This window comes from Leucoraja erinacea, chromosome 12 (genome assembly GCF_028641065.1).
Source record: "Leucoraja erinacea ecotype New England chromosome 12, Leri_hhj_1, whole genome shotgun sequence".
Lineage (NCBI taxonomy): Eukaryota > Metazoa > Chordata > Chondrichthyes > Rajiformes > Rajidae > Leucoraja > Leucoraja erinaceus.
The window spans coordinates 29,777,689-29,849,777 of record NC_073388.1 but is presented as its reverse complement, the minus strand read 5'-3'; the positions used below and the strand labels follow the sequence as shown (position 1 = coordinate 29,849,777).

Genomic DNA, 72,089 nt, shown 5'->3' with positions numbered 1-72,089 from the left:
TTTAAACCAATTTTTCCATTGTTAGCTCTTCCTATAATATAATAGAAAGATGGCAAAAAAGAAGAAATACCCAGACTAATAACAAGAACTAGATAAGTTAAAAAAAAACATGCTTCCATCAGAAATTCAAGTGAAGGATTACTACAGTTTCCAAAGTTTCTTTGTTGTTGATTGGGTTCCTTCTTCTGTATGCTTCACTCTATTTGTCTGTCCAATTATTGTAACTGGGGTATCATTCAGAGGATCTGCTTTTGAAAAGGAGAATTGGACATTAAATTACCTTGAGACTTTAAGAATGATGCCACACTCTCTGCTGCTGAACAAGCATACTGCTATGGCTGCATTCACAGTAGAACTCTGCATCTTCCGAAGTCTCAAAGTAATTTTTCATGCTTTTCAAGATATTTAACTTGATATTTACTACTGAAATTGTGAACAGAAAATGGTGACAAACAAACAAAACAAGAATGTTCTCAAGTCCTGGGCTCATCGCTTGGAGGAGGGGGTACTTGACTGCCTTCAGATGTTGTTCTGATCCTTATCACTGATTGACTAACCAGGAGAGGCCAATCCCATGCATTATTATTAATAGCTGATAATTAGCAGACATTGGTTGGCCTGTCAGCCTACTCCTTATAAAACCCAGGCATTCTAGCCAGAAGAAAGGGAGTGAAGAAGATGGCCAAAGTGGAGTGCCTCCCTGCTAGCTGTGTTCAACTGTTACAGGTATGAGGGCCATTGAGCCAGTGGGACACACTTGAGACAACTAGCACCACCATGAGGTCAAGACTGGACTGCCTGGAAATAAACCCTAGATAGCAAGCACCTCTACCTGAGGCTAAGACTGAGTGGCTGGGGCATGGCTGAGATGCTAGAACCACTTCTTGCACACTGACAGTGAGCGACTGTACATGCACACACAATGCCAGGATATTCCAGAGACCACCAGCATTGCCTCTTCAAGCCCAAAGCTGAGCTGCCAGGAAGAAGGTTGCACCATCAGCACCTTATTTCAAGGCAAGGGTGAACTGCAGGAAGAAACCTGAGATCACCATGCCTCTACCTGGAATGTTAGACCTGCTCGATGAAAATTATGAGAGCCATAGACAGGTTAGTCAGTCGGAACCTTTTTCCCAGGATGGAAACATTAAATATTTGGAGAGCATAGATTTAAGATGATGGGTGTAAACTTGAAAAGAGATGTGCGGAGGAAGGTGTTTTTTTTTTTTAAAACGTAGCAAAGATGAACGGGAAGCAAGAGAATTGGATAATGTTTAAAGAACAACAGAAGATAACCAAAAAGACAATATGGGGAGAAAAGATGAGGTACGAAGGTAAGCTAGCCAAGAATATAAAGCAGGATAGTAAAAGCTTCTTTAGGTATGTGAAGAGGAAAAAATTAGTTAAGACCAAACCCTAACCCTAACCCTAACCCTAACTTCATTGAAGACCGAAAACGGTGACTTTATTATGGGGGACAAGGATATGGCAGATGAGTTGAACAGGCACTTTGGATCTGTCTTCACTAAGGAGGACACAAACAATCTTCCTGATATAGTACTGGCCAGAGGATCTGGGGTGACAGAAGAACTGAAGGAAATCCACATTGGGCAGGAAACGGTGTTGGGTAGACTGAAGGCTGATAAATCTCCAGGGCCTGATGGTCAGCATCCCAGGGTACTTAACGAAGAGGCTCTAGAAATCGTGGATGCATTGGTGATAATTTTCCAATCTTCTATAGACTCGGGATCAGTTCCTGTGGATTGGAGGGTAGCTAATGTTATCCCACGTTTTAAGAAAGGCGGGAGGGAGAAAACACGGAATTATAGCCCAGTTAGCCTGACATCGGTGGTGGGGAAAATGCTGGAGTCAATTATAAAAGAGGAGATAGCCGCACATTTGGGTAGCAGTAACAGGATCGGTCCAAGTCAGCATGGATTTACAAAGGGGAAATCATGCTTGACTAATCTTCTGGAATTTTTTGAAGATGTAACTGGGAAAATGGACAAGGGAGAGCCAGTGGATGTAGTGTACCTGGACTTTCAGAAAGCATTTGATAAGGTACCACATAGGCGATTAGTGGGTAAAATTAGGGCACATGGTATTGAGGGTAGAGTGCTTACATGGATAGAGAATTGGTTGGCAGACAGGAAACAAAGAATAGGGATTAACGGGTCCCTTTCAGAATAGCAGGCAGTGACGAGTGGGGTACCGCAAGGCTGGGTGCTGGGACCGCAGCTATTTACAATATACACCAATAATTTGGATGAAGGCATTCAAAGTAACATTAGCAAATTTGCAAATGACACAAAGGTGGGTGGCAGTGTGAACTGTGAGGAGGATGTTATGAGAATGCAGGGTGACTTGGACAGGTTGGGGGAACGAGCAGATGCATGGCAGATGAAGTTTAATGCGGATAAATGTGAGGTTATCCACTTTGGTAGCAAAAACAGGAAGGCAGATTACAATCTAAATGTCGTCAAGTTGGCAAAAGGAGAAGTACAACGGGATCTGGGGGTCCTTGTACATCAGTCTATGAAAGTAAGCTTGCAGGTACAGCAGGCAGTGAAGAAAGCGAATGGCACATTGGCCTTTAACAAGAGGAATCAGATATAGGAGCAAATAGGTCCTTGTGCAATTGTACAGAGCCACAGTGAGACCACACCTGTAGTATTGTGTGCAGTTTTGGTCCCCTAATTTGAGGAAGGACATTCTTGCTATTGAGGGAGTGCAGCATAGGTTTACAAGGTTAATTCCCGGGATAGCGGGACTGTCATATGCTGAGAGAATGGAGCAGCTGGGCTTGTACACTCTGGAGTTTAGAAGGATGAGAGGGTTTCTCATTGAAACATATAAGATTGTTATAGGCTTGGACACACTAGAGGCAGGAAACATGTTCCCGATGTTGGGCGAGTCCAGAACCAGGGACCACAGTATAATAATAAGGAGTAAGCTGGTTCCGGAGGGCGGCACGATTCGCGTCGCAGCGGCCTCTGCAGTCCGTCTGTATTTTTATTATTTTTACTCTCGTTTGAATGTAGTTTTATATATTTTTTGTGTATGGGGGTGGGGGAAACTTTAAAAAATCTATCCCCTGCACGGAGAACCCGACCTTTTCACTGTCGGGTCTCCGTTGTCGTTGGGGCCTAGCACGGTGGAGCGGCCTCCAGCAGGAACGACCTGGGGCTGCAGTCGCGGAGCCTGCGGACCTACTCACCATCGCGGAGCTGGCCGAGTTCGGAGCGGGAGGAGCGGTGGTGGCGCTCGGCTGCGTCCTGACCACGGAGATTCGGAGGCTTACCGCAGGTCTGGCAGACAGGAACACCGGGAGCCCGCGGGTCCCTGCTGGGAGACCGCTTTTCGGGGCTTCCCCAACGGCGACTTCACCCGCCCGAGTTGCGGGGTTGAAGAGTACCTGGAGCGGGGCTTTACATCACCGCCCCGCGCGGCTTGGAATGGCTGCGGGACTTTGCTAGCGACCGCTGGGGGCTCCAACAACAAGAACTGGAGCCTTGCATCACCTGGCGCGGCGTTAATGGCTACGGGACAATTGCCATCGCCCACCGGGGGCATTAATTTTGACTCTGACATCAGGATGGGAATGGGAAGTGCAGGGGAGAGATAAGTTTTTGCCTTCCATCACAGCGAGGAGGAGATGCGCTGTGATGGATGTTTGTGTAAATTGTGTTGTGTCTTGGTTCTTTTTTGTGTGTATGACTGCAGAAACAACATTTTGTTTGAACCCCAATGGGGTTCAAATGACAAATAAATTGTATTGTATTTAGAATAGAGATTAGGAAACAGTTTTTCTCACAGAGAGTGGTGAGTCTGTGGAATTCTCTGCCTCGGCGGTGGAGGCAGGTTCTCTGGCTTTCAAGAGAGAGCTAGGATATGGGGAGAAGGCAGGAACGGGGTACTGATTGGGGATGATCAGCCTTGATCACATTGAATGGTGATGCTGGTTCGAAGGGCAAAATGGCCTGCTCCTGCACCTATTGTCTATAGTCTAAACCAAGGATCTTAAGTGCCTAAGAAGGAACTGCAGATGCAGGAAAATCAAAGGTAGACAGAAATGATGGAGAAACTCAGCGGGTGCAGCAGCATCTATAGAGCGAATGAAAGAGGTAACGTTTCAGGCCGAAACCCTTCTTAAACTGGTCTTAAGTGCCTGGTACATTCTGCTGGTGTGATGTTTGAGGCAGATGCAACAGTGGCATTTGGATAGGCATATGCAAATGGAAGGAGTTAGTTAGTTTAGTTTATTGTCGGGTACCGTGAAAGCTTTTATTGCGTGCTAACCTGTCAGCAGAAGGACAATACATGATTACAATTGATTCATTTAGAGTGGAGACATATATGATGAGGGAATAATGTTTAGTGAAAAGCAAAGTCAGATCTAGGATAGTCTGAGCGTCACCAAAGAGGTAGATGGTAGTTCAGCACTGCTCTCTGTATGTGGTAGGATGATTTAGTTACCTGATAACAGCTGGGAAGAAACTGTCCCTGAATCTGCTGGTGTGCATTTTCACACTTCTATATATTTTATCTGATTGAAGAGGGAGTAGCCAGGGTGCGACTCATCCTTGATTATGCTGTTGACTTTGCAAAAGGTATAAATGCAGTCAATAGAAGGGACGTTGGTAGATGAGGTCCTCACTTGTGTCTCCTCGGTTCCCCACACCTCCGCCCTTGCTCTCCCTCCCCCAGTCATCACAGAGACAGAGTCCCCCTGGTCCATACCTTCCACCCCATCAGCCGTCGCATACAACAAATAAACCTCCAAAATTTACGCCACCTCCAATGGGATCCTACCACTAGCCATATTTTCCCATCTCCACCCCTTTCCACCTTCCGCAGAAACCGTTCCCTCTGCAACTCCCTGGTTAACTCGTCCCTTCCCAGCCAAACCATTCCCTCCCCAGGTACCTTCCCCTGCAACCGCAGAAGATGCAACACATGTCACTATACCTCCTCCCTCGACTGCCCAGGGACTTCAACAGTCCTTTCAGGTTGGGAAGAGGTTAACTTGCACCTCCTCCACCTCATCTACTGTGTATGTTGTTCAAGATGTGGACTCTTATACATCGGCGAGACCAAACACAGACTGTGCAATCATTTTGCGGAACTCCGTCGTTCAGCCGGTGTGAACCAACCTGAACAGTTGGAGAGTATAATTCTCCTTCCCATTCTCATACAGACCTTTCTGTCCTCGGTCTCCTTTATTGTCAGAGTGAGGCCAAATGCAAATTGGAGGAACAGCATCTCATATTTTGCTTGGGCAGCTTACAGCCCAGTGGTATGAATATTGATTTCTCTCACTTCAGGTAGCCCCAGCATTCCCTCTCTCTATTCATCCCCAACCCAAGTCGCACTAGCTTCTCATTTTCACTCTACAAACAGCTAACAATGGCCTGTTTCCTTTATAATCTTTATTTTTTTGTATGTCGTTCATTCATTGTTCTTTATCTCTCCACATCACCGTCTATATCTTTCGTTTACCTTATCACTAACCAGCCTGATGAAGGTTCTTGACTCAGACTGTGGACAAGCTTTTCCCTTTGAGAATAGGGAAGATTCAAACAAGAGGACATGACTTCAGAATTAAGGGACAGAAGTTTAGGGGTAACATGAGGGGGAACTTCTTTACTCAGAGAGTGGTAGCGGTGTGGAATGAGCTTCCAGTGGAAGTGGTGGAGGCAGGTCCGTTGGTATCATTTAAAAATAAATTGGATAGGCATATGGATGAGAAGGGAATGGAGGGTTATGGTATGAGTGCAAGCAGGTGGGACTAAGGGAAAAAAAGTTGTGTCGGCCGAGATGGCCTGTTTCCGTGCTGTAATTGTTATATGGTTATATGGTTAAAACATCACCCATTCCTTCTCTCCAGAGATGCTGCCTTTCCCGCTGAGTTACTCCAGCTTTTTGTGTCTAACCAGTTTAAACCAGCATCTGCCGTTCCTTCTCACACAGGTTGGTTTTTGTGATTGTCTGGGCTGCGTCCAATATCTTGTGGTCTTGGATGGGATTGTTCCCAAACTGAGCTGGGGGGTTGCATCCTGATAAAATGCTTTCTATGGTGCATCTGAAGAAGTTGGTGAAAGTTGGAGAGTACATGCCAAACTTCCTAAGCTTTCCAAGGAAGTAGAGGTGTTGGTGTGCTTTCTTTGTCATTGCTTTGATATAGGTGGTCGAGGAGAAGTTGTTGGTGATATTGGAATTTGAAGTTTTCAACTATCTCCTCTTCAGCACCGTCAATGCAAACTGGGCTATGTGTACCGCCTTACCACCTGAAGTCGATCACTATCTTCTTTGTCTTGGTGACATTGACAGAAAAGTTGTTGAATCAACACCAGGACGCAAGCTTCTCAAGATGGATTGTGCAGGCAGATAAGAGTTTAACCTTGGCATCATATTCGGCACCTACATAATGGGTTGACCAGTCAGTTCTTGTATTGATCTTAAACATTTCCCTTAATTTTTATCTCCGCTACTGTAAATATGCTCTTCTCAAGCTTACCCCCCAGTCTAATTCAGTCAAAAAACACTGAGTCAAGCACTGGACCAATTAAACTTTAATTTTTAGATTGAACAGCAAATTCCCCTATAAGATACCTAAACCACCATGGGTTTGATCCTTGTCTCTGCCTGGCCAAGCCCTTCAGTTTCGTGCAATCATATACACTCCAAAAGGTCACACAGTCCCAAACGACGTCCAGAAGATCGACATCGGTCTAAGATGGAGCCACCTTTTATAGGTCCACAAACCTTAAGGGGGCGAATTACATGGGGTGGTCTCTTTACAGTCCAATCAAACATATTAATCACATCAATACATTATTGACAGTTCCCCAAACCAATTACAGAGTCTCCCATACATTGTTTCTTGGAGAAACTTCTGGAAGGAAGCTAACTTAACTTAATAATGCAACATTTACCCTGGAACTCAAACAAACCTGCAGGGCTTAACACTTTGGCCAATCAACAAACAACAGGGTAACTGTCTCGCAACATTATTTACAATTCTTTTGCAGTAATCCAATCAACTTCATGCATTTACACTTCTTTATAGGTCCTCTGCAAAAATCTCATTCATACTGACAATTGAAGAGATGTGTATACATTTCTTATCTGCAACATTGATCTGGGACCTAGACTTACTGGCACCATTCAGCAGCTTGTCTTGTTATATACAGAAACACTGATTTGACCAAAATGGCCCAGCAATGCATGAATCCTCTGCTAGATTGGTTCTATTCCTGCTCCTTTTTGGCCAGGATATACACTACCCTTAGGAAAAAAATTGTGACTTCACCTTTTCCATGTTCCTCATGATTTCATATACCAGACACCATATGCCTTATCTACATCATGTGCAGCTTAAACATGGTATTGCAACTCCAATAATCAATATCCTGACCGTGCCAAAAGCCTTCCAAAACTACCATATCCACATGTGTCATTGGCTTCATAGATCTGCAAGCCTGCACCCTTGATCTCTCTCTTTTCAACAACACACCCCAGGCCTACCATTTACTTTTTAAATTGTACCCTTCTTTCATCTCCGCAACATCGCCAAACTCAGACCCTCTCTCACACTGCCCGCTGCTGAAAGACTCATCCATACCTTCATCTCCTCCTGACTGGACTATTGCAACTCACTTCTCCTTGGCATCAGCTCCACCTACATCAACTGACTCCAACTGGTCCAGAACGCAGCCGCCCGACTCATCACCCATAACAAATCCTGGCATCACATCACTCCAGTCCTCAAACAACTTCACTGGCTTCCCATCTCCCACCGGATCACCCACAAAATCCTGATCCTCACCTACAAAGCCCTCCACCATCTGGCCCCCCCATATCTCACTGACCCCCTCTCCCCCTACCAACCCTCACGGTCCCTCAGATCCACATCAGCTGGTCTCCTCTCCATCCACAAGTCCAACCTCCGCAGTTTTGAGGACAGAGCCTTCTCCAGGGCAGCTCCCAGGCTCTGGAACTCCCTCCCCCAACTGATCTGCAATTCCGTGTCCCTCACCATCTTCCAGTCCCGCCTCAAGACCCATCTCTTCACCTCTGCCTATCCTTAGCCCCACGTGCCGTCCCTTTTCATCTGTGCATTAATTGCCTCATACTGTGTTTTGTATTGAATTCTGTATTTACTTTGTGTATTAGTCATGTCTCTACTATTTATTTCATTCCCCTTACATGTTTTTCCTCTACCTGCTAAATTTTTGTAAGGTGTCCTTGAGACTCTTGAAAGGCGCCCATAAATAACATTTATGGAAGGTTGGTTAAGAAGGTTCAATGGTTGGGGATTAATGGAGGAGTAGCAAGATGTATTCAACAGTGGCTGAATGGGAGATGCCACAGAGTAATGGTGGATGATTGTTTGTCAGGTTGGAGGCCAGTGACTAGTGGGGTGCCACAGGGATCTGTGTTGGGTCCACTGTGTTGGGCCCACTGATGTACATCAATGATCTGGATGATGGTGTGGTAAATTGGATTAGTAAGTATTCAGATGGTACTAAGATAGGTGGGGTTGTGGATAATGAAGTAGATTTTCAAAGTCTACAGAGAGATTTATGCCAGTTGGAAGAGTGGGCTGAAAGATGGCAGATGGAGTTTAATGCTGATAAGTGTGAGGTGCTACATCTTGGCAGGACAAATCAAAATAGGGCGTAAATGGTAGGGAATTGAAGAATGCAGGTGAACAGAGGGATCTGGGAATAACTGTGCACAATTCCCTGAAAGTGGAATCTCATGTAGATAGGGTGGTAAAGAAAGCTTTTGGTGTGCTGGCCTTTATAAATCAGAGCATTGAGTATAGAAGTTGGGATGTAATGTTAAAATTGTACAAGGCATTGGTGAGGCCAATTTTGGAGTATGGTGTACAATTTTGGTTGCCTAATTATAGGAAGGATGTCAACAAAATAGAGAGAGTTCAGAGGAGATTTACTAGAATGTTGCGTGGGTTTCAGCAACTAAGTTACAGAGAAAGGTTGAACAAGTTAGGGCTTTATTCTTTGGAACGCAGAAGGTTAAGGGGGGACTTGATAGAGGTCTTTAAAATGATGAGAGGGATAGACAGAGTTGACGTGGATAAGCTTTTCCCACTAGGGAAGATTCAAACAAGGGGACATGACTTGAGAATTAAGGGACAGAAATTTAGGGGTAACATGACGGGGAACTTCTTTACTCAGAGAGTGGTGGCTCTGTGGAATGAGCTTCCAGTGAAGGTGGTGGAGGCAGGTTCGTTTTTATCATTTAAAAATAAATTGGATAGTTATATGCACGGGAAAGGTATGGAGGGTTATGGTCTGAATGCAGGTGTATAGGACTAGGGGAGAATGCGTGTTCGGCACGGACTAGAAGGGTCGAGATGGCCTGTTTCCATGCTGTAATTGTTATATGGTTATTATTATTACCCTGGCTTGACCTTGCAAAATGCAACTCCGTTGCCATTCCTCTATCTTCCCAGTTGATCAAAATCCCATTATAATCAGAATAATGTTCTTCAATGTCCACTTTATAACCAATTTCAGTGTAATCTGAAATTTTATTAACCGTGTCACCTACACTCATATCCAAATTGTCAATATAAATGTCGTCAACTGTGAACCCATTACCGATCCCTGTGCTACGCCACTTTCCACTATCCTTTAGACTAAAAAGTACAACCAGCTGCCGCCAGTCTCTGTTTCCTACCTTCAAGCCAATTTTGTATCTATTTGGTTAGGTCGACTGGGATCTCATACTAAGCTTTCAGATCAACCTATCATGTGGTACCATGTCAAAAGCTTTGCTAAAATGCATGGAAAATGTCTACTGCACTCTCCTCATCAATATTTGTGGTCAACTCCTTAAAATTAAATCTAATTAGCGAGCCATGATTTCCCACGCACAAAGCCATACTGACTATTCATAATCATTCCTGATTCAATGGTTGTACCTCCAAGATCTTAGAACCCCCATCAATAACTTACCCATCACTGATTTAAGGCTTACCAATCTGCAGTTCCCCCGCTTTTTCTTGCAGCCTTTCTTGAATTAAGACATAATATTAGCCACTCTCTAGTCTTCCAGCACCTCATGCTTGGCGACCAAAGACATAAATATCTCTACCAGTGGTTCCTGGGTGGTTGGAGAATAAGGATTTAAATGGAGAGGTGTACCCTAAAAATAGCAAAGATATCAATGTAATGAATGAAAAAAATACATGAAACACTCGGAAATGAGGAAGGAAATTGCACTGAATACATTCATCTTTGTCCAGGTAACCTTACTGAGTATTTAATACAGTTCAACTCTGCAGGGTATAAAAGAGATGCAAAGGCACTAGAGAGTCAAAATTAATTTTATTATTATAGTGCGAGTAATATGAAGTTTGCCAATCAAGAAAATTAATTGGTCAGGTGCCTTGTTTTGGAATAATGAGAAAAACAATTGAGGCCTTTAAAATTGTGCAAAGTATGACAGAGTTGACAGAGAGAACATTTCTGTGTGTAAAACCAAAAAAGAACCAAAAGGACAACGATTTAAGATCAATAGTAAGAAAAAGATATGTAAAAAAACTGAGAAATCTTCTTTGCCCAGAATGTGTTGAGTAACTAACTTGCTACCATGCAAGTGATTGAGATGAAGGGGAGACCAAATAAGAAAAAAAACAAACAACAATGGATTATGCAGATGGAGCTGAATGAGGTAAGGCAGTAAAAGTATAAGGCAAAAATGGAGCAAGTGCCATCATGAACTGGTTTTGCTACAGAACCTTTAACTGCATTGGAGACTTATTCTATATAATTAGAAATTTAATGGACCATTTGAACGTGAATTCAGCAACCCAGCTCATGATTCAAAGACAATGTGCATGGTCTATGGGATGCTAAATAAATTTTCTTTTAGAAATGATGTAAATTGGAGATCAATTACTCGCCAGAGTGCTGGAGCAGAATATTATGGTAGGTTTATATTTAAGAGAAGAATTGAGGAAGTTTCAACTGTGATTGAGGAAGTTGGTTAATTTTTTTATAACATAGAACATAGTACCATACAGCACAGGAACAGGCCCTTCAGCCCACGATGCCTGTGCCAAACATAATGGCAAATTAAATTCATCCATTCTGCCTGCGCATGATCCAAAATCCCTTCATTCCATGGCTGCATACTGCATCTAAAAGCCTGTTAAACACCACTATCATATTTGCTTCCACCACCACCCCTGGCAGAATGTTTCAGGTACCCAACATTCTGTGTTAAAAAAAAAACTTGCTTTGCTTATTTCCTTTAAACTTTTCTGCTTTCTCCTTAAACCTATGCCTTCTAATATATAACATTTCCAACCTGGGAACAAGATTCTAGCTGTCTACCCTATCTATGTTTCACATATTTTATACACATATCAGGTCCATCCTAAAGAGCCTGTCCCACTTGGCGATTTTTTTCGGCGACTGCCGGCATCATTGACTGATGTATCAGGTCACCGAAAAATATGCCGCGTGACACAGCGGATGATGTACAACACGGCGGTGATGAGGCGTGATGACTTATGATGGGGTGGTGACGCGGCGTGATGACGTATGAATCGCGGTGTTTTTTCAAGTGTCGCAACATTTTTTGTTGCCGCTGGATTTTGAAATGTTCAAAATCTTTTGGCGACACTAATATGACGCCGGCAAAATCGTCAAGTGGGACAGGCCCTTTGGCCTTTCACACTCCAGAGAAAACAAAAAAAATTGTCTTCCCTCTCCATTTAGTTAGTATCCTCTAGGTCAGGCAGCTTCTAGTTCTGGTAAAACCTCTTCTACACCCTAATAAACTTTTGAAGGAACCTGGTGAAGCAGTCGTTCAAATTTACTTTTCCACATTTTCTTTTCCAAATTAAAATAGCTTGTTGCAAACTGGGTCTCGTGCTAATTATCAAAACATAAGAGAAACACCTAACCCCGAGTGCTGATTCAATGCATCAGAGGATTATATTGTGAGAAAATGCTGTAGAAACCAAACTTACTGAACTTCTGTGGCCTCCAGATATCAACAAATATTTTGCAGATTTTAAACATATTGAGGACAGTTACTAAAGTAATGCTTCTCAGCCAGTGGCCTGGGTTCATTTTAACTGTCAATGTAAGTTTATTCAATTTGCTCAATGACAATATTTATTTTGCTGTTCATATTGCACTGCTGAAGACGAGACTGATAATATGTCCACTACCAGCAATGGGTACATGACCATATTCCCTTTTTAATGATATTGTTTGCAAGTTACGTGTTGGCCAAAATAAAAGCGATAGCTCACCGGTTCATCATTAGACTTGCTCCTTCTGATCTTTGCAGCCTGAAATATGGAACATAGAGCTAGAAAATACAAATGAATAATGTCTGTAACAAGCAGTAGCTTTGCACATCCAGGACCATTTAAACCATTCCCCATTTAATTAATGTGGACTTATTTTTATGTTGATAGTTCCATTTAACTTTTGTTTTAACTGATATAAAGTACAGTAGCAGTAAGATTGCTGAAATTCTTCATTTTTTATTAGAATTATTCTCTTTTGTAACAATATGGTAAACTACTATTACAGTAACATCCCATACATAACTACACACACAATCACACAGTGATTTAGAACACATGACAAATTGGCAATCCCACAATGTAGATATTCAATTAAACTGCTTCTTGTAAATGGATCGCTAAGTTTAAGGTTTAAATATATATATTGCATAATTATCTACCAAAAATAATCTAATACTTAATTTCTGGGTTGGAAACATGATAATGCAGAAATAAGCAACTGCTGGAAATTATGCAACGTACGTCTTATGGTTCTTAATAATCCCTTGCTTGCTAACGCAGAAACATAATTTATTGTCTTACTCACAGTAATACGTATTTCTTTTTTTACTTTAGGGAATTTGTCAATAAGCCTGCAGCACTGAGGAGGAAGTGATATTGACAGGAATCATGTAGGACTGAAAATTGCAAAGCTGCTGCAGCCTATAAGGTAATCTACATTTCACAAAGAGCAACTAATAATGCAAAAATAATGTGTGTATAATTAAAATAATATTCGAACTGCCTTGTAAATAGGACTTTTGTTCAAAGATCTACTTGGACTTGATAACCCTAGAAAACAGGTACAGCCTATTAACACATTTCCATTCTGAAGCCAGCAATGACCATTGGCTCAATGTGTCAGCATCAGGAGTGCTGTGAGTAACTAATTTCACCCATAGCCTGCTGAAAGTCTGCCTGCAGCTCGTAAAATAGTGATAACCATATAACCATATAACAATTACAGCACGGAAACAGGCCATCTCTGCCCTACAAGTCCGTGCCGAACAACTTTTTCCCTTAGTCCCACCTGCCTGCACTCATACCATAACCCTCCATTCCCTTCTCATCCATATGCCTATCCAATTTATTTTTAAATGATACCAACGAACCTGCCGCCACCACTTCCACTGGAAGCTCATTCCACACCGCTACCACTCTCTGAGTAAAGAAGTTCCCCCTCATGTTACCCCTAAACTTCTGTCCCTTAATTCTGAAGTCATGTCCTCTTGTTTGAATCTTCCCTATTCTCAAAGGGAAAAGCTTGTCCACATCAACTCTGTCTATCCTTCTCATCATTTTAAAGATCTCTATCAAGTCCCCCCTTAACCTTCTGCGCTCCAGAAAATAAAGACCTAACTTATTCAACCTTTCTCTGTAACTTAGTTGTTGAAACCCAGGCAACATTCTAGTAAATCTCCTCTGTACTCTCTCTATTGTTGACATCCTTCCTATAATTGGGCGACCAAAATTGTACACCATACTTCAGATTTGGTCTCACCAATGCCTTGTACAATTTTAACATTACATCCCAGCTTCTATACTCAATGCTCTGATTTATAAAGGCTAGCATACCAAAAGCTTTCTTTACCACCCTATCTATCTGAGATTCCATCTTCAAGGAACTATGCACGGTTATTCACAGATCCCTATGTTCAACTGTATTCTTCAATTCCCTACCATTTACCATGTACGTCCTATTTTGATTTGTCAAGGTGTAGCACCTTGATCCTGCCAAGGTGTAGCACCTCACGTTTATCAGCATTAAACTCCATCTGCCATCTTTCAGCCCATTTTTTCCAAATGGCCTAAATCACTCTGTAGACTTTGGAAATCCTCTTCATTATCCACAACATCCCCTATCTTGGTGATACTCTGTAACTGGAATAGGTACGAGCATATCTTGGATTTAGTTTAGAGATATAGCGCAGAAACAGGCTCATCGGTCTACCGAGTCTGCATTGATCAGCAATCCCTATAGACTAACACTATCCCACACATTCAGAATAATTTACAATTGTTACCAAAGCCAATTAATCTACAAACTTGTACGCTCAGGCAGGTGAAGCAGTAGCACACCAGCGCCTGTGACCGGGGCTACGGACTGTAACCAACTACCCGAGCAGCCGCCCCCGCCCCCACCCCTCTTTGAGAAGCTGATCAAGAAACACATCTGAGCCTTCCTCCTTCGCAACATGGACCCACTACAATTCGCACACCGTCCGAACAGATCCACGGCGATCCGGTCACCCAGGTTCTGCACACCGCTCTCTCTCGCCTTGACAGCCAGAAAGGGGGTGGGGGGCTATGTGAGGATGCTGTTCATAGACTTCAGTTCAGCCTTCAACATGATAGTTCCCACCAGACTAGCTGAGAAGCTGCTGGAATTGGGGCTCAGGGTTGCATCCTCAGCCCCCTACTGCACTCCCTGTACACACATGACTGTGTGGCTAGGTTCAGCACCAACTCTATAATCAAGTTTGCTGACGACACTGTGGTGGTGGGCCTGATCTCCGATAACAATGCGAAGGCCTACCTGGAGGAGGTGGCTGATCTGGCACTCTGGTGTCAGGACAACAGCCTCCTCTTGAATGGCAAAAAAACTAAGGATATGATCGTGGACTTTAGGAGGGCACAACATCCGAGGATGTACACACCATTGAAGATAAATGGGGATACTGTGGATAGGGTGAGTTGCTTTAAATACCTGAGAGTCCACAGAAGATCTGACACGGACATAAGACGCTGCAGCACTGGTGAGTAAGGCCAGGCAGCGCCTTTACCACCTCAGGTAATTGAGGAAATCAGAGTGTCTCTGAGGACACTTCAAGCAGGGTGCAAGGCCACCAAATTCAGGTGCAGTTTCCTACCACTTCAAGCAGGGTTCAAGGCCATCAAATATAAGTGCAGTTTCCAACCACTTCAAGCAGGGTACAAGGCAGGGTACAAGGACACCAAATTCAAGTGCAGTTTCATACCACTTCAAGCAGGGTGCAAGACAACCAAATTCAAGTGCAGTTTCAAACCATTTCAAACGGGGTGCAAGGCAACCAAATTCAAGTGTGGTTTCATACCATTTCTTGCAGGATGCAAGGCCACCACATTCAAATGCAGTTTCATACCATTTCAAGCAGGGTGATACCAACCACAAAACCACACAAAACACCACATAAACACCACACTCACAGTTCATTAGACATTCAATGTGTTCAGTTGATTCACTGCCCAGACAGAGTCATGACCTCTCCCTCCCCATCTTGCAGAGACTGAGCCACACCAACACTTCTGTGTTTTATAATCCCTCCCCCCTCCCAACGGAAGGGATGCAATTGACAGGAGAGTGATTCTCAACATTTTTTTAAAACGCTAATAACACTTTTATTTTTCATTGATGGGAAGAATCCTCTGCACATGATGAGTGGAGGGGGACTGAGTAAGATGGCCAAAAATCACAGCCGTAAGTGGTAGCATTTTATCTAAAATCAATATACGATGCTAACAGGAAGTTCTGCAGTTACCACCACCATCAACCATTTGCAGTGCAGAATTTCAAAGTAGTTACCACCACCAACAACCATTTGCAGTGCAGCATTTCAAAGCAGTTACCACCACCACCAACCATTTGCAGTGCAGCATTTTAAAGCAGTTACCACTACCAACAACCATTTGCAGTGCAGCATTTCAAAGCAGTTACCACCACCACCACCAACCATTTGCAGCACAGCATTTCAAAGCAGTTACCACCACCAACAGCCATTTGCAGTGCAGCATTTCAAAGCAGTTACCACCAACAACAACCATTTGCAGTGCAGCATTCCAAAGCAATCACATTAAGGGCACACAGTTGAGTAGACATGTGTTCAGTTTTATTCACAACTCAGAGAGATGTGGCCCTCTTGCTTCTTCCATCTTGCAAAGACTGAGTGAGGCACAGCACTTCCGGGTTTTATAGTCCCTCCCCCTCCCATCAGCAGGGGCAGCAGAGAGAATGTCAACATTTTTTAAAACATTAATAACTCTTTTATTTTTCATCGATGGGAAAAATCTTCTTGTCCTGCGCAGCGGAGGGGACTCTAAGTAACATAGCCAAAAATCACAGCCGTAAGTGGCAGCGTTTTTTCCACAATCATGAAACGATAAAACAGGAGGTGGTCAAGATCTTACTTTTAGTAATATAGATAAGGGAACTGGTGCCCATGTCCAGGTGTTTGAAGATGTTTGGTTGACATTGCACCCGCTGAGTTTCTCCAGCTTTTTTGTGTACCATCAATAAACAGGAGTCTGATATAGGTGTCCTTTTTAATTATATGCACCAGCAATCCGTGTAGGGCCAGGGAGATGGCATCTACCATTGACCTGTTGTGATATTAGGCAAGCTGCAATAGATCAAGGCTGACCGGGAGGCGAGATTTAATATGCACCATAACCAGCCTCTCAAATCACTTCATTGTGAATGTCAGAACAATTAGACCATACTAATTAAAGCACACAACATTGCTTTTCTTTGGAACAGAGATGATAGTACTCTTCTGAAAACAGCTGGGATCCTCAAAATAGAGTAGGGAGAGGTTAAAGATGTCTGTAAATACATCTGCCAGCTGGTCCACATGGGTACTGAAGACGCGGCGAAGAACTCTATCTGAGCAGTTGCTTTCTGCACTCAAGAAGTTTCATTTTAGGAACGCCGATCCGACATCTGCGGTTGTGACCATTGATGCAGACGCACCTGAGGCTGATAGGGCAGACAATGTTGTTCCATCAACTTTCTGTTCAAAGAAAGCGTATAATGCACTATGATTGCCAGAGAGGGATGTGTTGTTGCCAGCGACACTGTTCAACCAGTTTATAACCATTTATAATAAGCAAGGATTGCTACAATTATAGGATGTCTGAGTGGTTATCCCAGGATGTTAGCTTTGGTTCGAATTCCTTCTTGGCATTATTGATGATTTTGCAAAGTTTGACTTGAATGCAGCAGACTTGTACCTCATTGTTCATTCATGGTTTCCAGTCGGGGAACACTTGTATTTTCCCCAAAACACACAACGGCCACAATTGGTCCCTACTTGATCGGGAAACAGAGAACCTGATGTTGATGAATCTCTGCATCCTTAAGTCAGATAATGAGGCCTCAATAACAACCAGGACAATGAGTGTAGGACAGAGTCCTACTTTAGAAATGCCCTGAAGACTTTAGCTGAAATCCAAGCTAAAAGTAGAACTTTGCTTTCCATCAAAGACTTCAATTAATTTTAATATTAAATTAAAGTAAAACAATTTAAGAAACACCTTAAATTACCTTTGGTTCATAATATCCAGAAATAGATGTTTCATTGAAATGGGATGGTGGATTTGGTTTTGAGTTGTGCATGGAAACAGACTATTTGTCCCACTGAGTCCATGTTGACAATAGATCAGCCATTCACATCAGTTTCATGTTATCCCATTGTCTCGTTCAATCCCCACATATTTGGGGTAATTTTACAGAGGTTAATTAACCTACAAACCACATATATCTGGGATGTGGGGGGAAACCAGAGCACCCAGAGGAAATCCACACCACCAAAGGGAGAACATTCAAACTCCAAACTCCCCACAGACAGCTTCTGAGGTCTGAACTGAACCTAGATCTCTGGCACTGTAAGGCAGTTCTACCAGTTACACCACTGTGCCACCCAAGAAAATCTTATTTGTTACTTAACAGAAACATAAAGTCTTCTGGTCCCAGCCAATTAGTGATTCATCTTTTCTTCTTCCAATGCTCTTTCCATTTTTTTTTTGCTTCCTAAAATTAACTTGATTTCTCTCCTTCCCAATTCTAATCAAGGGTCTTGGAACTGAAACATCACCTGTTTCTTTCCACAGATATTGCCTGATCTGCTGAGCATTTCTGCCATTTTCTATTTTTATTTCCTGCCCAGCAAAACGTCTGATCGATCATAGGGCTGGTGGGCTGCTTCCTCAGCAATGTAAAAGGAATCCAACAAGAATGGACTCTGCACTAGATTACACGAGGCATCCAGTGATGCATCATAGGGAAGAAAGTAAAGACATCTGTCACTCCAAATAACCTTGAATTTACAGCAGGTGAAGGAGTTATTTCAGGGCCTACTCCTTGAAATGGCTTAGCATTGATGGTTCCCTTTAGAATCACCAGGGCCTGTCAGAAAGGTTTGCTCCTTTGGCCTTTTTCAAAACAAATCACCAAAAATACATAAAACCAGCAATTTCAACCACAAATTGACTTTTTCCATAATCTTCTGCTATTTTGCTTATTTTTTCAGATAAATATTACCTTTAAATTTACTGAGAAATTGACTGCTCTCCATTAATGAAACCTCTAAATATTTTTGTATCGATTTTCAAACACCATTTTCATGTGTTCAAAATGATTTTATTTGTCTGTGATTAAATTGCCCAATTTTTATAGCTAATCTATTTTAGTCATATCAATAAAACTGCCAGATAACCACTCTTGGGTAGATAATGGAATATTCTTAATACAATTTTCTTTCCCGGCTGTGTTCTAAAACATTGTCTAATTTCTCAAGTACATGTAAGATTCACTGTCACACAAACTAGCTCAGGCTGAAATTTTAACAAAAATGAACTAAAAAAGCACGCATTTTTAACTGCAATTTTTGCCTTCATCTCATTGCATCTAGAGTGAAAACTCTTCACCATAGTACTTATGATGAGATGAGTCGCAGTGTCAATAATGGGTGAAAGAATTGATAAAAAGCTATATATTTAATAGGAATCATTATAATGTTAGAAAACCAATTGTTGTAAGGGAATTTGGTTTGAAAATGGTTCCATATGGTTTTGAAGGAGTAAATTTAGTTCAAGATAAAATAAGGTAAAGTGCAATTATGATGATAGGAGTGGAAACTATTAAATGCAAGTGTTGTTTTCAATTAAGAAGTAATTATTAGATTGTGGTGTTAGATGTTTTATGCAAAGCTGCCAGTATTTCTTCATGTAAGTCCCACTGAGTTCAGGGTTCCTGGAATGAACAAGAGTACAAAACATTCTGGCCACTCTTTTGGCTGACTGCGCTCCAACACTGGATTGGATGACACAAGTGGTGCAGTCATCTGAGTCGTTTGAACATTGGAATATGAAATATTTTATGCCACATGAAATTGTCCTGGATCAGAATTTAACCACATTATTGTAGCTGTCCTTCCCATTCACACAATAAATGTTCAATAATGATACTGTCTTACAAAATATTCTCTTCAGTTGTTCATGTAATTAAATGATTGTATAATCATTTACAGATCAATGCCAAAAATGACAGCATCATTTTTGAAACGAGTCTCGTACTAATTCTGCAAAGATTTGAGTGGGATTAAATGCATTGAATTATATCTTCACTCACACAGTTAAAACAAATAGCCTATAAATTCAGAGTGTGGAACACAGTGATAGTTGAGTATGATAATTGAGCATGAGGAATAGTTATTTCAACAGAATCAGAGGTTGATTTGTTTGAGCAATGCAACACCAGTTAGTGATGCTTGTATGTTTTTGTTGTAATTAATTTAACTATTTCATTACAATCTGCACTTTAAAATTACCAAGTGAACTTCAATGTGATACATTTTCAATGCAGATAACAATATGATGATTCAATTGGCTAGGCAATAAAAATATGAACATAATTAAAGGGATATTCATAACAATGTATTTGTATTGTTTTCTTCGAAGATCTGCTTAATCCCTTAACCAAGCTTTCTTTGCATAGCCTGCAACTAATTCAATTTAAATATAATTCATTTTGAGAGCATCTTTGCAGTCCAATTCTATTACCATCTCAGCAGTGGTTTGCAAATAAGATGTAAGAATGTAAGGAACAGAAGCAGGAGTGCCCTGCAAGGTTGAGCACATTTGTACTGCCATCCAAAAAGATCATGAATGGGAAATAAAGACTGGGTATTAAATACTAGAGATCCAAGAGACTGCAAATGCTAGAACAAACAAGCTGCTGGAGGAATTTTTCGGGATGAGGCTTGTATCGGCACCAGCCAAGCCCATGGTTGGTTCCATCCCATGCCCACTTTCCCATCCAATCCCATATCTCCCAAGTCCCTCTATAAAGAAATCTCTTTCCGCTTCAACTTATTTTGAAAGCCAGTCCCTTGTTCTCCTCACAAATGGTCTCGAAGATTCAGAAATCCAAATCCATCTTCCTGCATCATGCCTTCAGTCATGCATTTATCTGATCTATCATTTTATTTCTATACTCATTAAGTTCATGGCAGTGGAATCATTACAGGCATTACAATCATTGAGGTCCCCTGAATGGCTGCTTAGCTCCACAAACTCGTATAGCAGGATCTCAAGTGCAGTTTGCATGGAGTGCACATTCCTCAGATGGTAGTTTGCATGGCCTGAAGTTTCTACAGACCACAGTTTCCAAAAGCATAGGTCCCTTGCTGCTCAGTCTTCATGGAGTGCAGTCTCCATGGAGTGCTGTTTCCATGGTGCCCGGTCTTCACGGAGTGTGGGCTTCATGAAGTGCAGTCTCCATGGTGTCCGGTCTTCATGGAGTGCAGCTTCATGGAGTGGAGCTTCAAACGAATTCAGTTCTGTGGCCTGTGGTCTCCCTAGACGTCAGTGTTCAAAGAGTGCAGCTTCAAAGGTGCAGTTTTCATGGAATGCAGCTGCCAAAAAATGCTTGATCCATGGAATATAATTTCTGCAGAGTGTAATTTCCACAGTGCAGTTTGTATGCAGAGTAGTTTTCAAACAGTGCAGTTTCCATGGAGTACCATTTCCACGGAGTGCAGTTTCCATGGAGTACCATTTCCACGGAGTGCAGTTGCCATGGTATGTGAGCTCCATTGAGCGGTCCTTCAATAGAGTGTGGTTTCCATGGCATGTGGTCCCTCTGGAGTGAAGCTTTTCCCGAGTGTGGTCTCCCTGGTGTGTGGTCTCCGTGGAGCGTAGTGTCCTTATAGTGTGATTTCAAAGGAGCACAGTTTCTTAAGAGTGCAGTTACCATAGAATGCATTTTCGAGAGGATAATTTCCACAGAGTGCTTCTTTTGTAATGTGCAAAGAATCAGAATTAGTTCAGGAAGGATATAGATGGAAAAAGGGGATTTAATTCTAAAGATTATTGAAGTTTTGTTGGTAGAAATTCTCAAACTTAATGTGTAGCTTAATTTGCAGTTCCAGTCTATGGTAGAGAAGATGCTGCTCTTGGCTCACAATATTCAGACACGATATAATAACAAATACGTTTGTTATTATCGATCTCTGCACTGGAATTAAAGAATATGAATTTAGTGATTTAAGAGAAATCATGTTTGGTACAAGGGCCCCTCATTATTTGCATTCCAGGAATGTTTGACCTATAGTGAACTTAAATAAAAGAGGATCATGTGTCCTATAATGAAGGAGAATTTCTTTCTCCTTTGTAAGGATTGTCAGAGTATTTATATCATAAGAATGAGTAGAATTAATATGCTCCAGATGCACCAGAATCAATTTTAGACATTTTTCATATTTTTCTGCAGATCACAGCAATGAAGGAGAAAAGTCTATCCTGGCCTGGATCTCACAGGGAGCCAATGAAGGGAGGGAGAAAAATACTGGGTGAGGTTTAATACTTATAGGGGGAATACTTACTAATGGGTCAAAGGGACTCCTCTTGGGCTAGTACAGGCCTGATAGGCCAAAGGAACTTTAAAAAAAGAGTGGAATCTCAGTGAAAGGCACTTTGTCTGGACTTTTCCTGACTTTTTGGGCCAAAATGCTCCTCCTGGGCTAATACGGGCATTTGGGGCAAAAGGGACTGGTTTCTGTGTTAATGTGGGCCAAAATGAGTGGTTTCAGGTAGGCCGAAGAACGCATTTCCTTTCCATTGCAAGCACAGGGCAGGCAAACACCTAATTTCAATTTCAATTCCATTTCCATTTCAAGCACAGGGTAGGCCAACACCTCATTTCAATTTCAATTCCATTTCTTTTTCAAGCACAGGGCAGGCCAACTCCTCATTTCAATTTCTATTTCAATTCCATTTCCATTTCAAGCACAGGGCTGGACAGCACCTCATTTCAATTTCAATTCCATTTCCATTTCAAGCACAGGGCAGGCCAAACAACTCATTGCATTGTTGTTTCATTTCCAATTTTGCATTGCAGTTACAAGCACAGGCAGGGCAGGCCAACCAACTCATTGCATTTTAATTAAGGGCTAACAAATCATTTATTGCAAGTACATTGCAGACTTGCAGTTTAGTTAATTCACAGTTTAGAATCACAAATGTGGCTTCACCCTTGCGATCTTCCAGTGACTGACTCATGTCACTGATCGCTGATCTCAAAAAGCGAATGGTATGTTAGCTTTCATTGCAAAAGGATTTGAGTATAGGAGCAGCGAGGTTCTACTGTAGTTGTACAGGGTCTTGGTGAGACCACACCTGGAGTATTGCGTACAGTTTTGGTCTCCAAATCTGAGGAAGGACATTATTGCCATAGAGGGAGTGCAGAGAAGGTTCACCAGACTGATTCCTGGGATGTCAGGACTGTCTTATGAAGAAAGACTGGATAGACTTGGTTTATACTCTCTAGAATTTAGGAGATTGAGAGGGGATCTTATAGAAACTTACAAAATTCTTAAGGGGTTGGACAGGCTAGATGCAGGAAGATTGTTCCCGATGTCGGGGAAGTCCAGGACAAGGGGCCACAGCTTAAGGATAAGGGGGAAATCCTTTAAAACCGAGATAAGAAGAACTTTTTTCACACAGAGTGGTGAATCTCTGGAACTCTCTGCCACAGAGGGTAGTTGAGGCCAGTTCATTGGATATATTTAAGAGGGAGTTAGATGTGGCCCTTGTGGCTAAGGGGATCAGGGGGTATGGAGAGAAGGCAGGTACGGGATACTGAGTTGGATGATCAGCCATGATCATATTGAATGGCGATGCAGGCTCGAAGGGCCGAATGGCCTATTCCTGCACCTAATTTCTATGTTTCTATGTCCAGGCATCCACGGTTTTATAGTCCTGCCCCCCCCCCCCCCCCCCCCCCCCCCCCCGAAGGGACATTACCTTCATCATGCCAATTGACAGGCGAGAGGACCAATCAGCTGATCTCAAAATGTTTTAAACATTCATTAGTTTTTTGTTTTTTATTGATCGTAAAAATCCAACGCCGAGATCTTGTCTTGTGCTGGTTTTCCCAGTGTGTACACTCTACTCAGGGAGCGCAGACTGTGGTGGCTGGGCCATGTCCACTGCATGGAGGACGGCTATATTCCAAAAGACATTCTCTATGGAGAGCTGACATCTGTGTGGAAAACCATTGGCCGCCCCCAGCTACATTACAAAGATGTCTGCAAGAGGGATATGAAGGCCCTCAACATCGATGTGGAGTCCTGGGAGAGCCTTGCAGCTGACTGCACAAGATGGAGAGGTAACCTGAAATAACATCTCAAAACGGGGGAAGAGAAACTGATGAATGCAGCGGCAGACAAGCGGGTGCGCAGAAAGGAGCGCAGCAACTTCAGCAAACCAGAGACCACATACAAATGCGACAGAAACTGTCACTCCTGCATTGTTCTCCTCAGCCACAAGCGACGCTGCTCGAGTCAAAGTTTGGAGCAAGCAGCCAACAACTAGGATGCATGGGGGGAGGGGGGAGGGGATTGGGGGGAACTTTTTTTCAAGTTCTTACCTTACCAGAGATGTGATTATTTTTCGGATCACATTCTCCGGGCTCTGCGGCCTTCCATCGCTGGAGCTGGAGGCCTCCTCGGACTGTCATGAGCCCCACGGCGGGGCGCGGATTTAACATCGGAGCTGATCCCTTGCCTGGGATCGTTCACACTGCGACCACCGCGGACTTTACCATCAAGAGCTCGCAGTCTTTGGGAGAGGCTGAGTCTGGAGCTCCAACATTGCGGAAGGTTCGACCAGCCCCAACGCGAGGTTCGATCGCCCAGCGCGGGGGAGCTGACATTCCCCCCGATGCGGGAGCGGATCGCCTCGACGCGGAGGTCCTGAAGTGCCGCCGGCTACAGGAGTCAAGATCATCCTGTCAACAGGAGCTCGAGGCCCACACGACCGAGGAAGGACTAAGGGAAGGACAGGAACTTTATTTCACCTTCCATTACAGTGACAAATGTGGAGGATTCACTGTGGTGGATGTTCATGTTAAAATGTGTTTTTGAGTGATCTGTTGCTTTTTATTTGTATGACTGACCTGGCCAATGAAATTCCTCGTATGTTGCAAAACGTACTTGGCGAATAAAGTGTGATTCTGATTGATATTAGCTATAAGGAAACATCATACAAACGTGCATTGTTTTCGCTGGACCATCAAAGGTTCAGGGGAGACCTAATAGGAGTATATAAAATTATGAGAGGCATTGATAGTAAGACAGTAAGAAACTTTTTCCCAGGGTGGAAATGTCAAAAAATAACCGTTAAGATTAACGGCGGAAATCTAAAGGCAGATGTGCAGGACAAGTTTTATTTCACAGAGAATACTAGCTACCTGGAAATGGAACTGTTCACCCACAACCAGGTGTGTGGGGGAGCCAGATATCTAGAGACATTTTAAAAGCTTCCCCTTTGACCTCCTCAAATCCCTCTGCTTCACCAGGATAGCAAAGTCAGAGTGAATGACACTTGATGCAAAGCCAATGAACTTATTCATTGCTCCTGGTAACAACTTATTCTACTTCCTATTCAGGCATAACGCAAAATCCTCATCCAAATAAGTTTAGAAGTTGATGATTTCTATTTTGTTACATTTTGTCCAGAATTCCTGACAAAAGGCTTCATTTCACAATCTGCCTCCTGATTGAGAATGAGGAGGTCTTAATGTTGTAAGCCCTAATGTTACAACGCCTGGCTCCATCTATTATTTGCTAGTTGTCTTCATAACTAACTTAGATAATCAAACAAAGGGCTCATGGTCCCAATCATGAACACTGATGTGCATAATAAGGTGAATGTTGAAGGTGATTTTTTCCTTTCACAATACTTCCTCAAGTGCACATATGGAAGGTTTTTGAGTTTGCCGCGTCTTACAGTGTGATATGCAAGTCATTAGGGGTAAAGACCTCAAATAATTCTTAATTGCCAATGGGTTCTCAGAATGTGAATATACAAAGGTCTCATTCCTTTACAGTTCATTATCATCTGCGTTAACTACAGTGTTGTAAGCTTGTCATTCTCACTGATTTTGCCTCCCTTTTGGAGAAAGTAATGTATGATGGGTGGTGGCAAGGCAAAGGTGATGAGTGACATGGACAGCATAATCGCCACTTCCACTATATTCAATATTGTCCAGTTCCACCTCAGGATTAACTCATTTGCTTATTTGAGCTGCAAGCTAGTGATGCGTTTTTCAGTCTTGATTACACAATTTCATGGATTGAGCATGATGCATTTTAAGACCAATCTTGTGTTGAACTTTCACAACATGAGTAACAGAATTCACTGGGAACATTCATCGGTGACTGTGCCTTTTTGTGGGAAGCACACATAAGTGTGAAACAGGTTCATATCAAAAATTGTTCCCTAAAAAAATGATGGCATTTTTTGTGATGCAAAGGGAACGTGTGTGAAATAATGAGCAGTGGGAAATAGAATACAAAGATCCCTCCATATTTTTTTTAATTCAAGTTTAAATTAACAACCATTTAATTACAAACTTAAACATAGTTTAAACTATAAAGTTGAGATTGAAAAAAGAATGTGGTTGCATAACCAGGGTTTCTATGATGAATGAAAAAACAATGTCTCTTAGGTCATGAGAGTGATTTTTGGCATCATGAGGGGAATTTCAGAATAGTCAATATTGCAAAAAATGCCTCAAACTTACCCACCTTAATATTTATGTGTTTGAGGTAATGCCGGAATCAATGCGCAGCAGCAGGGGAGTGAGTGTTCCTGGATTTAATTTATCCAGGCGGAGGGTCAACATTGGAGAATAACAGAGGTGACAAGTGGATACATAATTTAGATTTACATTCTTTGGAATTTAGAAGGATGGCAGTGATCTTATTGAAACATATAAGATGCTAAGGAGGCAGAATCATAGACCTTGTGGGCTGAAGGGATACTCCTGGTCTGTGCTATTCTGTGGTTTATGAATCTAGGTCATCCGGGCTGCATGCCACCTAATGTTTTAATGTGTGAGTGTGAAGCTATCTGAAACAATCATTTTGAGCTTCTCTAATGTTTTTGCATAATTAGAAAGGTGACCATTATGTGAGTGTTTACATGAATAGTGCACAAGTGTTTGGGATGTCAATGCAAATAGAGAAGGGCAAGTGCTGACATTTAGCACCACAAGGGAATATAAATTACCTCTCACAGCACAATGCACATTTCATAAAAGCTCTGCATCTAATTTGCAGACCAAAGTTCCAACGGGCATCAATGAGATAAATGATCCTTTAATCTGTTGTGGTTGATGACAAAGCATTGGTTGAACTCTGGGTGAGATCCTTTGCTTTTCTTTGACTAATGCTGTGATACCTTTCACATCAGGCAGTTGGAATTTTTTAATGGGCATACAAGAGACTGCAGGCGCAGGAACACGGCGTGTCAGGCAGTATATATGCCCCCCCCCCCCCCCCCCCATCACCATGGAGCCCAGGAAGGAAGCCCACACTTCTGATGGTACATACACTGTCCAACATACTGGTGTAACATATTGATGCAAACACATGCCACCAATCGAGTGTCGTGTCAAGCTTCCCTACTCTAGATACCACAATGTTTCACCCATTACCAGGTGATAGTGCCCATCACCAGAATAATTAATGACACTAAATTTTATTATTTTGGTTTATTCCTTCTCCTTTCCTACATATTCTTTTCATTTCTTATTCCTCCTCTCTGCCTATTTCCTCTCCTCTCAATCTTCTTTCCTACCAATTTCCTTGCCTCTACATCAAATACATGAAACCTCAGTTCTTATCACTGTGCTTTGCATCCATCCAGATCCATGTCTTGAACTAGCAGTTGGCTATCCTTAAGGATTTAAAGCAGCGTGGCTTGTACATCCAATACACTCTGCCTTTGATGTCAATATCTAACACTCCATATTCTCCCTGTTTGTCCCCTCTACTGATTATATTCCAATTATACATGATCACAGGCCTATGGTACAATGTAATCACAAGATTAGCAAATAAATCCCTACCATGACAGAAGCAATTCTTCAGTCAATTCACTTCACATTATAAGAAACAGCTGCAAATGTTGGCTACAATAACGTGACCACGTGGGTTTTCTCCGAGATCTTTGGTTTCCTCCCACACTCCAGAGATACAGGTTTGTCAGTTAATTGGCTTGGTATAACTGTAAATTGTCCCTAGTGTATGTAGGATAGTATTAATGTGCGGGGATCGCTGGTGGTGCCGACCTGGTGGGCTGAAGGGCCTGTTACCATGCTGTATCCTTAAACTAAGCTAAACTAAACTAAACTATAGTAAAACGATCAAAATCCAGCAGACTTGGGACATTGGTGGTACCAGACTATTTACTTGAATAAATGTTTACAATTATTTTTATAATAAATTTTGCAGATGGGTGTAAAGAGATTGTGAAATAAGGGACCCTGGTCAGAGCCAGAGCCCAGGTGAGTGGAAAGGGAGCAAGTGAACCAAAGGCTAGCTGGATTTGGTTGATCAGAAGGGATCTCAGCAAACAATACCTGGTGAACACTCAGAATTTCTGAATACTCATGTAGCAAATTATTGGTGCTTTATTGCATGTCACATGCACAAAGACTAGACAAATACAATCCAGTTTATTTCATCAACAATATGTTAGAATATGTCATCAACTGTGCCATCAAACATTGCATACTCATCAAAATGGTACTCACAGGTGATCAGTTTGGATTTAGCCAGGATACTAACTTTCTGACCTAATCACTGTCCAGGATCAAACACAAACATGGACCATAGAATTCAATCCCAAAGATGAGGGAGGAATTTCTGACCTTAATGTTTAGCTAACACGTGACATAGAAACATAGAAAGTAGGTGCGAGAGCAGACCACCAGGCCCATCGAGCCCGCACCGCCATTCGCTCATGGCTGAACACTAAACAGACACACTTACCCACAAACAGTAGACATAAGACACAGAACACAAGACACTACCCTCCCCTTTATACCGCTATCACCCCTCTCCACCCCAAGAACCTCGTGATCTCCTGGGGGAGGCAAAAAACCGGATAAAAACCCAGGTCCAATTCGGGAAAAAAATCCGGGAAATTCCTCTCCGACCCCAATCTAGGCGATCGACACTTGTCCAGGAGATCACTCAGGTCTTACTATACTAACCATACCTAGGTCCATATCCCTGCCCTCTCCCCGTAGCCCCTTATCCCCTTGGCAGCTAAAAAAACATCTATTTTAGTCTTAAATATATTTAAAGTTTCTGCTTCCACTGCTCCCTGGGGCAGTGAATTCCATAAATTAACCACCCTCTGGGTGAAGAAGTTCTTCCTCATCTCAGTTTTAAAAGAGCCCCCCCTTATTCTGCAACTATGTCCCCTAGTTCTAGTTTCCCCGATCATTGGGAACATCCTCGGTGCATCCACCCGATCAAGGCCCCTCACGATCTTATATGTTTCAATGAGATCGCCTCTCATTCTTCTAAACTCCAAAGAGTAGAGTTCCAGCCTACTTAACCTTTCCTCATATGTCAATCCCATCAAAAAGCCCTGATGTTTTGGTTCGTATCCAGTGGATTCACAAAATAAACACACTGGAAACAATCTTGATAAGACTGAAGTCAACGGCAACAATAGAATTGCACTCTGATGTTTAGAGATATTCCTCAGATAAAGGAGGATATCAGAAGTGGGGATGTTTGTTCATATTCAATTCAAATATATATATATATATATATATATATATATATATATATATGAATCAGCCCACATCAGCACGAAGCACAAACTAGACAAGATCCAGGTATGGGTTGATAATTCGCATGTATTGTTTATGTTATCAATGTGCCAGGCAATAAACATCTCCAATGAATTACATTTTAACTACTTACCCTTGACATTTGTTGGCATTTCTATCATTAAGACCGTTACTACATTATGTGTGGAAGAGATCAAAGGCCTGGCATCCTATGGTGACTAACTCATCTCCATAGCCTTTCCACTATCTACGGCCAGAAATCAGGAGTAGGATGAAATATTATCAGCTTAGCTAGATGAATGGAAAAGTAAATGACCAAAATATCCTCGAAGATGAAAGAGATTATTTGGGTTGCCTGAGACTAAAGCTCGTTATCTCAAATTTATTTTATATCAATCCTTTTATATCAACACTTTGAATATATGCATACTTTTTATCTTGGACAAAATATTTATATTCAACAGATGTGCGTAAAAAGTTTTTTTTTTAAATGATAAATAGACTTTGAAGTGCGTTCAATGTGCTTTTGTAAGCAATTATCATCTTGAATGCACTAAACTTCTACAAACATTAATAGGCTGAATGAAATCATGTTGTTGTTTTAAGGATAATTTATTCCTCAGACACTGAGAATTTCTGATTTACTGCAACTGGGCGACATGGTGGGATTGCCAGTCATGCAGCTGTCTCACACCTCTGGTGACCAAGGTTTAATCCAAGCCTCCAGTGGTTGCTGAATGCACTCTACAGGGTCTCCCTGTCATTGCTTGTCTTTGCCCTGTGTAGCCTTATTCCTTTTAGCTATTTAATTAGTGACGGGCAGCACATTGGCGTAGTGGTAGAGTTGCTGCTTTACAGCACCAGAGTGTACATCCTCCCTGTGCCCGCATGGTTTTTCTCCAGGTGCTCCAGTTTCACTCCAAAGCCGTACAGGTTTGTAGGTTAATTGGCTTTGGTTAAATTGTCAACTTTCCCCAGTGTGTAGGATAGTGCCTGGGTATGAGGTAATCACTGGTCAGTGCAGACACGGGGGCTGGAGGGCCTGTTTCCACACTGTATCTCTAAAACATGTAAATTTAACTGTATTGGCTGTTGGGAAAATTGGGACGGGGGGGTGTGGTTAAGTATAGGTCGTGGGATGGCATGCTTAACAAACAGGCTGTGGGAAAATAAGTGGGGAATGAAATAGATGGGGTTGCTCTGTGAGCCAGCACAGGTTTGATGGGCTGAAGGGGTGGTGGAGAGGTGGCAGGGTGGCGCAGCTTCTGCAGTCTTTACTTGTGGAACCATGGTGGAAACAGTAGAAACTCGCCCATTCTCACATTATTTGCACATGGAATAATGGCCCATGAGTGGCCAATCTCAATCAGCAGTAGAGGAAATGGAAGAAGAATCTGTGTACAGGTTTGTTTGTACACAAGTGAAGATGTAACGTTTTATGTGATGAACATCACATAACACATCTGATAGAGCTCCAGCTGCCGCACAGCTCCAGTACTCAGTTCAATTTTGACCTCAGGCGCTGTCAGTCTGGAGTTTGCACATTCTCCCTGTGACTGAGTAGACTTTCCCCATCCTTAAGATAATGTAAATTACCACAAGTGTGTAGGATAATGATAGAATTTGGGTTATTTGATGAGAATGTTGGGAGAATAAATAATGGAATTAATGCAAATGGACGTTTGGTAGCAGCACAAAAGTGGTGTATTGAAGGGCCTATATCCATGATGTACCACTCCAGAATGACAAAAGACTAGCTGTACTCATTTAATTACAAACAATTCAATTGGCATTTGGTCGCCAGCAATCACATGCATTACAACAGAGTAAAGCAGTGTTTGCAGTGCAATTTTAAACTGCTAAAGCTATAAGTACACACTGTGCCCAAGTGGTTCCTTCATTCCTATCACATGGCCTGTTGTGGTGCAATCACATGGCCTGTTGTGTTGTGTTGCTGAAAGACAATTGTGACTTCACTTTGACAATAAACTAATGTAGTGGGAATGCAAGATACTTATTCGAGGTGCTGTTTTTCATCCTGATGGATTCAGACACCAGGAGTGAAATGGGTGTGTAATCTAAATTCAGCCTGTTTCAGTATGGTTCAGATATTTACAGTTTTCAAGCAGATGGTTTTAGGAAAAAGTTATCAATCAGCCGTGTTAAAAATTTATCTTGCATGTTGAACTGCAAGCTACATTAAAAATATTGATAAAATAAAGGACCTGTTTCCACGCTGTATCTTTACACTAAACACCATTCTGCCTGATTCAATCCAAAATAATTTGAATTCAAATCAGGAGTGAATTGCCCACAATTTTGTTTACTCTTTGAGAGGTTAATAATATGCAACAAAAGTTGGTCTTCGGATTCAGTACAGTTTCCTAGATGAAGAAAGTGGGACGAATGATGTAGTCACATGTTTTGCAGGGATATGTGCTACTCAAGTTAATTGCTCTCTCCTTGTGCTATTGAACTTGTACTCACTCAGGCAACCAGAGAGTATTACATCAGAAGCCAGAATGCTTTCTAGACAGGGAAAAGACTTTGGGAGTCAAGTCCATCTTCACAGTACTTCCTGCCCTGATCAGCTCTTGGCGTTACATGCCAGGAGTACCTCGAACATGCTGCCAGGGGTGGTGATGGAAGCTGATACAATAATGACATTTAGTAGGCTTTTAGATTGGCACATGGGTATACAGGAAAGGAGGAATATGGATCACATGCAGGCAGAATGGATTAATTTGATTTGGTATCAGTTTCAAAGCAGACAACATGGGCTGAAGGTCCTGTTCCTGCACTATTAACTACAACTATATTTATATGGCTATTCCAGTTAAGTTTCAAGTCAATAGTGAATTCAGGTTATTGATTGTGAGGGAATTAAATTATAGTAACATAATTGAATGTCAAGAGGATATATTGAAACTGTCTCTTGCTGGAGATGGTAATTGTTTGGAACCCATGTCTGAATGTTGTGCAGATTTAAGATATTTAACACATTATTTCAAATTTAATAACATCTATGCATTCCTCATTTAACTATTTGGAATGACAATCAGTATATCATATATACAACATGATTTGACATTCATAATAGTTCGCAAAAAGGTAATTCTTGCCTCGAGACTTGTTTGAGATTCATTGACCAACTTTTCTTCAATGTCTGATTAGTTACGATTATTTTAATTAATTTGCCACAGAGGAAGGCATGTAAAGTGAAATTATTGTAAATTTATCAAGCAAGGTGATCAAAGATTTTAACCATTTTATGTTCATCTTTGCTTTCAACCTTGATAGTGGGTTTGAAGTCAGTTTTTTTCTCTGCCTGATCTTCTCATATTTGTTAAACTGAAAAATCTCCCTCCTCAACCCTCCCTATTTTGTTTAGCTTTATTTGCTATACTAATTCCAAATTCTGTGTTTCTCTGTAGCCTTTACTTGGTGTCTCAATGTGCATATCAGCATACGGATTAGGAGAAGGAGTACGCCATTCGATCTCTCGAGCCTGCTCTACCATTCAACAAGATCATGGCTGATCCAATTGTGATTTTAATGCCATGTTCCTGCTGTGGCCGAACTAATATTTTACCCTTTACAACAACCAGGTGGCAGACAATGATTATGCCTCATCAACGGGATCTTCCATATGGTGCAGCAAAGGTGACCAGGTCTCAGAGCTGATACCCTGCCTCCAGTAAAATATGAGCTTCCTTCACTGTCTTAGAAGTATTTTAGATTCTTAATAGATTAGATAATAAATAAACAATTAAAACAAATTAAATCCAAAATCATAAATCTAGTTCAAAGCATATTGCATATTATTAATTAATTCATATATGAAGAAATAAGGAAAAATAAATAAAATCATTAGTTAAATTTATTTTTTCACTGATGGATAGCAACTAATGCAAAAATTAAGGTTGCTGCTTATACACCACCCATGATTATACTTTCTGAGGGTGCAGAGTAAATCTGGATTAAGTTTTCACTCCATCACCTTTGATATCCAGGCTATCACCTGCTAGATCCAAAAATCTGGAAATCTGGTATGGTTCAAAATTGTATTGCATTGTCAATGACTTTACAGAGTGTGCCATCCAAAATCGATTACACCCAGAACAGGTGAACCCACATCGATGGCCAAACTGGACCAGGCATTTCCAGTCGGGATCTCTGCTAGACCACTGTGTAGGTTCAGACGTGCAGCTGACCACTGTGTGGGTTCAGACGTGTAGCTGACCACTGTGTGGGTTCAGACGTGTAGCTGACCACTGTGTGGGTTCAGACGTGTAGCTGACCACTGTGTAGATTCAGACGTGTAATTGCATCAGGTTGTTGGTCCTGTACTTTCAGTATCTTTCCAACTGAAACTGGGCCTCCCTACATTAAGAAAACTATTGAAAATGATGTTGGTTGCTAATGAAATTCCCAGTGAACTGGGATTGGTATGTGTGCACTCTTGACTTTTATGTTTTGATTACATCCGATGGCACAGTTTACAATTGTCAATATACATGCACATTTGTTTTCAGTACTCCATCATAGTTTGCAGTGTTTTAATTCCATGAATCTCAGTACATTATTCTACCTTTCTTTCCTCACTGGCTATCGCCTTCCTCACAGTTACTTAGGACTAACACATGCATCAGGAAACTGGTTCAGACTCTATGTGTAAAAAGGAACTGCAGATGCTGGTTTACACCAAAGATAGACACAGTACGCTGGAGTAACTCAACGGGCCAATCAGCATCTCTGGAGAGAAGGAATGGGTAATGTTTTATCGGGTGATGGGGAACATCACCCATTCCTTCTATCCAGAGATTCTGCCTGTCCCGCTGAGTTACTCCAGCATTTTTGTGTCTATCTTCAGTTCAGATTGTATGTCTACCCCTTACCGTGCATTCATATGAATACATCTTACAATATTAAGCATTCCTCCAATCCTCATTGTGGCAGGCTTTTATGCAGTTCATCTATGGCTGATACAGAAACAGCAGCTTTAAAGTCTGAAGGTCTTCCTGGTGCATAACTTGGCAAAATAGAGCTGCCACAATGATTCTTTCAGCTCTTGTCAGGAAACATATATCCTGCAACACAGTGCTTCTTTCACAGCAGAAAACAGATTTAGGATTTCAATCACCCTTATAACCAATGTAGCTTTTTTTCAGTGAACAACAACTTAGTGCAAGCTTTCAGTGGAATGACTTCTTAGCACCAGCAAATGGGTCAAATCCAACTTCTCGGTATAAATGTTTCTGTGACTGAATCTTTCATTATATCTTAAGACTTTCTTTATGACTTGTCATAATATGACATTCCATCACATGTTGTTTGACACTACTGCGAAGCATTTAGGGAGGTGTTAATGTGTTAAAAATGGTTTATAAATGCTTTTATTTGTGTTATTTCAGCAGGTTAATCTGCATAAATTTGCTGATTTTAATATGGTCCTCTCTTTTTCACGTGTTGAAAAACTTTCAATTTCAAATTTTATCTGTCGTCAGCCTTATACCAGAGGACTTAAATACAACAGTTCTGGAGCTTGACAAGGCAAGATTAGTTGACAATTAAAATACCAATTACAGTTATGTTTAATTTAATGTCCACTATGATTTTGAAAGGGTAATGTATTTGCAGTATGAGTTTATTAATATTTAATAACTGCTGCATATTAATTGCATGCAATACCCAACACGTATATCAAAATCCCTTTACATTGAAAATAAATTTAAAGAAATTTAAGAAATCTTAAGGTTACCATGATTTATATTTCCATTATAGATTACAGCACAATGACTGCAGATTTAATAGAAAATATGTGCCAATATTATAGTTTGAAAATAAAATAATAGTCACAAAATTCAGTGTGTGCTGGGTTTTGTCATTACAAATATCAAGTTAGTTTCTGCATGACTACAAATGCTTCCATAAAATATTTGTGCACGAGTCATACCAGCCATGATATTGATGAGGGTGTGAAAGCAAACACCCACTGGAGGTGTGGAGGATGGGTGGGTCATGTCAAACATCGCAGAAAAAATATCAACAACTCCTCTCTAAAGGGCCTGTCCCACTTGCATGTGATTGCATGCGTCTGGCGCGACCAAACATGGTCGCTTGAGGCGTATGGGCCGCGTGGGACCAGTCCCACTTCCAAGTTCGGAGGCATATGGAATTGTGCGGGGCTGGTCCCGACATCGCGCGAGGCTCCGAAAATCCCGCACTGTCCGAACATTTCACGCGCCAACGGCCTCTCGGCCCGGAGGTGCATTGAGGGCATACGCAGCATCTTGACGGCGTAAGCAGTGTCTTGATGTCGTACACAGCATCTTGACGGCATACGCCTAGCACGTGGCGTTGCGCGATGATGTCACTGCCCGGCGTGGCATTGCGTGATGACATCACCGCCCAACCTCCTGCCCAGCTGATTGGTAAGTATGATGCAAAGTAAGTCACACGCAAACTTAGCGCGTACTTTGGTGCGTACTTAGCGCGTACTTACCGCGAACTAAGTGTGAACTCCGCTTCTGTTTGGTCGCGCCAAACGCATGCAATCGCATGCAAGTGGGACTGGCCCCTTTACTTAACCTTGCATGACTGAGCAGATATTCAGAATCAGAAAGAAAGGTAATTATTGATTGATTACTGCTTGATAGTCTCTGTTATGAATGTAATCAACACACATATTCTTTTGAAATCCTCAGTTCTCTAGAGTTAGTCCCTGGTGAGAGAGAGTCCGTGTTACAAAATGGATCTTCTCTGTAATTCCGGAATCGCCTATCCACCTTACAGTCCTGAGAAATTAACTCCTGAATGTTCTTGAAGACATTCTCTGGGATAGAGGGAAGAATCCTGTAATTCCTGAATCGCCCACCCTGAGAAATTAACTCCTGGTTCTTGAGAATTCCCCCCCTCCCCCCCCCCCCCCCCCCCCCCCCCCCATCACTGCAGCTTCTAGCCTGAAAAATAAATAAAAGACATTTTTGAAATCTTCTGATTTTTAGAGAATACAGTCCAGATCTACTCAACTGCACAAAAAGAAGAGTTATGACGGATTCTACAAATCATTTGCCCTCTCCAATCATCTTGAACATTACAGCAAACTGTAGAGGGTGCAGTGCTTGATACTGACAGAGTTTGTCGTCAACTCATGTTCTCCGCTAGGTGGATACATTAGTAATCATTTCTTGGGAGGGCATGAAGGGAAGAATGAGCTGTTAAAAGAATGAGGAGGAAAAGATTGGCTCTCAGCACTTGACCTTATGTGACCCTTACTTGATCTCTCTGCCTTTACTGTCTTCCCTGCTGAACCACAGCAAGGATGATAAAATAAATAGGACAGCAACGGCTGTGATATGGGTGAGGGGAAGTAGATATGTCTCTTCAACAATGCCCTGGACAATGCTGCATTTGGCATTGAAACAGAGGTGCTATACACCCAGTCTCCAGTATATTCTATACTCTGTGTTCAGGCTAGCTGTCAGTATGATCCAACTCAATGCATCATGAATGATTGAACAAGTGGCCAAAGAATAATCTGTCAGCATCGACAGATATACTTTAGGAGGTATTAGTGTTATTTGTCCACCGTTTTGCTGAAGATATAAAACAATGAATTTAAACCTGAGTTGACACAAATTACCAAAAAAAATGGAATTACAGAGAACCCACAAGCCAATCTGAATATTATGTCTGAACTATCTCTGGAAGTACAAACCAATTATTGATAATCCACTGCACTTTCATAGTGGTTGTGAAATCATTCGGGTGACATTGACTAACATTGTCAACAGATATTTCTTTATTCAAAAAGATAAATGACTATTTTGTAGTGTAAGCAATTTGGAAAAAGAAGCATGAAATTATGTGCATTATTTTTCAAATGAATAATCAAAACAATTTGCATAGTCTATTGCCATATTTTTTTCAGGGCATATATCCTTCAAAATTATTAACCTATTATCAGAAAATAATTGATGTTAATACATGTTATTTTTTCTAAATCGGTCATATAGAGCAATTGACTTCAACATCAACAGGGGAAAGTAGACACAAAATGCTGGAGTAACTCAGCGGGGTCAGGCAGCATCTCTGGACAGAAGGAATGGGTGATGTTTTGGGTCGAGACCCTTCTTCAATCAACTGCGGAGATATATTTCAGACTATTAAAAGAGTAATCCTCTGCTTGCGTGCAAAGCCCTAACATTAACATTGCATTAACAATTTCTGAAGTAATTACAACTGGATTTCTCTTTGCCCGTTCATACTATTTTGAAGCTATAACTGAATATGTTGCATCCCTTCGATTCCATGAAGAAGGATCAGCCCAGGGACATACACTGTTGCTTTTCTACTCTCGTTTGGGTAATTTCAGTATGATCCATCCGGCAGAATGGAGTGAATACGAATTATACTTTAATGGAATATAAAATTGGGTGATTTGTAAAATGGGAGTAAAACACATCTCCACCAGACAGACATTGTCAAAATCATGCTGTTTTGATTTAGTTTAATTTCTAATCCTCACATCATTCTGCTTCAGCTTATGGAGTGAACTATTATCTGAATTAATCTTACTTTGCTGGTAATTTATTCAGCTTGTTTATACCATTGTATTAAAACTACATGGTGATTCAGAACAAGCAATATATTTTTATTTAAGGCTTTGCCATCTCCTATACTGCTTTGTTTACTTTTGCGTCACACACACAGGCAGGCCGCACCAGATAACGTGAATGTTAAAGGACAACTGAAACTGCGCGCTACATTATGTTAATAAAATTAATGTGATAGGCGGTGTTCTTTAAGGTGCTGCATACAAAATAAGGATTCATAACCTTGTGTGTCACCTCTTCATATTTTTAATGGCACGTTATATAAAAGTGATATGTAATCGCACCACTACTGAAAAGCCAAAACAGAACCCAGACACTCCAAACCAAAGGGATTAAACTCAGCAGCCAAGATATGGTGCTTCCTCACGCAAGACTCACCTTGCATATGAATCTGATGGGTGTTACATCTCAGAGTTGATATGTGGTGACAATAAATGTGTGCAGCTGTTGGTGTAGATGCTGCCTCACAGCACCAGAGACCCAGGTTTGACCCTGACCTTGGCTGCTGTCTGTACGGACATTTTCACTGTAAATGCATGGGTGTACTAGTTTCCTCCCACATCCCAAAGGCATGCGTGGTTGCAGTTGAATTGGTCTCTGTAAATTGCACCTAGTGTGTAGGGAATGGAAAAGTGAAATAACATAGGACTAGTGTGAATGGGCAATCAATGGTCGACGTGGACTCAGTGAGGCAAAGTGCCTGTTTCCATGCTGCATCTCTAAACTAAAGTAAATTAAAGTAAACTAAACTAAACTAAACTAAACTCAATTAAACTAAACTAAACTAAACTAAACATCATACAAATATATAAAATTATGAGGGACAGAGATAGAGTAGCCCGTCAGAACCTTTTTCCCAGGATGGAAATGTCAAGTGCTAGAAGGCATAGATTTAAGGAGAGCAGAGGAAAGTTTACAGGTGAAGTGCGGGGTAAGTTTTTTATATGGAGTGTGGTGTGTGCTGGGAGCACGTCGCTAAGAGTGAAGGTTGGAGCAGATATAACAGCGGTGTTTAAGAGGTTTTTAGATAGGGACATGACTATGCAGAGAATGGCAGGAATTGGAGCACATGCAGGCAGAAGAAATTAGTTTAATTTGGAATCATATTTGGCACAGACATCGTGCCAAAGGGGCTGTGGCTGTGTTGTATTGTTCTATATACCATGTTGGATGAATATCCATCCTTACTCACCTACTGTTCTCCAGCAAGATAGAAGTATCTTTGGCTCCTTTTGTTAGATCTGTAGCTCGAAGGATGACTGCCACACAAGTGTCCACGTCCTGATAGATACTCACAATGTGGTCATTATAATGTGCTGAGGTTGCAGTTAAAACATGTGTTAGACCCAGCTGTAGCAAGGACTTTTCACACATTAATCCTTACCAAGGTGCAGGTGAGAGAACTGATTTGATGAACTCTTCACATACTTTTGGCTCAGATTGCCACCTCAGGGGGAAAGCATAAATTTGGGCATCTGGTAACAAATGGTTTGTGGAGAAAAGCTAGATTCTACTTCCCGGCATTCAATGTAATTGAACTCTAAAGATCATCAAACAATTGCACACTCATAGTCCAACACGTAATATTAATATTAATAATTCACCAGCAAATAATAGTTGAACACTGAAACTTTACCTTCTGCTGTAAAGAGCGAAATGCTTCTTTATTTGCACCTGATTAAGAGAGTGTTCTGGGTTACAGACAAGCTTTAATTTGGCTGTGCTGGTATCAGTTCAGCATTGCTTGCTGCTCAACATCATCATCCGCCTCCCTTTTTTTCTGGAAGACCATTTAGGAGGCACAATGGCCCGGGGGTAGAGCTGCTGACTTACAGTGTCAAAGACCAGTGTTCAATCCTGCCTATGGGTGCTCTCTGTACAGCGTTTGTACGTTGTCCCTGTGATTGCATGGGTTTTCTCCAGGTAGTCTAGTTTCCTTCCACCTTACAAAGACATGCTGGTTTGTAGATTAACTGGCGTCTGTAAATTGCCCCCAGTGTGAAGGGTAGAACTATTGTATGAGTGATCTTTAGTTGGCATGGACTAGGTGGGCCAAAGGGCCTGTTTCCCCAATGTATCTCCAAACTAAACTAAACTAAATACCAAAATAACAGGCCATGCTGCTCATCACACAATCTGAATAGATCAAATGTGACTTTGGAACTTATTCTCTGACCCAAAATACATGCCTAGGCTCTGAATTATATGTCCATACCTCATCAAGCCTGGATATATTTCAAAATTATCTTCAATTACGGCTGAGGTTTAATCTCACTTGTTAATTTTTTATTGGATGTAGTCACACAAGCGCAAAGTCACTCAATATAATTTTGCACAAAATTCATTTTATAGGAAGCACATTGCTTTAAGGTCCAAAATGTTTATTGGTGCAAAGTTAACGTATTTGGTAATTGGAATTATAAAGGTTGCTATTTGTCTTTGTTGAGCCGCAATGGCCATGCTAATAAAAGATTGCTCTGATACTTTATTCAGAGCAGAACATTATAGTTCATTATATAATGGAGATGGAGATGTCAAATGAACAACTAACTGCTGTGTTTCCTGAGAAGTAGTATGGGATAAATGGACAACTATTAAAAACTTCCTTGTGTATGGCCATTTGTGTTACAGTCCTACAAATGACAAACTTAAAGGATTCAGCTTCAGTCTCAGACACTCTAGTGAGAACAGTTGCTTTCCATCAACCATTGTCTCTAAACGTCTCTTAGCATGTTCAGACTGGTAGAATATCATTAAATGTTCCTGTAGGTGTGAAACCTAAAGTCAGTCTGAATCCGATAGTGGTTATAAAGTTGCTGCAACATCAACGTGATTTTACAGCTTTAGATTACTTCTTAACCTATCCTTGTGGAAATTCTTTGTAATTTTAACAGACCTAGAGCAAGAGGGGGTTACAGTAAGGTTAAATGTCTTAACGTGAATATCATGTACAATCGTTTCAAACCTTCATCGTTTCTAAATCCCACTATTTTATAAAACACCAGTTTATCTAAAATCAAATACTCACAAAAGAAAGATTTTAATTGCAAGAAAGTGGCAAGAATTTCAAATTCACAAAAACTAATGATAATTAGACATCTTATTGGACACAACATCTACATTTATCACCTGAAATGTAATCTGTCTATCTTTATCTGTAATGACCTAAAGTTTTGAACAACATTCTGTCAAATTATAAAAAACAATCTCATATTTCTACCTGCCCTAGAATTTGAGGAAATTTGATTACGGAGAATAACATTATAATCCCAAGAAACATAGATAACATTGTGCAGTTTTAAATAATTTAATTTAACATATAATCCATATTTTTAAAGTGGCAAATACATAATTTTAGGTCATTGAATCTAGAATATAAGGAGTGCTTCAAGTTCAGATATCTGACAGCAAGTGACTTTGTCCAATTACTGTCAGACATGAGTGACAGTCTATTAAACTCAACAGATGTCTTACTTTAAAATGTATATAGACACAAAGCAGTAATTCAATGGGTCAGGCAGCATCTCTGGAGAGCAAGGATAGGTAATGTTTCTAGTTGGGACTCAAAGCGTCATTTATTATTTTCCAGAGATGCTGCCTGACCCGTTGAGTTACTCCAGCACCTTATGTTTATCTTTGGAATAAACCAGTGGCTGGAGTTCTTTGTTTCTACATTTTGTCTTACTAACTTTGGTCATCTATGCTCCAAGATAACAATTGTTTGATCTTTAAAGGGAAAAACATTTTAAAAAACTCCAGACTAGACGTGGTTGGCTGACTGTGACAGACAATAACAATATTTCATATCAGACCTAACTTTTGGTAACTCTGGGAGTCCGGATTACATTTGTACTCCTCCATCGCCTCCATCCAGGGACTACAGCAGACTTGTATACGAGATAGAGGTTCACATGCACCTCCTCTAATCCCATCTACTGTATACAATGTTCCCGATGTGGCCTCTTGCACATCAGCGGGACCAAGCTTAGACTTAAAGACCATTTCGCCAAACATTTGCACTTGTGCTGCCAAGGCCTTCTGGATCACACGATTGCCAACAATTTTAACTCCCCTTCCCATTCCTTTACTGTTCTTTCTGTCCTGGGCCTCCACCATTGCCAGAATGAGGCCACACAAAAACTGAAGGAACAGTACCTCATTTTTCACTTGGGCAGCTTACACAGTATGAACATTGAATTCTCAAATTTTAGGTAGCCCCTACAACCACCCACCCACGCCATCCTTTCACCCCACATAACTCACTCATCCCCTATGTCCCAGCTGGACTCAAATCTATTTTTCCCCTCCCTTTCCCACTTCACCTACACTTCTTCCTTTGACTTCACAATTTGCAATTCTTCAATCCTTTTGTCTCCTCACTTTCTGTCTTCGCTGGTCTTTGTCGAGCCATCAGCCTATCTAAACCCCCCTGGTCTGTGTTCACCTACTACCTGCCGCCCTTTACCCTTCCCCACCTTCTTCTAACTTTCTTTCTACTCCCTACAATCACATTGAAGAAGGGTCCCCGACCCAAAACATCACCTATCCATGTTCTCCAAGGATGCTGCTCAGTCCGTTGAGATACTCCAGCACTTTGTGTCTCTTTTCGTTTGTTCTTGTTATTTTTGGTTGTTGGCTTCTTTAAAGCTTTGCTTAAGCTTTTCAAATGCTCCCCTACGTAATATTACAGATATAATCTATTATGTCATGCTCACCATGGGGTAAATCACACAAGCCAATTATGGACTGAACTGCAGCATTTGTTCATGCCAATCCCATGAATTACATGATCTCTGTGTGAAAGCAGTAGAACCAAAAATGCTGGCTGTTCTTCACCAGCAATTTCCCAGCTGCATTCCAACTTCACATGACTGAATACCACTCACACTGGGGAGTATGCATGTAGATCCTGCACTGGGTTAGACTAGTAGCATGTAGCAGCATGTGGATCCTGCACTGGGTTAGACTAGTATCATGTAGCGGCATGTGGATCCTGCACTGTGTTAGACTAAGCACTGGGACAGCATTCTTCTCCATCCATTGATAGGAATGGAGAAGAATGATGGAAAAGGAATCAGGTAAGTTGCAGATAAAATATTTTCTTTGAATTAAAATGAGTGGTCCCGTTTTCCTTGCTTAAAAATGTTAGTGTGTTTTAAAAATATTTTGTTGTTTGATTATTAATCGTTATGAATATGTTTTAAAATACTTTGAATATTTTGAAATGCCAAAGATATGGTGTACCTTGATCATCTGTGTGAACTTTATCAATCAGATATGCTTGTACAGTTATCCGTGCCAGCTGATAACATTAGATCGCTCATGTACTTGCTTCAACACTCAGACTTGCCATTTATTGCTAGTCTGTGCATGCAAGTTGGCAATGGTTTGTCCTCTTCTTCTGAAGTAGTCTTGTAGATTGAGAATAACTTGTTTTCACTGTAGTTTTGGGTGTTCCAAGGCGCATTGGCCAATGTGTGAATCATTGACTCTTTAACATAGGACAGGCTATGCCTGAAGTCAGATAGGTAGTGTGTTCCTTCCACTGCTGCTGTAAGTCTCCTGTGTTATTTCAATTCATGGCCTTGAGCTTCCCAATACCATCCTATTCTGAGCAGTCGGGGTCCAGAGATTGCCAGAATAATTGCGGATATTACATTTCTTCAAGAAAACGTTGAGCATATTCTTGAATCCTTTCCTCTCTCAATGCTTGGTAATCTTCATCTGTCAGAGTTCAGAATGCAGTGCCTATTTCAGTGGTGGTATCTGAATGAAGTGGGTTGTCCAATGTAGATATTAGAATACATATTGCAATTCTCTGCAATATCGCAATTCTTCAAATGCTAGCCAGGGAGAGAACCCTGACATTAATTCCATAATTCCCCTGATGTATTCAGAAGCTGATGTACAGACAGTGTTGGTGAATTGGGATATTTGTGGTACATATACCAGGTTTCACAAATACATAATATGGCATAGATCACTGCTGACCAGTCGACAAGATTTTTTTCCAGATCTGAGATTTCAATTTTCACATTATCTTTACCTCAATCATCCAAAGACAGTGCTGGCATATTGAATGTGGTCATAAATTTCCTTTTTGATGTTTACTTTCACTGAGGTGTCTCATGAGATACAGATACTGATCCATATTTTGTGATGTCTCACCAGGAATTCTTAAAGATGGAGGGCAGCATAATGGAGCAGGGGCAGCAAGGGAAGAGCACTTATTCTGCACTTCAGTGAATAAGTCATTGAAGGTTTGAAGCTTAAGCAGCTTGGAGCTACACATGCCATTTGCATACACAGCTAAATGATTGAAGTTCAGCTGATGTTGAATTCAGACTGTAGTCATCAAGTCATCAGAGAGTGAGCATTTCCCCATCAGCTCTGAGGATTAGATCCATTCCCATGGAAATATTGCAACCCACGATGGTATGTGCTGAGCTTGTAGGTCAGCAGCTTGTATGGGCAGCTTCACTACTGGGAAGGGGTTCTGGCCTGTTTTTTACTGTCCTAGGGCAATGGAAAAATGTGCTGCAAATGCGATGAACTCTGCCTTGAACATTTCACTTAATTTGGCAACAAGCACTTGAACATGGACCTGCAAGCATAACACCAGATAGAGATGCATTATGCATTTCGGTTTGCATTCACAAACAATTTTGAAACAATTTTGCCATCTCATGAAACAGAGGTTTTTTTTATGTGTTCTCTTCATATTTCAGCAAAAAGCATAAAAGTCGAGGTTCGATGTCTATTACACAATAGATAAACATAGTATTTCAAAGATCAAGGTGTCTCAGGTGGATATTATCAGTCTCATGGCAATATTTTCATGAAGAGCAGGAGAGTTACTCTGGTTTTGTTTACTGGTTAGTACTCAGTTAGGGGTCGAGGAAAACTTTTTTTTCAGTTTCTTACGTTGCTGGAGATGTGATTTTTTCGGGGTCGCATCTCCGGTCGATCTGCAGCCTATCATTGATGGAGCTGGAGGCCTCCTCGGACTGACTTGTGCCCCAACCTGGGGCGTGGACTTAACATCGGAACTGATCACTTGCCTGGGATCGCTCCAACCGCGGCCTGTGGACTTACCATCAAGAGTTAGCAGTCTCAGGAGAGGCCGAGTCGGGAGCTCCAATGACGCAGAGGCTCAACCAGTCCCGAACCAGGGTCCGATCACCGGCACAGGGGAGCTGACATCCCCCCAATGCCAAAAGCAAGTTGCCCTGATATGGATGGTCCAATCGCCGGCTACGGGGAGTCCCGTCAACGGAAGGTTTGAGGCCCCCGACCGTGGGAGAGCAAAGAAGGAAAGAGATTTGAACTTTTTTTCGCCTTCCATCGCAGTGAGAAATGTGGAGGAGTCACTGTGGTGGATGTTTAAGTTAAAATGGATTTTGTGTGTTCCGTTGCTTTTTATTTGTATGACCGACTTGGCAAATAACATTTCTCATATGTTGCAAAACATACTTGGCTAATAAAGTATTATTGCCATTGATTGTGATAAATCCAACTGTTACTTCTGAGCACTGCTGTATGCATAAATTCATGATTTGAAGTTTTAATATTTGTCCTATTGTGTTCAGAAAACATTCTGTTGGTAGAGTCATCTTGACATACCTGCTATAACCATAATGAGCCTATTTCAACATTAGGAATAGTTAAGTTAAATTGTAATGCATTTGTAAGAATAATACTTGGGGAAGGAAACCTTCTCAATTTGGCATATCATTGACAGATTCCATGCATTAAATAATAGCCATATTATATCCAAGTGGGATGAAATCTTGAATGAACTGAGTGAGATGACAGTAGTTCATGCAAAAAGGATGTGTACAATTCTGATGTGAACTGTTAGAACAAGTTTTAATGTATTAAAATGCTAATCTCACTTTCATATGTTCACTGACCTACGCAGCTTGAAAAATTGTCCCATTTGCATTTCCTATGTTTATTATTGACTATAATCTCAATAAATGACAGCATAACTAATTGAAAACTAACTATAAATCTCTCAGCAAAGTGACAGGTTGCCAGCAAGTTGTTAGCTTTCACTATTGATCAGTTACAACAGGTTTTACAATCATGTGTTCTTCTAAATGCAATATTGATTTCAAAATGAATCACCAAATATTAAGATAATTTAAAAACAAAACCATTATCGAACTGTGTACAGGTTTGCTGTATCAATTGTGACAATTTGAGCAAAAGGGTTAATAAATCCTGTGTGTACACTGACAGATTTCCTTTCACACGATGCTTCAATGCATGCCAAAATAAAAGATTATGTTAAACTAGAGAGTTTCCAATCTACTCAGGACTTTTTTTGCACTCTGATCTTCCTGGAGATTCAGACTACCTCTTTGGAACATCATGACTCCACTGCTGGGCTTAATGTTGAGTCCAGCAATGTAACTTATGGTTAGATGAGTTGGCATCTGATCTCCAATCTGTCCAGGGGTTCCATATTGTACTAAAGCTGAGATATACTGAGCGCTGAACCTCAAACAGCCTGAAGATACTTACAGAACCTTTGCCTAACTAACACAAGGATAGATCTCTCCTGGCCCTTACCTTTCACCCCACCAGCCTCCACATCCAACAGTATTGTACAGCCTGTACACCTGTGTTGATGGTCAGTGAGAGGGAGATGTTATTACTGAACTTACTGATTATGGTCTGCTGAAGAGGAAGTCAAGGTTCCTGCTGCAAAAGGAGGTACAGAGTTGATTTATGCTATGCCCAACCTCTCAAAGCACCTAAAGGGGCTGTTCCTTGCCTTCTGGATGCATTTTTCACCCACCATCCTCATCTTTGGACACCCTGTGCGTAGGGGAGAGGGTAGGGCTGAAGGTGTCCTTGTTGGGTTGCTCCTGGTCCTGGCCAAGCTGGACATCCGCGAGTCAAGGCGCCAGGCGGTGGAGGGCTCTACCCGAGCCGGCTGCCGTCCCCTTTTCCAGAGATACATCCATGCCCGGGTGCGGTTAGAAAGGGAATACGCCCTGTCCACGGGCACCCTCAGGGAGTTCCGGGACCGCTGGACTCCGCAGTATGTTGAATGTATCCTCAATAAGGATTGTAACTTAGTTGTATAGTAGGTTATTATGGATATATATGTTTGTATTGTATTATAGTGGTGGGTTCAGGCTTGTTTCCTTGTAGTGTAATTATAATTTTTTAATAAGTGAATAAATCTTTTGATAAAACATTTTTTAGAAAAATAAATTAAAAAAACCTCTCAAAGCACTTCATTATGGTGGATGTAAATGGGTAGTTGGCATTGAGGCAGGTCACCATGGTCTTCTTGAACCCTGATATGATAGTTGCCCTTTTGAAACAAATGGCAAACTCAGACTGTAGAAGTGAGAGTTTGAAGATGTCTGTAAATACTCTAGCCAGTTGGTCTGCACAGATCTTCAGCACATGGCCAGGTCTGTTTTCCGGTCAAGACTCATGTGGATTCACCCTCTTGAAAGATGCTCCGACATTGGCCTCAGAGGCCTCACAGAGTCACCAGGAACTTTGGATGCTCTTGTAGGTGTGTCATTGTTTGCCCTTTCAAAGCATGCTCATCCAGAAGCGATGCATCATTGGTACTTATTCTACTCAGAAAAAGGAGATAGTGATTGACTTCAGGAAGCGAAGCGGTACACATGCCCCAGCTTTCATTGACAGCGCCGAAGTAGAGATGCCCAGACTATCACATAAACCAATCCCCCATTCTATTGACGCCATTTATAGCTCACGCTGCCTCGGCAAGGCCAGCAGCTTAATCAAGGATGAGTCACACCCTGACCACTCCCTCTTTTCCCGTCTCCCATCAGGCAATAGGTATAGAAGGGTGAAAACGCACACCTCCAGATTCAGGAACAGTGTTTTATCAGCTGTTATCAGGCAACTGAATCATCCTACCACAACCAGAGAGCTGTGCTGAACTACTAACTACCTCTTTGGTGACCCTCGGACTGACCTTGATCGGACTTTGCTGGCTTTACCTTGTACTAAACGTTATTCCCTTATCATCTATCTATGCACTGCAAATGGCTCAATTGTAATCATGTATTGTCTTTCAGCTGACTGGATTGCATGCAACAGATGCACCTGTTCATGTGACCATAAACTATACTAAAACTGAAACTGAAACATTTGTGAGTTGTCATGGGTGATGTTGTGCCAACTCTGCCACAGTTATTGAGCTACCGTCTGTGACTCCCGCTTATCATAGATTGTTTCTTTGCCTTATGGCCGCCTTCAGGAGATAGTACCTGGACTTCATATGTGTCTCTGGATCCCCAGTCCTAAATGCCAGAGATCTAGCCATCAGCAGATTATGAATCTTACTTTTTCTAAAAATGTTCGTAATCTAAAGGGCTGAGAATGCAACTGTGTGGAGCACTAGTGTTGACAATTTTATTTCGAAGTCACGTGAGTGACTATGTGAAGAGCCCGCCAGCCCGCATGCGCTTCACATCTGCCAGGTAAGTCAATTTTCACCGGGTCATTCTATAGCGTGCCGAGAGTAGCTATGGAGGCGGCCATAGGTTTGGGCCGCTGTGGAAGCTCAATAGGATCTAGAGCAAGAAAAAAAAATTACGCCGCAGTTCCAGCTCTCTACGGGAGTTGGAGACCGCCTTAGGGCTCCATAGGAGCTCGGATTATGGCTGTTGCCGTTATAGCTCTGCACGACAGCAGGCGACTGAAATTGGAGACTGCCGGCTGGGATAAATTATTGCAGCTGCCGGCATCAGAGCTCCATACGGGAGCAAGCAGCCAGAGTTTGAGGCAGCCGTGGAGCTCCGTAAGGAGCTAGAATTCATAAATTGCGGCTGCCGGCTGCAAGGTCTATTATCACTGCAGGAGGTTTCCAGCAGCCGGTGAGTTTTATAAATAGCCGCGGCCAAGAGCTACCGCTTAGGTAAACTCAGCTGCCGTAACACCAAACAATTTTAAACATAGCATATAGTGTATACTTTATTTTTGGGTGGCTGTAATATAGTTGGCATTAATAACAGTTGCCACTCGGTCACGTTTGTGACTATCGTAGTCGATAGCATTCTAAAGTCATGTTTAATTCTTTGGCAATATAACAATATGTTTTATCATGCCAATAAAGTTTATGTTTTATATGATAATTACAAAGGACATTTATTATCACTTACGCCAATGGTGTAGTGAAATTGGACTTGCCATTGCAGTCCAGAGCTCCTGGCTTAGGAAGCTTTGTTTGAGCTGTGCCTATCAGACACCTGTGGGAGCTACACCTGGTGGTGTCATGATAATTTCCGCTCACTAAAGGAGACTATTGAAGATTCTTTTACAATAGACTCCAACTATATGCATATCGATAAAGTAGTTGATTCTCTGATGTAATAAGGATAGGCTTCTTTTAACCATATAAACGTAATTGCCTATGACAACACCTGTCAGGGTTGCAGTATTTTTTCCACTCTGTCTGGCATATGGGGGCCAGAGGCACTCCAGTCCTTCCCTGTAATACTCGGTTGGCTCCAGAGGGAGCAAGGACTCAGAGTCACTAGCAGGTGCAATCTGTTTGGTAAATGATGATACCGATCTGCAGAGCACCAATCTGCAGCTAGTCCCGGTTTAGCTGCTGAAGGGAGCAGCCTGACAACCCCAAGTCGGGGCAAAGTCATAGCCAAGTCTTGGGACATCTATGGCAGATGTGATTGGGCGTTTGTCTCAATTAGAACATCTGATGAATCGAATGGTAACACAAAATGCTCCATGTTATGAAGGCATGTCAGGCAGCAGCTCCTGGTTCAGGGTTGCAATTTTCCTCCCACTCGGATGAAAGGTGTAGTGGAGATGGTGCCAAAAATATATGCACATATGCCTGAAGCAGCTCCTGGTTCAGGGTTGCAATTTTTCCTCCCACTTGGATGAACGGAGTGATGGAGATGGTGCCAAACTATATATGCACATGTGCCGGAGGCAGCTCCTGGTTCAGGGTTGCATAAATCCTACCACGTGGATGTATGACGTGATGGAGATGGAGCCATATATATTATGCTCCGTATTACGGAAGCATGCACAGGCAGTTCAAGTCATATGCCGGTAGCTGCCCCTGGTTTCAGGGTTGGTATATTCCTCCCACCCGAAAGACTATCAGAGATGGTGTCACAAAATATGCTCGGTGTTATGAAAGCATGCACAGAGAGTCCGAGGCATACGCATATGGCAATGCCTGGTTCAGGGTGCAATTTTTTCTCCCACCCTAAGAGAGTGTCAGAGATCAGTATGGACTGACTCCAAACATGACCCCGAACATGACTATGTGCCGGGATCCCATGCTTTAATGCATGATGTGCGACAATCGAATAAGGAAGATCTGTGTGCTCTTGCCTCTAAAATTGCTGTTCCCTCGGGGACGGACAAGCCACTACAAGAGGAGCAAGATAGCAGCGCTGGCTTAACAGCTGCGGCCCACTTGCAGTTCATCTGGTTTTTGTTTTCTTTCTTTTTGTTCCTTTGTCATGTTTTAGTTAATTTTGTTTTATTAAGTTGTGTATGTGCGTGGGTGGGATGGGAGAAACATATTTTGATCTCTTACTTCGGGGGATGCAACTTTTTTCTGTCGTATTCCCCGTCCCTGTCTCCGTCTGCGCTGAGACCCAATGGCGGAGACCCGACTCGGCCTCGGAGCTGTGGCGGCGGCAGCAGCTGCAGCGGAGACCCGACTCGGCCCCGGAGATGTAGCTGCGGCAGTGGCAGCGGAGACCCGACTTGGCCTCAGAGCTGTAGCGGTGGCAGCAGCGGCAGCGGCAGCGGAGACCCGACCCGGCCTCGGAGCTGTAGCGGCGGTGGCAGCGGCAGCGGCAGAGGCAGCGGAGTCCCGACTCAGCACCGGAGCTGTGGCGGCAGCAACAGCAGCAGCGGAGATCCGACTCGGCCCCGGAGCTGTGATGGCGGTAGCGGCGGCAGCGGAGACCCGACTCGGCCTCAGAGCTGTGGTGGCGGTGGCGGCGGCAGCAGCAACAGAGACCCAACTCGGCCCCGAAAACGTGGCGGTGGCAGCGGAGACCCGACTCGGCCTCGGAGCTGTTGCGGCGGCAGCGACCACCCACAGTTTGAACCTGCCCGTTCGTGGAGCAAGGTTGAGCCGCAAGATTTACCATCACCCAGTGGGGTCACAACATCTGGAGCCTGGACCACCTCGGCTCGGAGGGAGAACAAAGAGGGAAGAGACAGAGACTTTAAGATTTTGCCTTCCACCACAGTGAGTTTGGTGAACTTACTGTGGTGGATGTTAAATTTGTGTTGATTGTGTGTTTTTGTCATTTTTTATTATATGTATGACAGCAGGGAAATGAAATAAACAAATCTAATGTAATCAGCTGGCCAGCGGCATCAGCTATCTAACAGAAATGACAAGCATGATAGACAGGGTCTGCATAAGGAACTTCGCTGAAGCTCCAACAAAGAAAATCGACCCGAGGTTAGAGACGCTGGTAAGTAAGGTCTCGTTATTAACCTCCATAAACTCCGAAATTGAGCAGTCTGTCAGCCCAGGTTGGGTTTACTGCCAGCATGGGCTGTCTAGTCATTTTCACTGTCTCTGGGATAGATCAGGTTGATGTAGAGACATTGGCAGTGTGCCTTGCATAGTAACCTCTTTAAGTTCCAAGTAGGAACAGTTTGGTTACCCTGGATCAGGGTAGACCATCATGGAACTGGCTGGCCACAGGAGTCATAGTGACCAGGGTAGCACTGCTTCATCATCTGTGTTTGAGGTTATCAGACTGCTCAGTAGAATAAAGTCGTTTTTTTTACAACAAATTGTTTATTTCTCTTCAGTTAGTAGAATTACTGGTTCATTGGAATCATCATTGCCATCCTCGCTGGGACAGGTAGTTACCAGCAGGAAGCTCGTCTGGCATATAACATAACTTGATTTGACCTGCAGGTTCATGTTGTGAATCAACAATGTATTTATAATAATCCATAGGCTCTCAATACCAGTATTTCTGATTGAGTGGCGGATCGAAGAGATTGTGTTGTGCACTCTGCCGACTTAGACATGTGGTTTCAGTCAAAGGACTGCGAGGTAATTCCTGATTCAGCCTTGCATTATACTAATCACTCTGAAGGAAAACGCTCAGTATTTATGGTGACTCTTAGTCAAGAGTTGACAGGGAACTCGTATTCCAACATCGAAGGGAGACTGTGGTTTCAACTCTAGTCATTAGCTGCTGATTATATATTATCAGCGATATGTATGAATAACTAGATAATGCATCTTCTGCGGGTAGGAAAGCCAAAAAAAAATTCCGTCCGTAGGATCAAGAGAGGAACAGCAGTTCTGAGTGCAATCAGTGACAACTCATCCGAGGATAATTGGTCTGGCCAAGGACTAGCTAAACCGATTCAGCCTGCACCATATTACTGTAATCTTGAGAAGTATCAGAAATATTTCTGATACTTCTCAAGATTACAGTAATATGGTGCAGGCCGAATCGGTTTAGCATTAGGCTAATCAGATTGTGGGTTTACTTACCCAGTTTAAGATGGATGATTGGGTTTCTGCAATTTTACTGACACAGTGAATCGATCTTATAATTGCATACTCTGTCATATCTACACACATAAGGCACAGATTCTGCTGTTTTGATAACAAAGCTAGTGGTGATAGCCTATGCTGCCCTTTTCAGATGAAAGGGCATTATGACATCGAGTTTCAGGTAATATGCAAAATTGCAGCTGATAAAACATGTGTTATCGATAGATATCTTTTGCGACATTACAAATAAGGCAACATGAAATTTAACAGTATCAATTTGCTTATTCAATCACACCATGGTAAGCGACTGGAGCAACTCTTATTTACTCAGTCACGAAAGAAGGCTGGGACAGCCTGTCTTCTCGGGCAGCTAGCTCTGCACGATTGTATGAGAAGCTTGTGAACAACATATGTGAGTCAATTTTAAATGGAAGTAACAGAGGTTTGTATGGTTTCTAGTTTGAGCCTAGAGAAGCTTTTATGTGATAGCACAGTTGACATTGCTTGTGCTGCATTATCATTTCTGTAGTACCATAAGTGGGACATAAATGATTGGTTATTCACCCATTATTCTCTAACGTTATGCCTACACTCATTGGAATGTGTGATGTATATCAGTAAATAGTTATGTAAATATTCCTCTAATTTTCCTAAAGGGACCAGTATCTTAAGATGATTATGCTTTCAGCAACTGACCTCAGCATAAAAAACACAGCTTTTACTCAATCTCTGGCTTAGTCTCTACAACATACTGACATTAGGGTAGCTTGTTATAGAAATAATCTCATAAGCAAATGAGCAGGATTGTGTACATTTGATGTTGATAGCATACCCACCAGAGCAGAGATCAGGGATGTCATTAGGTATACAAGTGCACTCATTTGCTAGTGCTTATGAAATGGAAGATAATAATTTTGTTATTCCATAGTCTCAACATATTGCCGATGGCTCATTAGCAGCCAATAGAATGGATTTCCCTTTCATCATACAGCATGAGGTTTGCATAGTGCAGGTTAATAAATTATAAAATTGGGTGGAATATGTCTGGATATTTGCAGATAGTGTTATGCACAATGTTGCATGAGTTATTGTCTAACTCAACAGTCTATTGGGACTACGGTCCATTTAAGAACAACGGCCATGTATGCAAGTTAGCATCATGATGTTAATAACTTTTTTTTTTCCTACCATTAATGGTTTATCTGTTTAAATGTTTCACACACAGATTGCGTCACTGCATGAAACCACAGAGCTTTGAAATCTTCACGTAGTCACTCACATGACTTCGAAATAAAATAGAAAGATTAAACAAGAACTTACCATTTGAAGTTTGATCTTTATTTTATGAGAAGTTGAAGTGAGAGATTACGTGCCCTCCACTCCCAACCTTATTCTCATAAAGATCATAGCTCGTTAATCTTCCTATAGCTTAGGTCAGCAACTCGTCTGTGGTTTCATACAGCTGCTCTGAAGATTGACGCACATGCGGGCTGGCGGGCTCTTCACGTAATCCCTCACTTCAACTTCTCATAAAATAAAGATCAAATTTAAAACGGTAAGTTCTCGTTTAATCTTTCTATTTTCATGGAGAAGGTTTTGTTGCCTAATACCCCTGTCCCGCTTAGGAAACCTGAACGGAAACCTCTGGAGACTTTGCGCCCCACCCAAGGTTTCCGTGCAGTTCCCGGAGGTTGCAGGTGGTTGCCGGAGGTTGCAGGTAGTGGAAGCTGGTAGGGAGACTGACAAAAACCTCCGGGAACCGCACGGAAACCTTGGATGGGGCGCAAAGTCTCCAGAGGTTTCCGTTCAGGTTTCCTAAGTGGGACAGGGGTATTAGGCAACAAAACATTCTCCATGATAATATAAAGATTAAGCGAGAATTTACCGTTTGAAGTTTGATCACGTTCACGTTCTCCTCCCACCGTGGCCATTGATAAAAAGAGCCTAAGAGCTGTTATCTCGAGCTTCTTGAAAGCTTCTTCCCATTAACAATCACATTTTTATACCACAATGACAACCCGAACCACAACCCAACCTCAGCAGTGAACCACTCTGAACTTTGTACTATTATGGTTGCTTAAGAGACTTTGGTTTGTGCACTATCATGATCCAGTTCCTTTAGAATAACTGATAATTTATTGTATAGTGTAACTATTGTCGCATCCCAAGTGTCAGTAAAACTGCAGTGCAAATATGATTGTTTGGCTCAAATCCGATGTATATAACAAATATTCTTGACTCTGGACTCATTCGCTGCAGCTCTGGGAAGTCTTTTCTCTGCTGGTGAGTACGTTCTTAAATGGACTGTGATCAGGATCTTTCTACATGGAGATTCTTGTTGCAGTCATTCCTGCTCCCTTTCTGTAGAATGGTAGACAGAGCATGCCCTGGCATCCCCAAGGACTATTTTAATTTTAATAAAGCTCTATTTTAATTTTAAACATAAATATGACTGAAAACGCAAGCCCAATTTTTACGGAGGCAGAGGTTATATTCATTATACTACCAGAAATCACATAATAATTTATGTGCTAATTAGTCCTAATTTACATATACAAAATAGGTTAAGTAGAAGGTAATCTTGTTTCAGGGAAGCAAACCCCACAAGTCTGACTTTTGCAGCTATATTTATGATACTTTTGGGGATAAGACATAATAGACTTACACTAATTAAAAGTAATTTGCATGTGCAAATTAGACCAGAAAATGGGACTTTTAAATGATAAGAGACTGTCAGGCATTCTGGAATTTATCTAATGGCTTTGATAGTTTCAGATGTTGAAAAATATATTATTTTCATGACAGATTTTTAATGACACAGATATTTGAAAAGACTAATAACTAGTACAACAATTAAATTGGCCAGGAATGTGACTGGTAAAGAGCTTTGCAAGAGAAGTACTTTTTGTTGTGCATTTAATGGAGCTCTGTAAATTCGATGTATAATACAATTGAGACTCTACAGCCAGCACAACACCTAATAGAACCTCAGACCATGTGCAGGACGCTTGCACACACAAAGGGATGTGGGCAGCAGCACTGGCTTCTGTCATCATGCACTAATGATGGTAATTCTGTAAAATAGCTTCATGAATACCAATTTTAAAAAACAACATCAGCATCTTCCGGAAAAGCAATCCCTACCAGGATGAAGGAGACCAGTGTTGCTTCTCAGTAATCAGGTGAGGTCTTCTGCTTTCAAAATTGATGGGTGGGGTGTATCCTGTGCACTGATTCTCTCTCTGGGTGTCCACCTCTGCCAATATAATATTCAATCCAATGTTGAGTAGGCAGGATTATTTGACAATATGTCTGTTGAAATAACCCTCACAATATTCCACCACAAACCTTCTTCCTGCTCCCAGATGAAATGAATGGAACTGATATTCAGAAGGGGATTGTTCAGGGTGAACACACTTCCACGTCACACATTTGGTGTGCATAACGGAAAACAAACTTCTTCGCTAATCTCTTTTCCTTGTGGTAAGACATCTTGTTTCCAGGATAGAAAGGAAAAAAAAACATTAGAAAGGAGAAGAGGAGGATTTTCTTTATTCAGAGGGTGGTGAATCTGTAGAATTCATTGCCAGGACAAGTCAATGGATATTGTTAAGGTGGAGATTGACAGATACTTGATTGGTAAGGGTATCAGGAGTTATGGGGAGAAGACAGGACAATGGGGTTGAGAGGGAAAGATAGATCTACCATGATTGAATGGCGGAGTAGACTTGATGGGCAAAATGGCTTAATTCTGCTCCTAGAACTTATGAACCATGAAAATAGATTGCATTGATGGCTGGACATGGGATATTAAAATATTGCCATATATTATCATTAAATTAATATGATGCATTGTTCACAATCACATACTGGAAAGTGTGATAATGCTTTAACAACTTGTAATGCACAGTAATGTATTTGTAAAATCAATTGCATAATGTATTTAGTCCCTTTAGTTGAGCACATTACCTTAATGGGGCCTTAAAGGGTGTTATTAATGCCAATGTTTTCCAATTACAGATTTGCACATGGGGAGAAAAAAAGCCAAAACCAGAGCTAAACATCCATGAAACTAATTAATTCTGTAAACATTGTTTCTAAGATTTATCCATTTAGTGGAATTATTCAATTGAGAGTTCTTGGTGCAATTAAATTGGTCAGGTATTCTGAAATGTGTTCCCTTTACAATAACAATAATTTAATCCGTTCTGCATTAACTGGAAAGGGGAAGGAGCACTAAATAAAACGTGAATACAAGAAGCACAAATAAATGAAAGGGCCAAGACACAATGGAATAGAGTTGTTCAAAAACATGAGGGACCAAACAGGGAGAGGCAGTAAGGCAGACCTCAAAGAATTTGCAATGTGTGTGTGTAAATGCAAGGAGCTTGGCAAATAAGGTTGGTGAGCTGCAGGTATAAACAGATACAAGAGTTCATATTAGTAGCAGTAACAGGCAGGGGTACATCAATCCAGCTGCACACAGTGAAGTAGACACTAGGCTACAAACGGCCGAAAGTGATGTCCTGCCCAAGAGCCAACCTGATGTTGTTGCAAACATAAATTAAGAGCAAGAGCATGAGCCAGTCACTGGCTCTGATCTGCCAGTTTACAATATCTCAATTGATCTGAATGTAATCTGAGTTCTCTACACCCATTCCTTCATGGAAACCTTGGACATCAATAATCTATTTACCTCCCTTAAAAATATTTTAAGATTTGTTTCCAACAACCATTGAGAAAGAAAATTCCACACACTCTCAGAAAGAAAATAGCTTTGTCTCTGCCAAATAGGCGACCCGTTATTTTGAACTAAGTAAAGATAGAGAAAATATCCTTTTTACATCCTCCTTCTCAAGATGCCTTAGGATCTAGCTTATGCAGTCAGAATGCTTTTTCAATATTTGAAACTGTCTTACATGATCACAGACATGTGGAAACAGAAGTCAAAATACATTCAGAAAGAATTGAAAATAAGTAAAAAGCAGATAATTAATAAAAAGAAACCCAACACTGAAATATAATCATCAGCATAGGAATGCAGTGATATATTGGATGACTTAGTTGTTCAGACTCATCTGTTCAGAATTAAGGAAGACTCTTAATGTCAACATAGACTGTAGAAGTACAGCACAGGAATAAGCCCTACAGCTCAAAATGTTGGGCCCATGATGCCTAGTTAAATTGATCTCATTGGCTTCCACATGATCCATACCCTTCTATTCCCTACACTTTCAAGTGCTTATTTAAAAGCTTCTTAAGCACCACTATTGTGTCTGCCTCCACTACCAACCCTGGCAAGGCATTCCAGGCTCCCACCACTTTCTATGTAAAAAGACTTGACCTGCACATCCCCATTAAACTTTCCCCCTCTCACCTTAAAGCTGTGTGCTCTAGTGTAATGGGCCTGTCCCACAATGCAAATTCACCCAAGAGCTCGCCGGAGTTTAAAACAAAAATCAATCCCGTGGTACCTCATCACGAGTGTTTTTTTACTCCTGGAAATTTTTCACACTGTTGAAAAAACTTCACGAGTTTCCACATTTCCCGAGTACCTACCGTTAGCATTACGAGCCGCTAGGAGACATCCACGGGCTCCCACGTACCCGCTACGTACATTCTATGTATTTATCACGAGTTTAATTTTTTTTAAACTCGGGAGAGCTCTTAATAATAATAATAATAATAATCTTATTTATATAGCACATTTTCAGCCAACTTGCATTGACCCCAAAGTGCTTCACATAATTACATTACATTACACACAGGCAAAGGTGGGTGAAGTGTCTTGCCCCAAGGACACAACGACAGTATGCACTCCAAGCGGGATTTGAACCGGCTACCTTCCGGTCGCCAGCCGAACTCTTAGCCCATTGTGCTATCTGTGGTCATCTCTTGGGTGAACTTGCATTGTGAGACAGGCCCTTTAAGCAATTCTACTCTGGGATCTGAGTGTTTACCCTAACTATGCCTTTTATAATTGTATATATTTCCATCACATCTTCATTTAACCTCCGACGTCCCAGGAAAACATAATCCAAATCTATCCAACTTCTCGTTGTTGCTGAAACCCTCTAATCCAGGCAGCATTCTGGTAAACCTCAGCTGCACCCTCTGCAAAGCCTCCACATCTTTCCTGTAATGGGGGACCAGAAGTGCCCGCAATTCTCCAGATGTGGCCTAACCAAAGTTCTATAAAGCTGCATCATAACATCCTGACTCTTATATTCAATGGCCCTAGCAATGAAAGAAAGCATTCCATACACCTAATTTACCACACTATCTACTAGTGCTGCCACCTTTAGTGATCTATGAACCGGGTCTCCAAGATTCCTCTGCACAACAATACTGTTAAGGGTCTTGCCATTAACTGTAGACTCCCTCCCAACATTCAACCAGCAGAGATCCCAACATAGATGCCTGCTGAAGTCCACTGTTGACAGACCTCCAGCCACAATATCTACCTTCCAATAACAATCTTCTTTGGATAAGCCAGTTCTGAATATATTATGTCATCATGAATCCCGTACATCTTAATCTTCTGGATCAACCTAGCATAAGGGACCTTATCAAAAGCTTAACTAAAATCCATGTATACGACACCCACTGCCCTACCTTCATCAATCTCCTTTTGTCACTTCAATGAGGAAACTAAAGGACTGGGACTCCCACTCATCGATTGCCATGATAGAGCTAATAGTCTCCTGCTATGCTGCATCAGTCTATGATGCTACGGTATCAGAGTTAGTATTTTTAAAAGGTTTGGGGAGAATTTTCTTAGTATTTTTCTTTAGTTAAAGGTAAGTTGAAGAAGTGTTCAAGAGTTATGAACATGCATAATTATGGAAGGTTGGAAAGTGCAAGAATGTTCAGTTGTTTTCAAGCAATTGGAAGATCTAATGTGTCCAGGTTTTGTTCTTCGTATTGCCTGCTAGACATACAGGAGAGACATTTACATAGAACTTTGAATTATTTTGTACCAAACTGTCAACTACATCATCAACACTATCATCACAACTCTGTAAACAAAGGAGAATGTTTCTGAATATTATTTAGGTACAAAAATGTTTCCAAACTATTAAATCTGACACAAAGATTGAAAAAATAAAATCAGCTAAAACATTCTTTTGAAGGCAAAATGATTAAATAAAAATAACTTAGCTTTCCCTTTCTTTTATTCCCAGCTGTTCCATAATCCCAAATGAAACCAATGGAGTCACAAACTCAGGCTGAGGTTTTAAAAGCTACAGATCTGAGAACAGATTACACAGTGTAAATCGTGGAAGGTCCTCTGAAAGACACTATACCCACCAGCGCTAAGTAAGTTCAGGAATTCTGCTTTTCATCACATGGTGCTGTAAATCCTGGACAGTGGAATTTATTGAACCTTTGATGGATTGATATTTGAATAAAAACGTGTGCCCGACACCTGTTTCAGTAAAGTGCAGCTTCTGTTAAAAACTGCTATTTGTAGGATATGTAACATAACTGCATAAAAGTGATATTAATTTGATTGAAGAAACTTATTAACAACATATAGGGTTTGAAGCTTGGCCATGCTACCTGTGGTTTTAGGGTTACTTCTGGCAGGTTATATATCTCAGTCAGTTTGTGACTTTATTCTTTAGGTTAGGCAATTGATTTTAACATTCTCTCGCAACCTGTCTGAGCAAGTTTAGCTACAGGCTATGTGGGATCAAAATATAATTCCAATATGCAGTCAGCATATGTAATCGTGAAGAGTGCAAGTTGTCTTTGATCTCTCCAGGCAATACCCAATTATCCTTTCTTCTGTATGCCCGTCCCTCTAATCAACTAACTGTGCTTCAAAGTCAAAATTACTTCATCCCTACTCTAGATAACCTCTACTGCTTGTAGAACATGTCTAATAATCACAGTCTGATAGTTAGCTGTGATTCTGCACATTGATTCCATGCATATTTATTTCATCCTTTGAAATAGCTGTTATATAAAATTATATTAACATTTCTTCTGATCAAATTTTTAAATCTCCCCGTTAATAATCTACGACCAATAACGAAGATATAATTTAAACCTCTCCTGGTGGTGACAGGAGAAATAGAATCTACTGTGAAAAAATTGTTGAGCTAGGAATCTTGCCTGTTCCACTATAATTGTCGATTGACAATTCCTTGATTTAAGGACTCCAATCTTTGAACTCAACAATTTAATGGTAATAAGAAAGACACAAAATGCTGGAGTAACTCAGCGGGACAGGCAGCATCTTTGGAGAGAAGGAATGGGTGACGTTTCGGGTCGAGACCCTTCTTCAGATGAGTAATTCAATGGCAATCTCCTGTAATTACAAATGGGTAACACAGTCATTAAGGAATACAAAAATGGATTGTTGGGACTACAAAGAAAGGATATAATTTGCAGAGAGTAATGCATCAGTTAGAGATTGACTATTGTGTGTGCAAGACATTGGTCTACCTTTAAGATGTTCAGCACATCAGAGCACTTCACAAACTATTATGAATATTTCGATTTCTATATATTTTAAACTGAGCTAATAGATTTGTTGAATCTGAAGCAATTTGCTGTAAATTGTGCCTTACATTTATTCTATAATTCCTTGGTATTAATTCCTTCTTAATAAAAAGTACTAATGAATTTAGTAGTAATCAAATCTGTATGGCATACAGTATTTTCATAGTTGTGCAAGCAAACAAATAGACACGCATGCCACATACACGCGCATGCACACAGGCACACATACAGATATACACACACACACATGAGCACACAAGCCGACACACGTACACACTGACAGTTGCGCACACAGGCACACATGCATACGTACACACTCTTATTCATCATGTCAGAGCTTAGGGTAGATCATTTTTGCTGAGGCCCCTTTGGAAATTCATTTCTGATTCATATTCTTCACTTGTACGAATTTATATGAAGCAGCAGTATTTTGAAGATCCTACAGATAGGATTGGCGGCCAAAATTGGGGGGGGGGGGGGGGGGGGGGGGTAAATCTGAATAGCATAGCTTATGTGATCTTTTATCAAATAAATATTGTGCATGGATCAAGACACATAATTTAGAAATATCAGATATCTCCTTCACGTTTGTCAGTGAAACCACATAATGTAGAGATCTTGACACAGTATAGGGTGTAACAATGTCCAGAAAAGGTTATTTATCCTATCACTGCTGATTTTGGTGGTAGAAATTGATTACTGTTGTGTTAGAACTAACACTCATAGGTCTAACGCTCAGCACTGAAAAACAGCGTGTAATTGTCCTTTAATGTGCTTCCCCTGGCTTTGCAAGGATTAATCAGTGGTTTTCATTCTTAGCAAACTTGAGCAAGCTCCAGGCAATCTGGCCATACCATCCATTTTGGAAAACTCTACATTTGCAGACTTGGTTACCTGGTAAGTCACAAACAGCCGATCCCTATCTCAGCGATTTCCATATCAGCAGCTTGATGTAGGTACTGACCAGCAACTTTTGTAAAATGCAAGAATATTCATATTTGAGGCAACTTATACATCCGTCAATGTGATGATAATTAGTTTCAGTAATAATAATAATTCATGTGAATGAGATAACCACTTTATAGTCTATACCACATGCCACAATTTCAAATGCTTTAAGCATGATACAACAATTAAAATTTTGCACTCGTGTCATGGTTTTCATGGTAATCATAATTCATGTGCTCATTAGGATACGCTTCTCTGCTGAGACAAGGAGGTAATGCAGCACAACGGATGCAAATGTTATGCTTATTTACCTTCCAATTGTTACAAAACTACAATATTATCTTGGGGGGGAAACTTGATATGGACAAAGTGAGAATCTATTGTTACAGAGTTTCATGTAAAATGGGATCATATTATCTTGATATTAATTTGATGACTACAAATGTGCCAGATATAAATTAAATAAGGCATTTAGCAATATAAACTAAATGTACTATTAAAGAACATGCAGAAATAGAAGTCTTGAGGTGGAAGTACATAAAATATAAGTGGCAGGACAAGTTGAGTACGCTGTAATACAAAGAATATAGGATCCAACATTTTATAATCAGGTCAGTTAGTATAAGAGCAAGCATGCTGTGCTAAATGCTACAAAATTCATGCAGGTTTCTTGATGGAGCATTATGTGCAGTGCTGGCTACGATTATCTCAGAAAAATATCATACCGTCTTGACATACAAAAGTTCAATTTTCTAGATGTAGATAATGACGGGAAGGCTGATGTTTGTTTTCCATCACTACCTTGAAAAAGAGCCATTGAGCCATCCTTTTGAACTGCTGCAGTCCTTCGCCATGAAAGTGCCTGCCTTGCATGGCTGGTCTGGAAGTTTCATGATTTATGCCCTGCAATGAGGAAAACATGGCAATATATTTGCCCAACACAGGCAAATGGCAAATTAAACTAGCTGAGGCAATTTCATCAGCATAGACTAGTTAAGCAGAAATGCCTGTTGCTGTGCTGTATAACGCTATGACTCTATGGTTCGAGGTCAGCATGATATGAGAGATAGAGGGGAATCTGCAGGTTGTGTTGACCCCATACACTTCCGCTTGGTGCTAGAAGCTACCAGTTTGGAATAATTGCTGCAGCAGTCAAGGCAAATAATTGCAGTATATTTTGCAAATGGGGAAGTGAAACGAATTAACTTTTGGAATGATGAATGAGACGTCAATCAAGCAAACTGTTTCTTCCAGCATGGACGAGAGCACCTCGAGTGTTAATAAATTATATACTAAATTATATGTATGCACTGAGTACGAGCAGCTTTTAATTTCATTGTACATGTATAGTGACAATAAATGGCATATCTATATCTAATCTAGATTTACTACAATTTTCCTAACAATGTTCAATTATGTGGAATGACCTTAAAAGATGATTTTTTTTTCAAATGCAGCATAAGTTAAGGGTGACTTGAAATAAATGTTCAAGGAGAAGGAGAATAAGGAAAATAAGCAGAAAGCAGTTTCCTGCAACAGAAAGCCTGTAAAAAGAAGAGCACAGATTAAATGTTAAATCACAAAACACAGAAGCAACATGAAGATGAAGAAAATTAAGTAGTAAGTTGTGATGATCTGGAATACACTTCCTGAATTGGTAGAGGAAGCATATTCAGGAGTCATTAAAAAAATGGAGTATATAAAAAAGGAGGAAAATGAAAATAAAGCATATTAGAAGGAAAATAAACTGGGAAGTGAAACTTGTTGGTTGACTCCTTCAGCAAATGGTCCAATTGGCTGTTCTGCTTCTGTGATATAATGGATCTATGTAAGAACAGACAATGTTATAATGAATGAAGGTTAGTTGCACTGTTTTTTACTTCAGACTCATGAATTTGTTTAATCAGCTTTTCTATTCTTCAAGTGATGTGAGCACAAATATAATTCATAAGCTATTTACATGAAAAAAGTTTTCTTAGAGGGTTGGACTTGAGAAGTGGAATTGGTGTTTACTCATGGTCCCTCCTGCATGTTTGGTCAGTTTATTCTTAATTGCTAACAAAATCCAATATAGAGTTATAAATTCATACACACGAGGCAGACAGAGTTCAAGGGAAGCGTGTATTGTTTATTCAAGGGCTCTTTACATTTTGCTTTTGGAACTTTCTAGACACAGTTGTACATATCACATGCTTATAAGGCTGACAGACTAAGTAACAAATCTTGTTCACAATCAATATTACATATACCACAATGCTGAAAGGTCTAGCTCATCAGATTTCCCTCACTTATTTTTTAACGAGTGCATAAATACTGAAAATAGCTTAATGTGTTTCAATAGTGATGAATTTGCAGTCAGATTAAGGTGAAACTGTTAGCAATCCTCGTTATTTGGAAAAATGAAGCATGAGAAGCCATTTTGGTCAAACAAAATCTGAATTTTATCTTTGATGATAATGGCTGTTTGGCCAATAGTCTGTCTCGTCCTTTTCTCTCTTTGTTGTTTTTAGTATGTGTTACATGTATGTTTTAGTGTTCTTTAGCTTTGTTTTATGTGGAGGGTGGGGGTTTGGGGGAAACTTTTTTTAATCTCTTACCTCGACGGAGATTAGATTTTCTTTCCATATCATATCTCCATCCGCACTGCGGCCTAACATCGAGGAGCTGGGTAGACCTCTTGCTGGGTAGATCTTTGACTTTGTGAGCTCTAACCAGGGGAGCCTGCGGTATTACCATTGTGGAGCTGGCGGTCCCTGTCGGGGATCGACCTTGGAGTTCCAACCGCGGGAGCCTACAGATTTTAACATTTGGGAGCTCCAGGCCGCAGGAGCTTCGAATGTCCCGATCACGGGAGCTTTGACCGCCCCTACGCGGGGGCTTTGATCGCTGACTGAGGGAGCTTCGATCACCCCGACTGCGGATGGTTCGCCTGCCCCGACCGCAGGAGAATAAAGAATGAAGAAGATTAGACTTTATTGGCTTCCATCACAGTGAGGAATATGAGCAATCCCCATGTTAACTTTTATGTAGCTGTGTGTCTTTTTTTTTAGTATGTCTGTATGGTAAAGTGAGTTTCACTGTACCTACATTGGTACGTGACAATAAAATACCTTTGTCCCTTTGAACCTTTGATCTTTCACAGATTTTCATTAATTTTGTTGTTGGAATTTCCATCCTTTGATGGAATTGTTTACCAAGGCCCAGTCTGATCTAAAAGATCCCATGGCACTGTTTGAAGATCATCAGCTGATTTCTCCTGTGGTCCCACTTGACATTTCTCCCTCAATCAAATCTAAAACAGATTACCTAATCATCTATTTCATTGCAGATTCTGTCACCTGCAGGATGTAAATTGGCTATAAAGATCCCTTATGCTGATCAAAGGTGCTACAGTGTATCATACAAGCCTTCTTTGCCTAGAACTATAAAAAATTACAAAAACATATTTCTCCAAAGCAAATAAATTTGGGAGCAATAAATCCATGCATGTTTTCAACCACATTGCAATGTTTTAAGTTTTGATGCATATATGTCAATTTCTGTCTGTGTCAATATTTGAATCAGAGCTGGTGCAGTGATACATACAGAATCTCTTTCCTGTTCATGCTTTAGTTTTGCAAATTGAAGGAGGATCCATATTAAAAGAGACATTTCATGTATAATTTGAGAAAGTAGCTTAAATATTTTAACTTCCAAGCCTAAGAACATTAGGTTTCTCTTTCAAATCAGAGAATGGACTGTTCTTTCCTCACAGCGTTTTCTTACACTCAACCACATGTAATGAAATTTGAATGCAACCCTATTAATGTTGACAGTTGTCACGCCTGGGTTATTTCTCATGTATAGTTATCTTGGTCTCATTGAAACATTCAGTTTCATAATCTACTGTACTATTCAGATAGAAGTTTCTTATTATTTCCAACCATGAAAAATGAGAATTGCACAATTTTATTTTAATTTGTTCATGGTGAAGGAATGTAGAAATGATTCTCGTTTTAACTTTTAATTTATTTTCATCCTGAACAGACTTTGTTATATCTTGAACACTTCTTCTGATGAATGGAATAGATATGACCCCCTCTCCCCCTTCCCCCCACCCCCCCATCCCCCCAATCACCCCACTGTTGAAATTATGTTCTGTAATCAACCATTCAAAGGCAAACTTCAAATGGACCACTCATCCATATTTCCCATTGCCCTTGCCAAATTAAACCACGCTTAACTTTCTTTTGGAGAGTCCAAAGTTCAGTATCTTTAAATAAAAAATGTTTTATGCCCTCATTCCTGTAGCTGATAAATAATAATATGTAGGATTAATGCTCGTTGAAGAAATCATTCACACGATTACATAACAGTTGTGACATGGTTGAGGGAAAGGTGACAAATAAACCCTGTGCTAAACTTTGTTCTCTATTGTTAATGCAAAACAATAGATAATAGGAAGCAATAGGCAGAAATGTAATTGGAATCAGTTGTAAAAATAAAGCACTCTCAGTTTTACCAGGCCATCATTTATCAATGTATTCTGTTTTGCAAACTATTTTCAGAACATTTATTATCACAGTTGACTAAACAGCATACATCTTGTGGAGAATGAGAAAACATTACTTGAATAATTAAATTAAATATATTTATATTTCCCAATTAGCAGCATATTACAGTTCAGTTCTGTAAGCAGTGTCACATTTAAACTGCCATAAATATTTATTTGAGTTCAAAACATATGAAAAAAGCTGCATTTTTCATCTTGGTAGGTCAGGCACTATCAGTAGTTGAAGACAATGGTGCCAAGATGTAAGGCAAATGGTGCAGCAATCAATTAACTATATCAACTAAGTACAGCCCCTTTTAAAATTGAGAATGATTAACAAAAAACGTCAAAATCTGTGTTTGCTTTTTACATCAGTGCAATGCAATTATGAATATTATACGACTAGATTCTTACCTTATCTTTTTGTTTTGTCAACTAGTTAATCTGGTAGATACTTAGTTTAATTTATTGTAAAATACACCAGGATTAGGGTGTGAATGAGGTCGTTCATTAGCCAATCTTATAGCAATGGGAAAAAGCCATTGTTAAATCTCGACATTATTCCCTTTATCATGTGAATGCCTTGATTGTAATCATGTATTGTCTTCCCGCTGGTTAGCATGCAACAAATGCTGTTCACTGTACCTCAGTACATGTGACTATAAACTAAACTAAACTAAACTAAACGTTCAAGGTTTCAAGCTCCTGCATCTTCTCCCAGAAGGTAGAAGTGAGTAAAGGGAATGGCCAGGGTGGCAGGCATCCTTACTAATACTTCAAGCCTTCCTGATGCAACGCACTGTGAAGATGGACTGGATGCGAGGATATTACGAGCCCATGATGGACTGGGCTGTGTTCACCACTCTCTGCATGTTCAGGCAATCAAGAGTAGAGCACCTGCCATACCAGGCTGATATGCAGCCCTCAGAATACATTTTATCGTTCTGTAGAAGTTTGAGAGAATCCTCCTGAAGAACTAATGATAACCATGACACTACTGGATAATCATGAAACCCATCTGGATCCAGACATTTACTAGTGCTCACAGAGGTGCTTTCATTATTATGCAAGGGAAGGTGTTTCCTTTCTGTTATGCACCATTATAGAGCTTGCAAAAGAAATCAAGGATCAGGATCACAACTAAGGGTTTTCTGACAGAGGCTGATAGTTTGGGAGCGGGGTAGCAGATGATCATGGACAGGCAGAAGGACACATGTGATAGATGGCTAGCAACTTGAGAGTGGTGAATAAGTCAAGAGAGTCAAGAGAGTCAAGAGAGTCAAGAGTCAATTTAATTGTCATTTGGACCCCTGGAGGTCCAAACGAAATGCCGTTTCTGCAGCCATACATTACACACAAATAGACCCCAGACACAACATAATTACATTTTACATAAACATCCATCACATAGCTGTGATGGAAGGCCAAATAAACTTATCTCTGCACTGCACTCTCCCCCCCCCCGATGTCAGAGTCAAAGTCATAGCCCCCGGCTGGCGATGGCGATTGTCCCGCGGCCATTGAAGCCACGCCGGGTGGTGCGAGGTCGCACACCGGGTCTTGGTGTTGGAGCCCCCGGTGTGCGCTCGCAGAGTCCGCGGCCATTCCAGCCGCGCGGGGCAGTGATGTAGGCCCCGCTCCAGGAGCTCTTCAACCCCGCAACTCGGGCGGGAGAATTCGCCGTTGCAGGAGCCCCGAAAAGCGGTCTCTCTCCAGGGAGCCGCGGGCTCCCGGTGCCGCCGTCCGCCAGACCTGTCGTTGGAGCCTCCGACTCTCCGGTAGCAGCAGCAGCAGCAGCAGCAGCAGCAGCAGCAACGACAGCAGCAGCAGCAGCGCTCCTCCACCGCTCCACCCGCTCCGGACTCGGCCAGCTCCGCGACGGCAACGGTGAGTCGGCACCAGAGTCCCCGGCTTCTTCCCGTTGGAGGCCGCTCCTCGTTGCGGCCTCAACGACACCTGAGACCCGACGAGAAAAGGTCGGGTCTCCAGTGCAGGGAGAGATTCAAAAAGTTTCCCCCCCCCTCCCACCCCACCCCCCCCCCCCCCCACACACACACCCCAACATAAAATAACAAAAACGACATTAAAACACAGACAAAAAATAATAAAAACGCGGACAGGCTGCAGAGGCCGCTGCTGGCCAGAGCCGCGCCGCCTACCGGTGTACATGATAAAGGGAATAAGGGGGAAATATGGGAGTGTGGGACATGCAATCGACAGCCATTGGAAGTTTTAATTAGTGTATATAGGGCACTCAGATGGCAGTGATAAGTGGACAGGATATTTGAGCAGTAGCTACGGTTTGTATAATTGTGGACAAGAGGTAGGGTGTTGATACCATGTAGTTGAAACCTAAGACAGCAGGGCTGTGACCTGTTCAGGGAAATCTCTTTAAATTACTCCGAGTCAGAATAATCATTGCAATTAAAATGTGGCCACGAACAATACATGCAGTTCTAATCACCTAATTTCTCCGAAAATGCTTTAAACAGGCGTAACCTAGATATAGAGTAAATGATATATAAAAAACAGCTGACTTCTTGTAAGAGGGTTGGAGCCAAGATATGAATAAACATCTCAGTCATTGTTTGTGTGAAATTTGATTGTTACGTCACTTAATAATATAGAAGACATTTTTAAAGTTATGATTTATTGTGCTGTACTTTGGGAATTTACACTTTTTTTCTTTGCCAAATAAAATTCTTAGTTGATATAATTACAGCATGACGGAACTTTTACCTATAAATTATTCAGCTATTAATCATTCCACGTAACTATAACATTACATTGTCATTTGTTCCTGAAAGTCATTCCATTCATTTCAATAGGACTGTCTTTGGAAGCAGGGGACAATGCATAACTTTTTCTTGACTGGTTTAGGGTATACTTTTTAACCATTGATAATCACATTAATTGACAAAAAAGAGATTATGAGTTTTGTGAAAAGAAGTATTGTCCTTAAAAGGACACTTCCCCCAAAAATGTATTTGTTAGAATACCCATGTGATGTGAGCTTTGAAATTTTAATTTAACTGTTTAATATTCTGAGAATTATACATATCTATATGTCTTGTCTCATAAATTTTATATTTTAACCTGACAAAGTCCCTCATATCAACAAGCTTGTTCACTCTGACCTACATTCTAAAGTAAGGTTAGGATCAATCTAATTTACATTGGGCCTTTGGAATTGTGAATACATATAAAGCATTTTGCTTTTTCAGATGGAGATAATCAACTTAAATGTAGTTAGAAGCTTGCATACATTTTATGCAAGTCCTGGTTTGGTAACCTTTAATAAAAGAGTTCCTACTACCTCTTGAGACATTACATTATTGTTAAGATCTGATTTATGCTATAGCATCTGTCTAGTTTTCCCTGGGTTCCAGTTCTGTGAAGATACACATGTCATCTCTTCTAATGACTTACCAAAGGATAGACACAGCTGTGGCATTGTGAGTACCAATGGGAAACAACTGCAGCTTTCTCAGTTTCAAAAAGGTAAAGAAATTCAAAATGCACGTAATCACATCTCCTTCTTTGGCTATTTCCTGTTAGCATCTTACTATACAGCTTTAAGTAAGCTTCACTTGCACAGACAGATGACTTCATGTCAGCCCTCTGTTGCATTTTAATCAAAATTCAGCTTGACACTCAGAAAATGTATTTTTTACTTCATGTGTTTTTCACTTAATTTCACGTCAGAATACATTTCTATTTCTTCCTATTATAATTCCTTGTGTTAACTGTGTTTCTTTGGTATTCAGACTTAAATCTTTGTACCAAACACTGCAAATAGTTGATGTTTTTCTTTTCTTTTGTAAAATGAGCTACAGAGGCCAATAACAATAGGGAAAATGTCTCTTTATGCATCCTCAGATTTTCCCCAATGAATGATTATCAGTTCAATTCAGCAAAATGTCAACTGAGAGCTAAAAGCAGGCACCCCTGACAATTACATGTAATGAAGTCGAATGTAAATTTTGAATTTAGTGGTGTTCTATTGTGGGTGATTTGCCACACAGTTTAACAAGTCATGAACAAAACCTTTTTGTCACCATCTGGACATCTCAGAACGGCAGCAATTACCCATAAATTTATCTGAAGCCTGAGATTTTTAATGATTTGGATCCACAATGTGGTACCAAGACAGAAAGGAAGCCAAAGTGCTCAAACTCTGTATTTTATGGGGGGTTATTAACTGATCACCAAACACATTAGCATGACAGCACATTAAGAAGAAGTGCAGCAAAATCACAACTCACATAATGGACCAGGGGCCAAATTATTGCAAATTAAATTATTAAGTAAACAGAATAAGGCCTTGCAAATATGTAAAACAAGTAGAGAAGTAACTGGAAACATAAGTCCTCGTAACATGTTCCAGAAAATTACTATTGGACATAAAAGGACTCTATTAGGTTACTTAATTCTACAAATGATGGTGAACCCTAATTTCCTAAATGATTTTCTTAACTTGACAAAATGCATCTCATGTCACAATCCATCTTATTTTGTAACACTGCTTTCCCCTCACTTTTCCAAAACAATCCATCTTCCAAACTGGATTTGGATAACATTTCAAACATTCTGTTCTGTAGATTTTACACCTTGGTTAATGTCCCTATGCAAGGAAACAATATTCTTCAATATATTCGGTATATTCAGATTCCTACTCAGGCCTTAATATAAGGACTAAGAATCATACATTGTTTGTTTATATGATGTCCCTCTGTTGGGAACTTAAAGGTGTAAAAAAAAACAAATGTTGGTGTAACTGTAGGTTTAAATAGTATTAAAAACATTGCTTTTAGCACATTACTCTGTTTATTTAGAAATCAAGTTTCAATTTGTCATTCCTTGTGTTCTGGTTGTTTTATGACTCACCAGTGATGGACCTTGGAACAACATCAGAAACATTGCCAGACAAAAGCAAACTGGACCATGTTGTTCTGAGGAGAATTAGTTGTTGGTCTTTTGCCATGCTTCCATTGGCTATCAGGAACTGAGCCTTCAGCAAAGATAATTGAGACCACCCTGCTTCAACCTACTCGAAAGACACATAGGTTTCGTAGGTTAATTGTCTTTGGTAAAATTGTAAATTGTTCCTATTATGTGCAGGATAGTGTTAAGGGCCTGTCCCACTCTACGAGTTTACCCAAGAGCTCTCCCGAGTTTAATAAAAAATCAAACTTGTGGTAAGTACGTAGAAAGTACGCAGGGCCGGATTTACGTATAAGCTAGAAAAGCTTAAACTTAGGGCCTTGAGATCTAGGGGGGCCTCGGCCAGCTCCACCAAGGTGTATAAAACTTCTGACACAGTGGAGTTGTCACAAACCCTACCATCAGTGGTGCGCTGCTTGCGATTCCGGAGACTTTGGTTGTGTGTGACAGGATTAAAATGCAGGTGAGGTTTATATTTGTTGTGGAGATGCCTGAAGTTTCCACGCTGCAGACTCCCACTCCCCCGGGTTTGACTGCGCTGGGTCCTAGTGCTTGTCCCCCTAACCCTGGTAACAGCAGGCCCAGTGGCTGTTCCACTGGGTCTTCCCCATTCCCCTCAAACCATGTGACCCCAGCTCTTCCCCACCCACACTACAGTCCTCATACCCCCCTACCCCCTGACCACCCACCACCCCCCCATCGGACATCGCCTCGACCTCAGTCCACTCACCGGACTTCCTCTGTCCCCAACCCCCATCCCTGCCGTGTGT

General features: G+C 41.2%; 1 long non-coding RNA gene across 1 annotated transcript; it reads left to right on the top strand.

The window, feature by feature from the left end:
• The first annotated feature begins 35,700 nt into the window (after positions 1 to 35,700).
• Positions 35,701 to 65,543, top strand: LOC129702233 (uncharacterized). Its single transcript, XR_008724346.1, has 4 exons — positions 35,701 to 35,876; positions 59,570 to 59,705; positions 61,716 to 61,793; positions 63,302 to 65,543. It is a non-coding gene; the product is annotated as an uncharacterized LOC129702233 (long non-coding RNA).
• The last annotated feature ends 6,546 nt before the right edge of the window (positions 65,544 to 72,089 follow it).